Genomic DNA, 72089 nt, shown 5'->3' on the forward strand with positions numbered 1-72089 from the left:
TTGTTAAAGATCTTTTTTTTCTAATTTCAGTTTAGTTTTGGTTTTTTTTTTGAGATGGAGTCTCACTCTGTCACCTAGACTGGAGTGTAGTGGCGCAGTCTCGGCTAACTGCAACCTCCACCTCCTGGGTTCAAGCGATTCTTCTGCCTCAGCCTCCAGAGTAGCTGGGATTATTGGCCCCTGCCACCACACCCAGCTAATGTTTGTATTTTTAGTACAGACAGGGTTTCACCATGTTGCCCAGATTAGTCTCAAACTCCTGACCTTGGCCTCCCACGGTGCTGAGATTACAGGTGTGAGCCACTGAGTCTGGCCTTACTTTTAGTTTTTTCGAAGTTTTAAGATATAGTTTAATTTAAAAAAAAAAAAACAAACAACACAAAACTTCATGATTCAAGGTTTCATTACACAAACTCAGGTAAAGTTACTTGATGAATGAATTCTTTTGTACACCAAATCCTGTAAACAAACCAGTAAAGGAATAGAGTAGCCTCTATATTTAAAATTCTATCTGCAATATATGAAACCGACATAGTGCCAATACAAATTAGCTCCCTTGATGAACATTTTGATTCACACTGCACACACCACAGTCAGTCAGGACATTTCCTTCTCAGTAAGATGCTCAGGACTCTGGGCAACAATTGGCTCAATGTTTGCATTTTTTGTGTGACATAGCGTTTTCCTTGGTTGACTATTATGGCCCCACCCTGATGAGCCAGTTGTAGTAAGCCAAGCCCCAGCTTCTGTACCCAGATGATGTTCCACCTCTTGCTCACCAAAGCAGCCATGGGTGTTCATGACACCTGAGGTAATGGTTCACAATCTGGATTCTCTCAAAAAGTACTCTCAGACTGATACTTCCTGTGTTTCCACATATGTCCCTCCATACCTTCAGAGAAGAGTCATGCATCCCAGAATCAATCATATATTATGTCAAATAGCACAAGATACTTCCTGGAACGTTGCTTCATTGTGTTGCTCTTGTTCTTAAAATTGTGCTGAAATATAAATTCAGCACACACTTAGGGGAAAAAAAGTCTGTCCATGGCCCATTAGAAGTTTCTAAATTTCCTCATATTTGGAAGTGATGAACTATTTTTGGCAGATTTGTTGTTTTTTTCTTTCTCAGTTTATTTCCTGAAGAAGAAATACAGTGTTTCCTGGAGTTTTATTGATAAATACAGTGTTTCCTTGGGTTTTGTTAATAATTTCTTTCATTTTTTATGTCCAGACCTGTAGAAAATGTAAAGTTTCTTTTTTCTTTAGGAGCTCTCATCTTGAAGAATTTTTTGAAGTAAATGAACATTAGCTTAAGAAAGATGAAAATCAAATAAATTATTTTTTGCTCTTCAACAATTAGCAAGATTTTTACAATATAATTTCTAATATTTTCTCTAAATTATACATTTATATCATTGATGTTAGCAAGCATTTTATGTTACAAAATTTTCTAAATTTCTTGAAAGATAAGTAAGACATGAATTTCAGCCAATAGTGTCACCAATTATTTAAATACATTTTAGACACAGAGTGTCAGAGTATTTAGAACTGTATTGAATTTGATTACTTTCAAAACATGTAAGATCAGAATAAATCTTAATATCTATCTACTTAATTCATGCTTTAATATATTTATGGTTGGTTTGTTTTGAAGATGGAATAAAGCATTTTATATTACATTTTCTGTAATAAATATAATTTACATCTGGAAATTTTCTAGGGACTGTAAATTTGTTTGAAATACACTGTAAGTTGTCTGGAGAATCAGCTCATTTATTTTTCCAAAGTACTTTTAAGAAATTGGAATCTAAGAATTTATCTATAGTCAATGACTTTTAGTGAATAAAGGCTAAGAAATAATGAAAAAAGGTTTAAACATATGAACTGAAAGGTAAAAGTTAGTTCAAAAATGAAAGAATTTCAGAGACTATATCGAAGAAAATTATGAAAAATAGAGTTTAAGAATTATCAACCCAAAGAAAAGATCATGAATGGACAAAAACCAGGCATGCACAATGCCTTTGCACTGCATTCATTTCATTAGAAAGACAATGAGTAAGTTAAACTGTCTTATTATTTCATCACCTAGCTTTGTTTCAACTGTCAGGTATGAAAAATTACTGAGAAGAACAAAAGTTTTCAAAAGGAACAAACTTTTGAAAAGTATGAACACACTATGAGTGCTAACTCCAGAATAGCTGGTTTTTCAAGAATTATACAGGAAACTGAGAAATGATATAGTAGTTAGAAGTAAAAATATAGTTCTGAAGTTCTCACACTCTCCCAAAATGGAGAAACAAAGGGGATGCCGGCAGTTCTATGGGACTATAGGTACAGAAGTTAATTTGTGATTTTTCAACACTAAAATGTAGCTGTATATGGGTTCATAGTCAGTGAAGTCCTCAGATTTTGGTCTCTATTTGATTTCATTATAAACCTACAATTTTGCTTTCCAGGTAGAGTTTTAGATAATTTTATGCCTTCAAATGTCAAAGGCAAGGTGGGCATCATGATCTGACGTAAAGACCCCTTCACTCAAAGAAGGTAAAAGACCTAGATTCAAGTGGCAACTTCTTTATTTAGCAATCACTGGCTTTAGCTTAATCCAAAATTCACTGGCTTTCAGCTTGAAATACGTACAATGGGCCAGGCGTGGTCACACTTGGAATCCCAGTACTTTGGGAGGCCAAGGGGAAAGGATCATTTGAGGCCAGGAGTTCAAGACCCACCTGAGCAACATAACAAGCTCTCTTAGTTACAAAAAATAAAAAAAATTAGCCTAGGGTACTAGCACATGCTTGAAGATGAAATAAATATACATGGAAGAGTTTTATAAGCACTAAAGTGTTGAACTAATGAAAAGTTTCACTCTTGACTGTTGCAGCAGATATGATTTCACTTCTTTCTTTTTGATTTAAAAGACTTTGTAATTACCTATTTTAGAAGATAATCAAACAGTCAGAAGACAAAGTTCCATGTGGTCAATTACATACTTTAGTGGCAAAATGACCTAAATCTTGGCATGAAGACAAATTTATCTATTTATACTCCAAAATCAACATAAATTTATAAATACATGTATTTCATTCAACTAAGAAAGTAGGTTGGAGCACTCTGTTTGATATGTCTTATATAGTGAATTATTACTAAATTTTACTAGTTCTAATTACTACAATTTTAATGCTGCAGTTTCCATATAAAATGGCTTTAAATTGAATAGTGACTGTAATTAAATTTACCTTTCTGAATCAATATTTATTTTACTATTCTTAGAAAAATCTCTACGGTGTTGCTCAGCAAAGTGCCAATGAAGTGTCTATGCAAGAATCAGAGTAGAATGAACATAATGTTGTAACTGTGGTCTCCTTGATCCAGGTCCAGTAGCAGAGTCTATTACTTCCATGTGTTTAAATATATTTTTCCAAATTAAATATGGCCAATTATCATTTGGCCAAAAACATTGAGAAAACGTAAGTTATTTCGTCCATGAACATTGACACTGAGTGAATGTTGAATGCACACAATGCATACACATTCACATATATTTGCCTGTACTAAAGCAGAACAATACCAATTCAGTTTTGTAATTTAAATGGCTAAACCTTGCTACAGTAGGTAAAACATTTACTCTGCTGAAGAGTGGATCACTCAACGTAAGAATCTTAGAAAAAGAGAGCTACTTAAATCCTGAAAGTTACCAGGGATAGTCATAGGGCCGCAGGCCTTCTCAGAGAAGTTCAAGCTTGCCTGAAAGATCTCAATAGGTGGCAGAGTGTACACTAAAGGGTGGGATCTGTTGAGTTTCAGTCTTAATCCACAAAGAATCAGCTAGTTAACCATAAATAAACACACATCATTACCTTGGCTCTTGCCACCTGGGCATAACGCCCTGCGAAGTTTTATGTTTCAGAGTTTCAGAGTCGTGGGCACAAAAAGACTGCTGATTGATTAGAAATATACATTATATTAGCAATACCCACTGCATTAAAGAAACAAAGAGTGTTAATTCAGCTTTACCAGGATAGACTGAATTCCCTCCTTACTCATTTGATTTCAAGTAGCTCTGCACTGGCCCCTTGTAAAGTATTTACTCAGGAATGTATCCAAGTCAGGGAGGTATTAACAGTGCTTTCATCTTGGATTCTCTTACTTAGCTTTACCCTTAATATGTTTCTACCCTCAACAACCCTGCCACCTCCAACCAGTTTTTAAAATTATACCCAAGTAATATTTATTATTTCTTACAATGAGATCATTCTAAATTCCATTTTGTTTGCTTTGAATTTTGTTTGTTAATGACATACTCACAACATGTTACTAAACAAGAAAGCCATTCTTACTTATTGTCATCATATTATTAGCAGTAAAGGATTTCATTTTAAGATGAAGAAAGGGGGAAAAGAATGTTAGAATGCAGATACTGAAACTAGAATTGATTTCGCAGATATTACCCTTCTCTATCTGTTGCTCAATCATGAAACTTCTGTTGAAATATGAACAGGTCAGTATCGGCTCAGCTTTAATCCGCTCAGGCACTCCTGCACATTTCCTTTTGGGCTACCACAAGAAAAATATGACCAGCTTTCCGAAGGTGAAAAGTAAACAAGATTACCCTCTCTGATTATTTATTATTAAAGAACTCCCTGGACAAATAAGCTCATTCTAATATAGAGACACCGCATCACTCATCATAAATTTAACAAGCATTTACTAAGTGCCTACTATGTGCCAGGCACTGTGCTAAGAAATGGAACCAATAAGAAACAAAGGAATTTATAGTCTGTTGGGGATACATATATCAAACTCATAATTACATGGACTTAACCACACAAATAACTGTAGATTCACACTAAAGTCACTAAAGAAAAGTTCAGTGTAATTCAACTTAAGTCATAATTATATGTTTATTTTCCCCCTAACTCTGAATGGGAATGCATGAATAACAATTAATACAAATATCTACTATATATTGAGCATGGTTCTATGTGGTAGGTGGGCATGTCATTTGTAGTCATAAGCAAACTAGCCTTTGTTGAAATGTTGTCACTTAATTCACTTTGCCTTTAGGAAAGAAAGTCTAAAATTCTGTGAGTTTCAGTTCTTGTTTATCATCAGAAAAATGGAAACGGTAATAATTTCCAACATGATAGTTCTGAGATTTAAATTAAAGTGGCATTAAAAACGCATCGGATGCTCTAATGAAGTGTCAAAGAATATGGAAGCATTAAATATTAACATAAATAAGATTGATTACTCAAAAGACTGAATGAGAAAGAAATATATAATGTGTGTTGCAACTGGGCTTTTATAAATGCAAAAATTTATAGAAAAATGACAGGAGCATATTCACTGGGAACAGGATGAGCAAATGTGAGAAACGGGAGTCAAAAGTATTTGGAAAATTGTAGAGAAAGTGGTTTTATTAGGCTGAGGCTGTATGTGAAGCTGAGGGTACAGAATGGGGAGGGAAAACACAAGTCATCACCATTTAAGCTCTTAACTACAAATTGAAAAGGAAAAGAAATTAAATAATATCTGATACACTGTCTTCCCATTTTTAGATCTGTTTAGATATTAAGGCACAAAAGAAATTTTTTATTTGTACTTTATAAATTTTGTGTTCTGTGTTCTTAGAAATAACGGAAATAGTTACTCTCTGTACCTGAAAAATATGATTTCATTTGAAAATATATTCAGAGCTAGGACAACAGGCTCTTAATGAACATGGCGGTTGCTTAAACTGACCAGTTGGAAACAGGAAAGACCTTATTGTTTTAGTATCCATATTTTTATGTATATTTTCAGCATTGATAGAATACATGCACACACATGCATACATCTATTTTCAAGCAGAACCATAATTCCAAAACCATGAATTCCCTTTATACCAGTGCCATGAATATATGTGAAAGAGAATTGCTATTTCAGGCAGCAAAAAAATAATGAGGCAAGATAAACTATTAGGAGAGAAGGAAGATTTTAATGTTGACTAAAATTGGAGGATACTGATTAATGTTCCTAGTAAAATGTGAAAAGAAAGAAAAGCAAGGTGCCACCCATCATAGAAAGAATACATTTTATATATATGTATATATATATATTTATTATTATCTTAGTTTTTGAGACAGAATCTCCCTCTATCGTCCAAGCTGGAGTGCAGTGGTACAGTCTAGGCTCACTGAAATCTCCGCCTCCTGAGCTCAAATGATTCTTCTGCCTCAGCCTCCCGAGTAGCTGGGACTACAGGAGTGCACTACCACACCCAGCTAGTTTTTGTATTTTTAGTAGAGATGAGGTTTCACCACATTGGCCAGGCTGGTCTCGAACTCCTGACCTTGTTATCCACCTGCCTCAGCCTCCCAAAATGTTGGGATTACAGGTGTGAGCCACCATGCCTGGCCAAAGAATACATTATATTTAATGGAACAGTGCCTTCCTGATTTCTTTAAGCAAAATGAATGTTTTTTATTTAGATTTTGTTTTTCTCTTAAAGAAAATATAAATGTAATATTGCATACCCAAGGCTTCAGGCAATTTCTTTCTATTATCTAAAACCTGAATCAAACCTTCTTTAGGAGCCATCAATGACACATATATTGGTTAGAGTTATAACCGAAAAGTTATTTGAATTAATACCTTTGGTAAATATGCTATTGACTTAAGTGTGAATTCTAAGAACTCCGCTAAACATAAATCTTAGATTTGAGATGTGGTCTTTTTCCTAGGTGTAAAAAAATGAACATTCCTAAGTACTCTATGTCTCTATAGACCTTCTAGATCTTTGGGTAGATTGCAACCTTTAATTGACACTCTTCATCTTCTCTGACTATAAATGGACCTGCAAATCAAGCAGTAAACTCGTAGAGACTGGAGAAATCTTTAAAACCAGTCACAAAATTTCCAACTGAGCAGAATTTTAATAAGTTTTCATGATCTCACATTTGTTACCTTGAGAGGTCTATCTAGTTGAATGCACATTTTATGGAAGGCCATAAAAATTCAGTTCTAATCTTTATTTTATTTCTGATTCTCACTAGCCATAGTTATTCAGAGAAGCACACCTTATTCAAAGTCCATCAATCTAGCCAAAATGGTATTCTAATTATGTTGTGATTGAGCTGGACTTTAAAAAGTATATGGCAGTTAACCTTGACAAAGTGAGATTACATAATGGGATATCATAAATAGTGAAGTACTACACAAATGAAAAGGGCTATGATCAGAGTAACAAAAATGAAAGAATCACAGAAAGATCACATTATGGTTCTACATTGGCATAAAATGAGCTATACAGTAGTTGCCTATCTCCATGATATTTCATAAAGTATAGGGATAAATGAAACAAAATGAGGATTTATGATCATTATAAAAAGACCTTATTTATGTTTCCAAATTCTGTCATATTATACTTGATTATGACATGTAGTTACATGATTTATCACTTTTGCAAAAATATCAAATGCATAAAGAATTAAACCAATTACTTTTAGTGCTGGAATAGTCATAAGGTGGTATTTATGCTGATAGCAAGATTTTTTTTTCAGATTAAGTCAGTATCAATGGAAGATTTATTCTGTGTTGGTTGCTACCCAATGGAAGTAACGTACTTACTTTTCACCTTTCAAATTCCATTTTAACCATAATTCACTGCTTAGATTACAGAATAATGTTTTTTAGGAATACCAGGAAGAAAATAAAGACAATTTATTTTAGATAAAATTTTATGGATTTGAAACCTTTTCAGAAAATAAACTGGAGATTCCAAGTAAGGCAGTGGGTGGATGTTATTTCTAAAAGAATGTTGTAGACTTCCATTATTCTGTTTGAGAAGTATTCCTCGCTGATGTTAAAAACAGCCTTATTTTCTTCTGGGTAAAACCAACCACTTGGTTCTAGTGAGGTCTTCCCATCGTAATCATCAACTCTATGTCCTCAGTTTTAGGTATAGGGCACTAACTCAAGCTAAATCAATCAGTGCATACCCACAGGATTTTTACTTTAATTTCCTCAAATGGGGAAATAAGTATGCCTGCCTCATGGAGAAGCTGTGAGAGGTAAAAACAAGACTGCTGTCATGTTGCTACCATGAGGAGAAAAACTTGTCAGATAAACGCAGAGATAAGAGAAAGAAAAAGAAACTCTTAGCAAGGTTCAAATTCCTGGTTCCAAGAGTTTGAGAGTAAACTCTAAACATGGAGTTACAAAACATATCCCAGTAATTTTCCAGTACATTTCCCCCTTTCTGACTAAATTTGTTGCAATTCAATTCTGTACCAGTAATCCTGACTAATCTGGGGGATTTATATTTAAAAATACAAATCAATAATACCACTGTGAAAGGAAAATCTTGGGGACCCCAAATTACTAAACTAAGGGAAAAGTCAAGCTGGGAACTGCTCAGGACAAACCTTCCTCCCATTCTATTCAAGTCATCCCTCTGCTCTCTGACATAATTGCGTATTCTGATTGCCTCCTTTCGTTGGAAAGGCTCATCAGGAACTCAAAGAATGCTACCATTTGTTTTTTGCCTACCTGTGACCTGGAAGCCCCCTCCCTGCTTTGACTTGTCCCTGCCTTTCTGGACGGAACCAACGCACTTCTTACATATATTGATTGGTGTCTCATGTCTTTCTAAAATGTACAACACCAAGCTGTGCCCTGATCACCTTGGGGACATGCCACCAGGACCTCCTGAGGCTGTGTCACGGGCACACGTCCTTAACTTTGGCAAATAAACCTAAAATGTTTGAGACTTGTCAATTTTTTCAACTGACACCACAGATCCTATTTATATTAAGGAACGATTAATCAGTAAAATTGAGATATACTGATTGTAAAGTTGCCCTTGCTTACAGGGCGCTTTTCCCAGGGGAGTTGCTGAGAACCTGGTGTTGATTACCTTGCCAAGATCTCTGGAGCCCATCTTGAAGCTATTTCTCTAACCTCTCCTTCAGTAAAGGCTACTTGCTACTGCCCAGCCCATTGTGAGAGCTCAATAAATGTCAGTAGTGATCACCATCTGCCCCATCACAGCCTTTTACACACATTGTGAAGAGTCTGGCCCCCTCCCTCTGCTGTTGACAGCTACTACAGCTGGAATTAGTTGAATTATCTTCTGATGTCCCTGCTCTGTGCATCTGCTTTTATTGGCCCAGGTAGGATGAGTTATTCCTCTACAGTTTGACTTTCACTTTTAAACACAACATTGATAATAGTGTTTCCAAGGCCCCCTTTCTCACAGCCCTTTGGGGTCTACATATGAATGGATGGATGTAATTGCTTCACAACATGGCCACAAGGGGCAGATATTGAATATGGATGCCTTGAAAGGTCTAATCATGACTGCCTTTAATGTTATCAGTCCATTCTGGTTTTTTTTTTTTTTTTTTTTAAATTGAAGAGTTGTCTATGCTTGTAAGAGATGAGACACTCTTCTATTTATGATCTGTTGGCTGCAATTACCTCTTAAGGCAAAAGTACTGTTTCAAAGTCTGCACTATTTATGAGTAGACTATGGAACTCCTATAAGAAGATTAAGCTTTTTTTTTTTTTTTTTTTGGCATAATGCAACAACAACTTGTATCGCTAGAATGTAAGTTTTGTGAGGGAAGCAGGCTTTGCTTGTTCAATTACAGAATCCCTGGTGCCTAGAATAGCATGTGTTACATGTAATTGCTAATTTTTGTTGGAGAGCTAACATGTAGTTACTGGCCACAGTTGAATTGCTTTGCTAAATAATTGAATAAATATTGAGTATTTTGTGTGTGCACCTACAATGTGCAAAGCCCTGTGAAAAAGATTGAGTATGAATATGAATGAGTAGTAAAGAAACAGTCTAGGAGGGGAGGGATATGATATAAAAACAGATACACTACGAAGTCAAGTAAAATGACTTAGTATTCAAGATCCAACCAATGTGCAATATGCTTTTTAGAGAAGCACCACTCCTTTTTATAAAGATTTGAAATTATACTGTAGAAGATTGGCTTTTGAGCTGGGTCTTAAAAATGTGAATAGGATTTCATCAGAGAGAGCTCAAAGTCAGAGTATGCCTTGCCCCAGAAATCAGTTTGAAAGTCTTCCCAGCCTCTGTAAAACCAAGAGAAATAAAGAATAATATCTCAATAGCTGAAATAACTTTAATTTATTAAGCAATGCAGTGTCTTCGAAACAAGTTGTTTAAGCAATTCTAAGTGTCCTCTCCTTTGGGAAAAATGTGGTTTTTCTACCACTTCTTTTAAAAATGAAATGAGTAATTTGAAAACAGCTTCTTTGTTTTCTTCTTGTATTAAAGAGCTCATATTTCAGTTTAAAGCATCTGCCAAGTTAAAGTTGAACTGCCTGTTTAAAAATATACAGGTATTTCAAGAAAAGGAATGGTATTATCTTCCCATTACCTAGGTTCAGAGAGGATTTTGCAATCCCGTGAAAATCTTCCTCCCTAATTCCCCACTTCGGGGCAAATCTTAAAGTCATGATTCATCAAACAACAGACATCCTGAACTCTTAAAATGCCTTCTGCAAAGCGAGTTTGTTCACAAAATGGGTTCTTCATTAATTTTCCCAGAAATGATTTTTTATGTTAGTGACATTCACTATACAATAGTTCTCCTCAATGCAGTACTTATTTTTAACAAAACTCTGTCTATAGAGTTTTAAAAAATATCTCATAGTTATATTAAATTTAGTACATTCAAGCTGCATAGAAATGTAACTTAGATGTTTCAGTTTAAAGGAAGTTTAGGAAACACTGTATTTTAAGAAGTCTATGAGGCAGTTCTGATCTGCATTTCATTTCCATATTGCAAATATCAAATACTATGAAAATATTTGCCTAACCCATCATTTCTAATCCCAGTGAGTTTTTGGTGCTCCCCCTTCACCCAACTAAGCCTTTATTCTCTTTACATTTAGAACACTTTAAGCAAATTTACCTGTGTCCATAAGCAAATAAGTCTCAGCTCTAGGCAGCTGACTTCTTGTTCACCCAGATGGAAATAAAACTGCAGTGTGCATATTAGAAGCACCTGCCACAACCTCTTCAAAATGCCAAACCTTAACCAGGCAACAGGATACAGTTTCAAATAGGAAAAGGAATTTTTGATGGAGCCTAAGAATCTTTAATTCTCTGGATTGACCACTGTAAACCCACTAGCTGAATTTAAATTTCTTGGAGTTCTTCTGAATCTGGCTATTACATGTGGAATTTAGAATTGTTTCTTTTTCACATTTTGCTTATTTTTAGTCTCTCCAAAGGACTCCTGGTTATGGATCAGATTTAGGGAAAATGTTAGAATTTGCATGTTTGGCTTTGAGCTTAAAGATGATCATAGTTATGTAAAGTGTGCAGGTTATCCCTCTTCTTATGTTATATTTTTACCCTTTTTTATGGCACTTTTGTGGCCTTCCATAATTGTACAGATATATAAAAAATACAAAAACTTGAAAAGCTAAGAGAGTGATTTTTGTATACTAACTAGCTATACAACTGTCACTTCTAATATTTCTGTAAAACTATGACATTGTAAGACATTTCATTTTAAATTATTTGGTTATTAAGATTCGTCTTGTGTCTCTTGCCATCATTATGCAGGTAGGGGAAAAAAAAGGAGCTGTGCTGTTGCAAAATTTAAGCATTATTTGTAACCTTTAAACTATGGTTACATCTGTCTTGCAAAATTAAAGTGAAATAGGTTGCTTTAGGGCCTTGTCAAAATCAAGAGATAACCATATACTCTTGGCAAAATCTTATTTTATTTATTTTGTTTTATTTTAGGTTAGTCAAGTCAAGCAGTGGGAATGGAGAAGGAACAAAGAAGTCTGTAACTGATTGTGATCAATTAGCTGTAAACACCAGTGTACTTGGACCAGCTAGGCAACTATTTGCAAAATTCTTTGTAATAATACTTCAAGACATAAAGAACAAAAATAAGTCAAAGGGTTAATCTACTGTGCACTTACTGTCCAAAATAGTGCAAAAAATGTGTCTTTTCACTTAAACTGTAACCAATTCTGCGTGTTCTTTGAGGTGCACATCAAGGGACTTTCTGGTGATCTTTAGGTTTGTAGGTGGGCTACTTCATGAAAGAGATATTTTGGCACATCCATTGCCTCCCCTAAGACTATAAGAGTGTCTAGACCCAACTATGCACAGACTGGGTGGCTTAATGAACAGATATGTATTTCCTCACAGTTCTGGAAGCTACATGTCCATTATTGGGGAGTTTGCTGGGTTGGTTCCTTTTGGGGCCATGAAGGATGTACCTGTTCCAGGCCTCTGTCCTTGGCTGTGGATGGCCGTCTTCTCCCTATGTCTTCACATCATCTTCCCTTTGAAAATTCTTGCCGGTGCTGTTTCTTAGTCTCTGCCCCTCAGCATTACTATATTTGTCCCACTAGAGGATTATGTGTTCATCTCTTTCCTCCCATCAAATCTTCAACCAGGAAAGGAAGATACGAGGAGATTCTCAGTGAAAGGAATGGCTCTCATGTCAAAAGCTAGTAACTCTTTCTCTATGCTGGTTCACCTGTTTTCACAAATATTCTGGAATTTTATTACATCAACTCTGCTGTTGTTGTTGTTGTTTTCCCCTGTGGCTTCACTCTTCTATAGCTCCTGGAAACACATTCAGATTTCTCAATGCTACGTCACAATTAATATTTTGTTGCTCTTTTGTTTTTCCACCATTTAGTGAAAGTGTGTATGTCTAAGAGTGGCCTACACTTAACTCTGTATCCTCAGCTCCTATTGGTCTTCTCAAACCAATTTCTCTCCACTGTGTTTCCAAAACCCCTATCCTTAAGACCAACAACTCTTTATTAATTTCAAGTACAAGGACCATTTCTAAATAATTTCCTTTAGACCCTCTTTCTACATAACCATTCGGTGTCTTTTCACGATGTTTTTCACATCCCCTTCCTGACACTTTCACCTGTGGTTGCTTCAACAGGATTACATTCTTTTGGCTTGCTTTCTGCCCCTCTGAATTATCTTCTTCTGTATATATTTTATTTTAATAGTTGCTGTCAAATGGCTTTCAAACCAACAAGCAAACAAGCACCAGCAATATATGAGAGTATCCTTTTCTAACAGTATTTATTGCCGGTAAAGGTTTTACAGAAAATTTGAGGTTATTACCAGTCCGATGGGTATATATCCATATCATGACATTTCTTTAAACAGTATTTCCCTCACCACTGTAAATTTGAACAAATTTTACTGTTTATTTGGCAATTTGGATTTGCGTATCTGCTGACTCGGAGGCATTTGAGTGTATTCAGGTTTCATCCATTTTTGTTGTTGTTTGGGTTGCTTGCCTTTTTTCCTCAGCAGTTTATAAGCCCTCCTGATACACTGAAGATAGTAACACTTTGTTAGTGCATCTAAATAAATCTGAAGTTTTTGTAGGAATCTACTGATTCTGCTTTTTTTTCCCCACTTGAGGATTTTTATTTGCTTATATTTAAAAAAACCTCTCACTTCTTTTATAATAGCAGGTTTTCAGCCACAGATAAGAATCTCCTAACACAGATATTATATATGGTATTCCCAGAATATCTTGTAAAGTTGTTTGTTTGTTTTATCTATTTGCTCCCATTTTAATTCTAGATCCATTCAGATCCATGTTTTTTAATTTTTTTTAATAAGTTAGGGATCCAGTTTTTGTTTAACTATCCCAGTTTAAAGAATTGTTTTAAGTCACTTTTTCAACCTACTGAGTTAAAACAGAAATTGAAAAAAAAAATCATTATTAAATTTAAAGATGTGAATCTTTGGTTTATGTCATAAATCCACAAAGTTAGCAATGATTATGTGAAGAGTTGCTGTACTTTTTTTGTTCTGATTACACAACAATTTTTGAATTATATTAGAAATTATATGGTCCTAGTATATCTTAGAAAGTATATAATCAAATGAACTTTCTTTTTTTCATTAATAGTCTCTAGCTTTGAGAGAGATTTTAGGTTTATTGAAAAATTGAGCAGAAAGTACAGAGAGTTTTCATATACTCAATTTCCCCCTGCTTTTAGTTTCCCCTATTACTAATATCTTGGATTGATGTGGCCCATTTGTTATATTGGTAAACCAATATTGATGCATTATTACTAGCTAATTGCCATAGTTTACATTAGGGTTTACTCTTCTTGTTATACAGTGCTATGCATTTTGCCAAATGCATAATGCATGTATGCTCCATGACAGTATCATATGGCATAGTTTCACTTCCCTAAAAATCACTTTTATTTCTCCTCCCTACCGCCAACTCCTGGCAACCATTGATCTTTTTACTTTCTCGATAGTTGGCCTTTTCTGGAATGCATTTCACTGGAATGAAACAGACAGCCTTTTCATACCGGCTTCCTTTACTTAGCAATACTCATTTATGATTCCTCCATTTCTTTTCTGGTTTAAAAGCATTTCTTTTTATCATTGAATAATATTTCATTATATAAATGAACTATCATCTATGTATTCATTTACCGCTTAGAAAATATCTCAGTTGCTTCCAATTTTTGGTAATTATCAATAAACTGCTATAAACACACATGTGCAGGTTTTTGTGTAAACATGTTTCCTAACTCATTTGGTAAATATCTAGGAGCACAATTGCTGGCTTGCATTGTAAGACTGTGTTTATCTTTGCAAGAATCTGCCAGACTGTTTTATAACAGCTGGAACCTAGAAAGCAGAGTTTGACCTCTTGACCTTAACACGCATCTTAATTTTCCTTCCCTAAAACTTCTTGAAATTTCATTGAATTAAAATTTGTCATGACAGTGAATGTGACAAGGTCTTATTCTCTCACTTTAGAATAATACAGAGAGGAATATGGATACCATATTCAGGGATTTAAAAAAAGACTTGGGCCGGGCGCGCGTAGTGGCTCACACCTATAATCTCAGCATTTTGAGAGGCTAAATTGGGCTGATCATGAGGTCAGGAGTTCAAGACCAGCTTGACCAACATGATGACATCCTGTCTCTACTAAAATTAACCAGGAGTGGTGGCACATGCCTATAATCTCAGCTACTCGGGAGGCTAAGGCAAGAAAATAGCTTGAACCCAGGAGGTGGAGGTTGGAGTGAGAGGAGATCATGCCATTGCACTCTAGCCTGAGTGACAGAGCAAGACTCCACTCGAAAAAAAAAAAAAAAAAAGACTTGTGAAATACAAAATTACTAATCCTAGCATGATCCTGATATTGGAAGTATAACAGTTGAATCATCAAGTCATTCACTGTCTTTTCCTAAGTCACACAGTAATAGATACTAAGCCATCACCAAATTTGAAATTTTATTTTCTCTAAGGAAATATAGAGAGGCAGGGAGATGAGATCTTTTTTCTCTACGTGAAGTCCAACTAAGTTACCTCCTTTTGGTTTTAGCTACCAATGTGACTATTTCATTAACTTGAAAGAGTAAAATTGTACAAAAAATTGTCTTTAATTCATGTGAATAAGTGAGGAAAAAAAAAAAATCCTAGTAACTCATTGCGTGTGTGATAATTATTTGCCATGCCATGTTTAAAGGCAAAGGGTAAAACATTTAGAACACTAGTTCTCAAATGCTTTGACCTGGGGACACATGAGAAACACACACTAAAATAATGATTTTCTTTGGCTGTAGTTAGGGGGTGTGAGAAAGCTGTGTGGAAGACTTTGGAATTTCAGTGAAATGCTGTTCTTGATCACTCAGAATATACCGTTTCTTTCATATAGCAAGTAATGCTAAGACAGAGCTAAACACAAAGGATGAGGGGACAGCTTACTAAGATCAGATATTTTGCAAGAGTCTTATGCACAATGAGATGTATGTGAGAGACTCCATATTTTCTCTCATTGTTTTGTTTAGTTTCTTCTTTACTAACAGATTATAAACCAAACAAGTGAAAATAAACATGCTGTGAAAATGTAACGTACAGTGACTGATTTTAACTGTCTTTTCTTCTTTCTTTCTCTTCCTTTACTTAATTTTCTCTGTTTGTAAAGTAAGTGGAGCCGATGAATCATCTTCTAGAAACAGCAAGAGTGGTGAGTCATTTCTCTGAAGTATGTGGCGTTTCACCCACAAAAAGCATTTAACCCATGATTACCCCTTAACTGTTAATGATAACATTTTATTTGTTCTTTTATTTCAATAAATTTACTCAACATTATTATTGTGTGGAGAAAAAGATTCTGACAGATTATCCACAGAACTATACCTAGATGATTAGTAGTTTTCTTTTTGTTTTATGTTTGGGAGTTTCACTTGCCTTTGGTGCTACAGCTGGAAGTTAATTTTGGAAAAACATTCTTTTGACTTTCTTTTCTTAATTCTGCTACAATTACCATGTTTGTTGTTTATATTTTAGGTTTGCTTACGTATTACAAATCCAAATATCTAAAACAATTCCATTCAGTTTATGCCATTGGTAATGACAGAAACAAAACAAAATGAGACTATATATGTTTTCTAGGTTGTTATATTTTATAAAAAGTAAGTGGACTTTTTTCTTCATTTTACAAGAGTGTTGCTGGGCAGGGATGTTCCAATAGTTCCATTACCAAAGTTAGGAATACAAATGTAAATTAAGAAAAAAAAATAAAGCCAGATTTTGTATAATAATCTTATTCCTTCTCAGCTGATGACATAAATATGGTATTAGAAAGTTAGTCAACATCTGTCAAGATCAATTTGCAATAATATCAATCAAGTTAACTTGTTAGCAGATAACTAATTTTCAACATACACGTATGATAGTAAAAACATATATTGACAATTTTCTTAAATATTTAGATTAGACGATTGTCCTACTTCAGGATGTGTTGACTTCATTGATATTGGCATTGAGAATTTAGAATGTAATATTAAATACTGCCAATCTTTAGAAAATATTTCATTAACTTTCTAAACTTTATGTATTTTACCTGAAATATCTATGAGGAAAAGAGGGAAAAGAACAAACCACTAAATGCAGCAAAAACTGAGCCATAATGTTTTGAGAGTTTACACTTGCGTGCTTTAATGGAAACATTATATAATATTTTGTAGGGTTTCATGAAGAATGAAAATGAACCACTATGGAAGTTACCAGAACCAATTTTCCTTCCTTGTATTAGGTGGGACATTTCTTATGGAATGTGTTCTATAATAGTTGCTACTCCATTAATCTTTTCATTTTATAGGTCTAGATCCTTGTTTTGTTGTTCAACTAGTCTATAATGTCAAAGATCTATTTGTATCAAAATTTATATATAACTGATCTATAGTACAGTTGGTACATATAGTTTTATATAACTAATTCTATTTAAAATATTCATGTAGGTAGGCCTTCTAATGTCAATGCTTTTACTGAACGTCATAATGATCAAATTTTTGGCATTGCTATATTCAAAATTTTGAGCCAATCTGTAACTTTATTTCTTCTATATTTCTTATTTATAGCAACAAGCTATATCTAGGCACAAAAGTCTTTTACTTTTGAAGGCAAGAAAAATATAAATAGAAAATTATTTGGCACTGCATAATGTTAAAATTTACAAATATATGTTATTTCTCCATTGTCACAAGAATTCTAGTGGGTAGACAATTTAGATAATGTTCCTGTATACAAAAGTAAAAACAACTAGGCATGGTGGCTCCTGCCTGTAATTCCAACTCTTAGGGAGGCAGAGGTAAGAGGATAGCTTTAAGCCCAGGAGTTTGAGACCTGCTTGGGCAATATAATGAGACCCTAATCTCCACAAAAAAGGAAGGGAAAAAAAAGACAATAAAAGTGAGATGAGGTTCAGAAAAATTACATATGTCCTTAAAAATCACAGAATAATAAGTAATGGAGCTGAAATTCAAATGTAAGATTTTGTTTGTTTAGATTTGAAGGTGACATAACTTTTTATTCTACAACTATGTTATTTAACTACAAAATTGTGCTAATAAGTGGCATTAGGATTGGGGCAGATGTATGCTCTAAAAATAAAAGTGCAAAATAAATATCTCCTCTGGAAATAAAAGGGCAAAATAAAGAGGGAGAAAATCAGCCCTTCCATTTTTTTTTCTTTGTAATGCCAGTTGAGTTGGTTTAGAGAGCAGTTTTGCAAGACTTGTTTCACTTTGTTTTTGGACATAGCTGAACCAAGTACTTTAAACAGAAGGCAGCCAATTACTAACTTCTGGTTGCTAGGTGTGGCTTCCTTTCAAATCCTATAAAATCAGAAGCCCAAGTCTCCACTGCTAGTGTGAAATTTTCAGAGAAGAATTTCTCTTCAGTTCTTTGGAAGAAGGTAGAGATAAAGGTAAGTCTTGGTTCTCCTTTTAGTTAGTTTTTGTTGTTTTGAAAACTTTTCTCATGACTGTAAAATGTTACTGCTTCTACAGGATTTATGGTTAGTTGCATTTAACATGATACATCATTCATAAATCTGTAGAATTATATTAGATATTTATATTTTAGGAATCACAAATTACAATGTTTTTGTTCTACTTAAGAAATACAAATAAAAATATAATAAGTTTGCTTAACACTGGCTCATTGTACTCGTGGTAAGTTACTATGAGAAAGAAAGAGAGAATGCGCTTTTCTTCTGGTAGCCTTAAAATAATGTGTTTTTCCTTTCCTTCCCCTTGAAATATTTCTTCCCAAGAGCTGTGTGTGTTTTGTAGAGAAATCATGAAGGGGGCTGCTTTTTGGGGGCAAGAATAAAAGTTGCAGGAGTGGGTTACAGGGAACTGTTTTTAAATAGTAGGACTCATAATTTATTTTCCTCTTTTGTAAGGAAACAAGATAGATTCAGACCTCAAAGTGGTAATCATGGCCTTCGTAATAAACATTTTAAAATATATGTTATGTTTGCTTATGCTATTGAAAATAAGAAGGTCCGCTTATTACTTGTTTCATTTAAAGAGGGTGTGGCCACATTCCTTTTCTTGTAGGCTCTGTGTCATATACAGGCTTTTCAAGTGCTGGCTGGAAAACCTAAGGGGAAGGGAAATACTTACTGGGTAGTGTCAGATACATTATCCTAGGGGAATGTCACTGAGGCCCTCTAACAGCTATTTCACTTGATTGTTGCATGAGATAATGGCCATAAAACTCCTTAGAAAAGCACAAAGCAAAACTAAAGAAGAGTGTTTACTGGTGTTGGATGTATTTGTAAAAGTGAGATTACAAATCACAATCATGTATCTGGTTATTTTTCCTTACACATGTTCCTTCAAGGATTTTTCTGTTTGTTCATTTTAAGTGTTTATCAAACACTCTGATTTCTCATGTTCAATGCTAGCTAATTAACAAGGATGGACTTTTTCTTGCCTTGGTTATGTCTAAAAAAGTGAATAAACTTTGAAAATGTAATGTTGCCCTCTTTCCACAGGAGTGTATTTTGGTAACTGTAAGAGAATGCACATTGCAAATAACTCCAATGTGGTAAAATGTTGGTTTCATAATTCTGAAATGACCTCTTCTCCAAAAATAACATTACCACCCTAGCTCCAGGCTCAACCACATCTGGCACATAGCCAACATTTAACAGCTGTTGACAAAATAGTTAATAATAACATTATTAAGGAACCAGTCAGAGTTTCATGCTTATTAAATACTTTTTCAACCAAAAGGTCTGCAAAGGTTGACTTCTGAATATGACGTTAGCTCTCTCTAGACCTATTAATTTATGACATTGAAAATCAGAGCTAAACCAGTGGACTTTTATTTTTCAATGATAAACTATAAACAGTTTTCTGAAGTCAACTATTTCCTTTTCCTTTAAAATTGGACAGAATTTCATCAGGAAGATCAGAACAGATCCAGTTTATACAATGCCTTCCTTCATTATGCTAATTTTCTTCATCTTCGTCTACTTGAAGTAAAATTTAAGATTGGGACTCAGAGCTGTAAATGGATCTGAGATACTAATTATTTCAACATTGCTATCTTATAAATGAAGACCCTCTGGAGAAGCTAAATGTTTTTCTTGAGGTCAGATTGCCAGATAATTAAGGACCAGTATACTTCAATTTGTATTTTATAACCTATTGCTGTAGGTAGAGAATGTTTGTTAAATTAGTGTAGATACGTTTTTTAAAATATTAGCAATGATACACTATATTCATTAAATAATACTTATTTAATCCTAAATTCCAGGCATTTTGCCAGGGATTGGAAGTACATACATAATGAATATTATATTGTTTGTATGTTAGCACAGGTCTCATGGCCTGCTACTGGGGAATATAAAAGCCAAAAGAAAGTGATAATACAGAATGGTGGGGCTGGTGTGGGGGGAAGTTAGGCAGAGCATGGAAGGTCACTGAATCCAGTGCTGAGGAACTAATGAAGGCTTTCCAAAAAACCTGTTGAGGTCAATGCTGAGGCCTCACTTAGAAGCAGCAATTAGTTAGGCAAAAGGAAGTGAATGTGGAGGAGGAACAAGCATTCCCGGCAAGAAGAACATCTTATTGAAAAGCCCGGAAGCAAAACATGCATGAGACTAACTTTCATAAATTGTGTTTTTGTTAAGTCATGCCATTGTGTAGTCTTAATTGCCTTCTCTCACCAGGGAAGGTGTGGGAACGACTTGTGAAATATATATTCGAGGAAAAACTATGCACAAGGCAATGCATTTAAAAATAAACTCCCTAAGGCTAGGGTAAAACCTGCCATGGTCTGTGTGAGTTGAATGTTAATGAATTTGATTCTCAGGTGTGAGCTATTAAAGAGAACATCAATCATGTTGTTTTCTTTTTGTCGCTAATTTAAAAAGAATAACACTTTGGTTTTCTTTCCCTTTTTCTTTCTTTTTTTTTTCTTGCTGTGTCACCTAGGATGGAGGGCAGTGGCGTGATCTCAGCTCACTGTAGCCTCCACCACTTCCTGGGTTCAAGCAACTCTCCTGTCTCAGCCTCCTGAGTAAATGGGACTACAGGTGCACGCCACCATGCCTGGCTAATTTTTGTATTTTTACAAGGTACAGATTACTTGAGGCCAGGAGTTCAAAACCAGCCTGGCCAACATGGCGAAACCTTAGATACAAGGTTTTACAATGTTGGCCAGGCTGGTCTTGAACTCCTGGTCTCAAATAATCTGCCCACCTTGGCACCCCAAAATGCTGGGATTATAGGCGTGAGCCACCACACCAGGCCAAAATGTATAATGCTCTGAAATCAAAAGGGACGGATTTGTCTCTATTCTTGCCACTACTAGCTTGAAGACTGCCTGAAAATAATACTCAGTTTTCCCAGACAGAAGCTGAAGATAATGATGAAAGGCTATTATTCAAGCAAGGGTTAGTCATTGCTGTTACTATCATTGCAAAACTCTGATGGTTCTAGATTGTAACCAGGAAGATATAATAAACCACAAAACTCAGCTTCCTCTGTCACAAATTCTAGAGGTAGCCTTTCATGAGGCTGAGAGATAGAAAAATGAAGGGGGTTCTCTCTTAGGACACATGAATATGCAAAAAAAAAAGCTACTCTTTAGAAAGCTATACATTCAAATCATAGATAAGCTGACATTGGTAGGCAGTGCATGTTCACAAAAGACCATTAATTAGAAGAAATGTGAAATATTGTTAATTTCCTTATGGATTAGCCTATGTAAATAGCCATTTTCACCTTCAGTGAGCTCATGTTAAGTACTGAAATAAGCTTGTTTTTTGAGCTTATTGTTGGTTAGCTGAAATCTGTATTGAGCTAAAATAAGTTGTTAGAATGGGCTCTTTAAAATCTATTGCAAGGTTTATATACTACGAACAAAAAGAAAAAAGAAAACCTTTGGTGAACTCATTGGCTTAGGCAGGTTTTCATGCAGAGCGTAGGTATTGCAGAGTCAGAATGGTTTACTAATAGAATTTGGCTAATATACATACATATATATGGTATTTGTTAGATGTATTGTAATTATTCAGAAGTTCAGTTAATATGTGCAGTTGGCTTTGGGCTCTTAACCAGCTGTATGTGATAAAATCTGTTTCCTTTAGAGCAATTTCTTATATCCTGCCTTGATGCTCCTGTCTTTAATCTTTGCTAAGAGCTGGTGGTGAATTTGGCTGAATTTAGATTCTGTTTTCCTCTAATTGATTTCCTGAAGAAAGTTCTCTAAATTGGCTGCTATTCTTTCAAGACTATGCTTTTATTCTATCCAAATACTTCAGGCTAAAATGTAGGAACTTAGGAGATATAAATCACAAAGCTATCTCCTCTAGGGGTGCTCTCTCTGTCAAGTGACTCAAACGACTTATTTTTGCTATCTTGTATTATGTAGTAATACAGCTTTTCCTAGGCTTTCTCTGGCTTTTTTTTTTTTTTAATTGACATTATTCAAGTATTTTTTAGAAGTAAAAAATAAACTAGTAAAGTTTTCTTAAAGTTTATTTTGAAGTTGTCAGAGTCACCTTTAATATTGGACTGAACAATAGTTCTTGTTTTGCTTTCTGGTTTTTTTTTTTTTTTTGGAGACAGAGTTTCACTCTGTTGCCCAGGCTGTAGTACATCTCTGCTCATGGCAACCTCCGCCTCCCAGGCTCAAGTGATTCTCCTGCCTCAGCCTCCCGAGTAGCTGGGATTACAGGCGTGTACCTCCACGCTCAGCTAATTTTGTATTTTTAGTAGAGATGGGGTTTCTCCATGTTGGTCAGGCTGGTCTTGAACTGCCAACCTCAGGTGATCCACCCACCTTGGCCTCCCAAAGTGCTGGGATTACATGAGTGAGCTACTGCGCCTGGCCTATTATGCTTTATGTTGAAGTTTTAATTTGCTAATTGAAAGGAATGGATTGAATGAACATGTTTTTATCCGTGATGGAGTAGTACTTTGCCAGTGATAAATTATAACACTCATTTTGATGATTCTTCTTTATTGAGGGTTTGGATGAGATGATGGAAATTGAAATTTTGAATGCCTGAAACTGCTCGAATTGCTTTTAAAAAGTTTTGGGTGTGCCAATTAAGCAGTTGGAATATGAAATTCCCTGTGGCAACCGCAATTGCATCAGACTATACTGTAAAGGGAACTAAAACCTTGTGCAAAATTGTACGTTGTTACTTTACCTCAGGAAACAACTTTAAATTTATCGATTACTGGAGGGAAGAGAATCCTTTAAATGAATGCAAAAAGTATTGGTTCTTCTCACAGATGACAGAATAGTAATTAGAGCAATCCTGTGAGAGTTAAGTGGAGCTGGTGTCTGCTTTGGATATTATTTCCTTCATGCATTCAATGTTATTACTTGGAACTCCAGTTATTTTTTTTAGCAGGTGTGAATTGAAAGGGTTTGTCTGAACATGCTGTTAAGGAATCAGTTTATGGGTTTTACTCCTCATAAGTCATTTATCTTCATATCAAGAATTTAAAACTGCCAAGATTATCCTCCCAACATCTATCACAAACATTCGTGAGAGTAGTCTCTAGAGGAGTGAAACAGAATGGTATGGATAGACAGATCAGTGTAGACCTGGAGCCAGTCCTCCGAAAAACATCCCCAGACAAAATGATTTGTGATGGCTTTTTTTCTGTGTTTATGGCCAAAACAGAAAATACTTTAATTTTTAATATACTTAAGATCTTAAAAATATATGTCTCATTAAATAAAAATATTGCCAAGCCATGATAGCAATTCAAGAAATTTCCTTTAAGATAGAGTTTGCCAAAAGAACAAGCATGTTACAATTTTACCTATAGGTATCCCGTTAGAACAAAAAACCTGGTATGAAATAATCCTTTTCTGGGTTTTTTGTACTGGGTGGAAAAATATGTAGGAGTAGTATTTAGACAGTGAGGATAGCAATTACTTCAATGCTGAATAATTTTATACCAAGAAATATAAAAGGAAACTAAATTATTCAGGGAGAAATATCACCTGGATATCTTTTTAAAGATAAAATTTTAAATCTGAATTCACTTGTACAGATTGTCACAGATTATTTTACCTCATAAATGTAATCATTGGCCAGGTACAGTGGCTCACATCTGTAATCCCAGCACTTTGGGAGGCTGAGGCGGGTGAATCACCTGAAGTAGGAGTTCAAGACCAGCCTAGCCAACATGGTGAAACCTTGTCTCTACTAAAAAATACAAAAATATAAAAATAAAAAAATTAGCCGGGCTTGGTGGCGGTTGCCTATAATCCCAACTACTCGGGAGGCTGAGGCAGGAGAATTGCTTGAACCCAGGAGATGGAGGCTGCAGTGAGCTGAGATTGCACCACTGCACTCCAATCTGGGCAAGAGAGCAAGACTCTATCTCAAAAAAAATAATAATCATCATCATTAAGCTTTTCCTCTAGCAATTTCTTTTGTACAGGTTTTCATTAATTCTACATAGATTGTCTAATGGTCTACTAAAAGATGCTCTAGTGTTCCATCTTGTCTATCTGTTAGCCATTCTCCAAGATACAGGAGGAATGATCTTTCTGAAATAGAAGTGAAACCATGCTGTTTTTTAAAAAAATTAAGGTTTTCCTAAAGCTTTGTGGAGACATTTAAACTTCTTGGTTCAGCTCTGCCAACATTTCTTGCTCCAGACAACTTTCTTCAGCTTCCCAAATATGACAAGCTTCTCCCCATTTTGTGCTCTTTAACTTTTCTGCCAGGGTAATCTTGATGCATTTCAAAAGAGGCTTGGATCAGCCAGGGCCTACTCTAAGAACTTTCTTTAGCCTTTGTGTTTTCCCAGGGAGAGTACACACTAGCTTTAAGTCCTAAGGGTACTTAAGATGATATTTCAATGTTTTTGTGCTCTCAGTGCTTGGCATATGGTGGGTGGTCTATAAATTTAAAACAATGTAGTGAACCACAAACTCCTCTCTTTAGCCTGTGTGCTTACTTGTAGTAGTTGTCTGATCCCTAAAGTTTAGAACTGAATAGGCCGAGAAAGAGCTCAGTTTCTGGGAGGAGGGTATGGTTTCATTTTAAGGATAAATACTTCCTTTAAAAACAAACTTACATCTTACATTTTGTTATGCTCCTAAGTGTAATTAATCCTGGAAAGTAAGAGCAAGACTACTCTTTAATGCTGCTCCTTATGTATGTAAGAGGGTGAGGGAGAGGTTGTGTGTGGTACATTTGTTTTTTAAAAGCATCTACCTGTTTTCTTTTCAGACACTTTTTTAAAAATGGCAATGGTATCAGAATTCCTCAAGCAGGCCTGGTTTATTGAAAATCAAGAGCAGGAATATGTTGTAAGTAGAGTAATAATAAAATGACCACTACAATATTGAAATAAAAATCAATATAAGTAAATGGCCATTAATTTATTTCTCTCTCATTCTTAGCAAACTGTGAAGTCATCCAAAGGTGGTCCTGGATCAGCAGTGAGCCCCTATCCTTCCTTCGATCCGTCCTCGGATGTTGCTGCCTTGCACAAGGCCATAACGGTTAAAGGTAACATGTTTCCTCAAACGGTTCCCTCCTGGACATTTCAGAATGGCTATTTGCACGACTGTCAAGAAACAGACATGTGCAATGGAAAGAATTTGGTTCATTCTGAAGATAAAAAAATTTCTTTGCCCAATGAAGACATAATTTTCATAACACTTAGGAAATTGTGTTCAAATCAGTGGAATCTCTGCTGCTATAACAGATATTACTAGCTCGTTTCTAGCAGAAACTTGATGCTGAAATTAACACCTCTGCTCACATATAAAGTTGGAACTAGGATCAAACACTGCAACACGGAGAACCAGGAGAAGTTAATTGTCTCTTCCTTTCTCACTTGAATGAAATATCATTCTCCCAGGTGCTTCCTTGATATGTTGTATAGCATTGATTTTCTAGGCTGATATATAATTTATATTTCTTAGTTTGTTAAGAAGTTCATTCAGAGCATATAGGTAATGAATTACTTTATGTCAATTAAAGATGAAGAAAATTGATTTTAAAAGCTGTCTTCCCTTTATTTCCAGGTGTGGATGAAGCAACCATCATTGACATTCTAACTAAGCGAACCAATGCGCAGCGTCAACAGATCAAAGCAGCATATCTCCAGGAAACAGGAAAGGTAAGTTAGAATGGTAAATTTAGATATTTAATTTCAGTATATTTATACTTAAACATGGATTCAGAAGCACAGTTACCTCGTTCTTTAAGTTTCTAACCACTGTTTTTTCATTTTTTTTTTTTTACATCTATGATTGGGATTGCAGTTTTTATCCACTTTGTTGCAACTGAACCAATTTTATCAAATTTCCTATTTTTCTACATTAGTCGTCATGGTGTATATTCTTTGCAGATGTGGTGTTCTGGGGACAAATTTTTAATTTGAAGATAAACATCAAGATTGCTATTGGCAATAAAGAATATAGTCTCACTGTAATGTGCTAATATTTAAACTGAGCTGTTTAATGCCTAACGATATATAATTCAACTTAAAAAATAAGCCTTATGTCTTTTATATCAAATATGAATAGTTCTTTTTAAAACAATGAAATTAGAAAACAATGAATTAGAATAATTTCAACATCTGATTATACTGTTCATTTGAGATGTACAAATCTCAAAGATTGGAAACACAAATATATTATTTTAAAAGTAATTTTACTACTGTTTTCTGTTAGCACACAGTCCTCTATGTTTTAAAATTTGTGATTTCTCCCCTGTATAAAAGATTATGAACCCTATCCATTAAAAAGTTATCAATGAACAGTAAATTTTGTTCTAATCTCTCTAGATCTAAAAGACTAAGATAACGTTTCAAAATATTTGGTGCACTTTGTATGTGAAGGGAAGAAGCTCTAAAAGATGGCTGGGTTTAGGGAACAGTTGTACAATGACCTAAAGTCAGTAATATCACATTTTTTAACCTAGCATGTTACTTATTAGATGCCCTGATTCTAATCTTTTTTTTTGTAGCCCCTGGATGAAGCCCTGAAGAAAGCCCTTACAGGTCACCTTGAGGAGGTTGTTTTAGCTATGCTAAAAACTCCAGCGCAGTTTGATGCCGATGAACTTCGTGCTGCCATGAAGGTAAATAGTCCAATTTAAGCAAACTCCTTTCCTCAAGAGAATGTATTGGGCAAATTACTTACACTTATGTTATCTTCAAAATCTAGTACGGTGCAAGTCAATCAGTGAAAGTTTGAAGAATAAATTAATAACTCAATGAAGGAATTAATATATACATGAAAACATAAATGTTGGCACTATAACACCTTCTATGTCATGTCACTGTATGAGTCATATATTTGCATTTTTATTTTTACCCAAAATATTGATGATAAACCTGTTTTGTTTTAGAGCAATGTAATAGATAGTACTTATTGCAATTATTAAATATTGTGGGTGAAATTTACTAAATGACAGAGTTGAACAAAATTTTGGAACACCAAAAATGAGTTGATCCTCTTGAATAAAGATTTTTTTCTACATTTATCCTTTTTTTTCTCTTCAAATAGGGCCTTGGAACTGATGAAGACACTCTGATTGAGATTTTGGCATCAAGAACTAACAAAGAAATCAGAGACATTAACAGGGTCTACAGAGAGGGTAAGTTGTAATGTCCAACAGTCCAAATGCCTTAGTTGAAAAGGAAATCTGATATACTTTCTTAAAATTAAATGTGTATGTTAATTATGGCAGCTTTGGAACCTCTACATACAAAAATGTTTCTTTATTGTTTGGCACATGTCTATTAAATGCTGTTACCAGGCAACACACGTTGCTAGGTTGTTGACAAGGGAGATGGTATACCAATCTGCATCAAGCTTGTGTTTTAATAGAAAATGATCCTCTAGGATAAATGGCTGCATACGATTATAATGGAACTTGAATTCAGAGCATTGAATTTAAATTTTTTTCTGAAAAACATTTTTCTGTTATTCTGGAATGCATTTAATAAAAATGCCTCAATGCCATTTATTTTGAAAAAAGTTTAACAAAATAAATATTTTAACAAAATGTTCTTCATTTGTTCTTGAAAAAGTAAAGAATTGAGTGCTTATAATTCTCTGTTGGAAACCTTTATTGTTATGAACATAAGCAACTCACTCTTTGTCTTTTGTTAAATTCATGAGAATAAAAGACTAGTTTAGCTTATTTTATGTCTTCAGTGAAGCATCTCATTTAAATGACATGCTCAACACTGAAAAGAGCTTAATTGCAAGTCTGTTACCATTTTCCTTTTCTCATTTCCCTGAGCTGCTGGCTTTTTTGCTTTCCCAACCGAATATGTGGCACATAGAAGATCTTTCTGCTTGATTCTCATATCAAGCATGGAGAATACAATAGCTTTCGCATATCGTTTTTAACGGAATTTAATAAAAGAATAAAAATAAGGAAGCTTTTAAACCTCATTTTCTTATTGTATCAATGATAATAATCAATTATTTTTTTGTTTGATAAAACATAGCTTATAAAATAAATGTTCATTTTTTCTTCATTATGCCGAGATATAAGCCAGTGATAGCTTATTAAATTGCCCAGTTTCAAGTTGTTTTACTCCCTTTGTGTTGCTATAAGGAAATACTGAGACCAAGTAATTTATAAAGAAAGGAAATACTGTATAAGAAGTATGGGACCAGCAACTGCTTCTGATGAAGTCCTCATACTGCTTCTGCTCATGGCAGAAAGCAGACAGAAGCAGATGTGTGCAGAGAGCGAGGGAGAGAAAAGGAAATGCCAGGCTCTTTTCAACAGCCAGTTCTTAAAGAAACTAGGAATGAGAACTCACTCACAACAAGCCATTCATGAGCGATCTGCCCCCATTATCCAAACACCTCCCGTCAGTCCCCACCTTCAACAATGGGGATAAACTGCAATATGACACTTGGCAGGGCCAAACAAACAATATCAAAACCACTGCACTAGTCAATTATAAATTCAATTAACTTTTCCTATTGCAGTATTATTTTACATAGTTGAGTAGAAGTGTTTACACACACACAAATCATCAAACTACATTACTTATAAGACATTTATAGTTTTTAAACTAAATAATTTGCATTCAAGCAAGTACCTCCATTTTTGTTCTTTTAAACAATTATTTTATTTGTTCTACTGCTTAAATAATGCCATGTTATATTTCAGAATTAATTACTAATGTATGCCTATACAATTTATTAACAAAAGCTTTATGACTGTGAATTTTCAATCACAGTATTACATAAATTGCTCCCATTGCCTCATATGAAATAAATTCAATGATCCAAAAATTGACCTGCTCTAATTTTTCTCTTATTTAAAAATGATGATATTTTGCCACAATGTTCCATAAATCATTGAACACTGTGGCATGGTGAATTTTCAACTAATTTAGAGATGTCGGATATTATTATGATTATTCATCACTGGTTTATTGTAAAATCTATTTTCCTTTTTTCTCAGAACTGAAGAGAGATCTGGCCAAAGACATAACCTCGGACACATCTGGAGATTTTCGGAACGCTTTGCTTTCTCTTGCTAAGGTACAACTCAAATCCTGTAGGAAATGCCTCTTGTTATATAAAGAGTAATTTTGTAGTCCATTTTATGTTGTTATAAAGAAATGTCTGAGGCTGGATAATTTTTAAAGAAAAAATCGTTTACTTGGCCCATGATTCTGATGGCTAAAATGTTCAAGATTGGGCATCTGTGTGTGGTGAGAGCCTCAGGCTGCTTCCACTCCTAACAGAAGAGGAAAGGGAGCTGGTGTGTGCAGAGACCACATGGCAAAAAAGCAAGCAAGAGAGAGAATGGGGAGGTGCCAGGCTCTTTAACAACAGCTCTGGTGGTCTTATGAACAAGAACTTATCCCCAGAGATATTAGTCTCTTCATGAGAGATCAGCCCCAGGACCCAAATACCTCTCTTGAGGCCCTGCCTTTAACACTGGGATCAAATTTTAACATGGGGTTTGGAGGGGAAGAACATCTAAAACCATTGCAAGTAAAATCTTGGATCTGAGCTCTTTCTAGAAATGAGTAATAGAATATATTTTTCTCAAAGAATATTATTTATCTGAGTTTAAGAGAATTAAGTAAATCATGCAATTACATGCTAGAGAAGAGCTTACAATAGAATGGGATTTCTTTCAGGGTGACCGATCTGAGGACCTTGGTGTGAATGAAGACTTGGCTGATACGGATGCCAGGGTAAGCAAGTGCTTACAAAATACTGCTGCAGTCCATCTTCCTGCCTTAGGTGGTGCTACCCCATGACGCCCTGTGAAAGCAAATCTAAGATCTTCTGAGAGACCAATGGCTTGTTAATGTTCATTTCCTGAATGAGGCATGCCTTTCTGTAGCCCAAGAGAGAAAAAAAATGTAGTCTTTAAGTTTTCAATATCTCTCATTCATAAACCAGAGAGAACTGAAAAAGAATGATATAAATTTGATTTGTCATTCCCAAGAATTGTTTGTTGAAAAAAATACTCTGAACTCTCATTGTACTAGGTATAAGAAGGGGAAAAGTAATTTTTTTATTACGTGTAATGGAAAGGGTAAACACATTTAATATTATTTTTAACAGAGAACATTGGAATGGTTTATAGATGTCAATTTATAATGCTAAAATATCATTGTAATGATATTAATAATATAGGATAAATTATAATAATATAGACTTTCTGACATACTGTTTTATATAGTTTTAGCGACATTGCTGGTTATTTATATACCAATCCACTGGCAACATAAGAAAAATCATACCATTTTAAGGCCTGGAATTTCCTCTTTAAGCAAACAAGCAACAATAATTTGCATTATGCATTCTCATGGAACAGTATTCTCTAGATAATTCATGATGATGATTCACTAAGAATAGACTTTTTGCGTATCTTCATCCACTTCTGCTATACCAGTACATTATCATGCACATAATAGGTACTCACTAACTTTTTGTTGAATAAATGCATACATATCAGATCAATTTGCTTGACAAGTGCAAAATAACTTTTATGTACCTTGGAGGTTTTATCATTTTAATAGAAATTGTGCAAACATATTAAAGAACAAGAATTAGCATTTGAATAATTGCCCATAATAAAAAATTCTTATTTGCTTTTGACACTTCTGAATTTACTTTCCATTTTAAGACTATCAGGGTTCTTACTACATATTTACGAAGGCTACATGGATTAATATGACTGAAGAGAATGATGGTAATTTACATTCCAAAGTTAATAGAGACTGCTTGTGACAATAGGGCAGGTATTATGTTTTCCATATATAAAAGAAAAAAAATCTATAGTTTAGTGAGGTTAAATTATTTGTCTAAAATGATAAGACTTTGAAATTGCACAGTCGGAATTTGAATCTAGAAATTCTAACATCAAAATGCAAGGTCCAGGTTATGGTTGAATTATTGATTTATAAGTAACATTTGCTGATAATTACTTTAAACAACATAGAGTAAAAAATCCTTTTAGACAACCCCTTGGAGTTTTCTTGATATAGAGCATAATCTTAAAGCAATTTAGTTCAGCAAACATTTATTCTGCAAACATATATTCAGTCTCTAGTGTTTACAAGGTACCTTGAGAGAAACTGTGGAAGATATTTGACAAACAAAATAAGGTCCCCATCTTTAAAGAACTTGAAATCTTATTGTTGACTACCCTGATTGTACTTAGCACAAAGCAACTGCCTAGATAATCTTTGACAAGGTCTAATATTCTTGTGCAGATATCATTTCAGCAGATAGTGAAGTGTTTACTTTTGTGTTTCTTGACAGGCCTTGTATGAAGCAGGAGAAAGGAGAAAGGGGACAGATGTAAACGTGTTCAATACCATTCTTACCACCAGAAGCTATTCACATCTTCGCAGAGGTAACAAGACATTTTTTTTCTCTGGAATCTGTTTATGGAAGATGTAATTTTCTTTTTCAAGGAAAAGTAAGAGAAAGTAAAAACAGAAGACTTTAGCAATGTCTCTCCTGTATCAAACGGCTATAGCATTCCTGATCCATTATTGTTATTTGCCCATTTGTCCAATTTTATACAGTCACTATTTTATGATATTAATACACATCTTGTGACTTGGGCATGTGGAATATCATTTCATTATTTTCACTGCTTTTAATTCCCTAAAAGATTTGGAATATATGTGGAAAAAAGACATGCATAACAGAAGAAATGAAATCAGAATGAAGAAAAACAAAACAAAAAACTCTCAGAGCTAAATGAAGAAAAAAATATGTAGATGCTTTGGAAAAACAACAAGACAAAAATCAGAAATAGGTCTGGCCTTTGAGCACGAGATTTAGCTCAGCCTCTCAGAAGCCAAGGCAATGGAAAAGTAATGATGATTATCTAAAGTTCATCATCTTATAATAGCATACTGATTTCTACTGTTAAATGTAAGAGAAATTCAGTGCTTAGGTCTTTATATAAGGAAAGATCCATTTGCTGTGGCTCTTAGAACTGCTGTAGGGAGTGCTATGGTTGTCAATCACATGCCATCTCTAATAACTGTCAACACTTGCAAATATTTTCCCAAAATATACAGGAATACCAAAATGGCCATGTGAGTTACATTCCTAGGAGAGGATTAATTGTGTAAATTGCTTTAAGAAGTGTTGCCGAAGTTGTTATTCTAAAAATTCCTGAGGCTTGATTTTGCTTAAGACTTTCTAAAGAAAAGAATGTTTTGTATATATCTTAGTCTAAATTTAATATTCAGTGTTTCAGAAATACACCAAGTACAGTAAGCATGACATGAACAAAGCTCTGGACCTGGAGTTGAAAGGTGACATTGAGAAATGCCTCACAGCTATCGGTACGTAGTTCTTTTGTTGAAAGTGTTTTCTAACTAGAAACTGTATTTTCAATGCTATTCCATACTTACAAACGACAACAAAACCAATAAAACAAAACAACACAAAAAACAGAGGTAGTGTACCTGTTTCAAACAGAAGCAACATATAAGATTGGCAAAGTACTATAGCCTTCCTAACAACAGATATTATTCCCCTTTTCAAAAATACAGAGAGATAGACTATACTTATTGAGCACCTACTTATATCAAACAATGTACCAGGCTGGGGACACCGCAGAGGCAATTCAGAATGGCCATTGAGAGCATGGGATCTGGAAATAGATAAATGTCACTTCAAGTCCTGGTCTACTGCTTGTCAATAGTGCATTCTTGGGCAGGTCTAGGAGAGTCTGATTTGGTGGGTCTGAGTTGGCTTCTTAAAATCTATAGTTTTAGAAGAACTCCCCAGTTATCCAGACAACCATCAGGATTGGGGAACATATGTTCCCAAGCAGTTTTCTCTCACATGACTATGCACTCGAATCCCCTGGAAAACTTGATTAAAATGCAGATTCTGATTCTGCAGGGCTGGGGTGGGACTTAGATTCTGCTTTTCTAACAAGCTCCCCATTGATGCCAATGCTGTCGGTCCATAGATCTCAACAAAATGAAGAACACTATGAATTGACATGTGCTAGTATTATTTGGGTGCTGCTTTATATTTAAGGCCATCCTACCCCAGGGTATTTATTTATTCATTTTTAGGTATTTTTTGCAATAAGAGTTTTTGCAACTCTTATTTTAGATACAGAGGTACATGTGCAGCTTTGTTCTATGAGTGTACTGCACCCAGGTAGTGAGCATAGTACCCAACAGGTAGTTTTTTGACCATGACCCCTCTCTCGCTGCCCTCTCTAGTAGTCTGCACTGTCTGTTATTCACCAGGTGTTCTTTTTAAATGTTCTTATAATAACATAAATATTTATGTAGCCTTGAATACCTACTGGTTTCTCCACTTCCAAGGAGAATATATGCAGGATAGCACTAACTACTGAAGTTGCTGTTGAGATGTATTTAAGGTATTAAAAAAAATGGTCATCGGGGAAAGAATATTTAAAACCACCATCTAGAGAGTCACAAATACCTTCTCATAACTTAACTGCCCTATATTGGGAGGTAAAGAATGGTGATGAGGGATAGAATCCTATTGACAGAATTCTCTATTTCCTGTTTCTTTCATATGCATATTTCTTTTTTGTGTGTGTGTCATGGTAAATACATCAACTAAAATTTGCTTCTCTTACAGTGAAGTGTGCCACAAGCAAACCAGCTTTCTTTGCAGAGAAGCTTCACCAGGCCATGAAAGTATGTACCATTCTACTTATATGCCCTGCTTAGAGGAAGAATTATTTGTAGAAAGAACAGAAAACCTGATATTGTTTGAAAATCACACATTTAATATCTTCCCATGAAAGAGAATCATTGTTCTATTCAATGGAAGATGTAATACACTACCTTCTTAGAATAAACTTGTTAGATTTGGTGCATTGTTTTTTTACAGGTGAGATTGGAAAGCGAGCCTGTACATGATTTATGGCTCACTTGTGATTTGCTAAGAAACCTGTGTCACCACGGGAAGGGTGATATACTTTCTTTTTCAATGTGTAATTTAGTGGCCTACTTGCTCTACGGTTGTGAGTTTTATAATCTCACACTTTATGAGTCTGATTTGCAGTTTTTATTATTCTGTCTTTCATGCCACAGATTAATAGTTGAATCTTTTAAAATGTCATTCTATGATTAAAGAAGTAGGAAGATGTATTTGAGATCAACGATGTCACTTTACTTTCTGACATGCATGTTATTATACAAGGTACAACTTCTGTATTGATATTTTGAGCCCGCAAATGAATAGTTATGAAGTTATCTTCATTTTTTCTTTGCAACTCCAAAATAAAGAGGTTTTCAGAGAGAGAGAAAGAGAGAAAGATCTACTATTTGAGTAATATGAAGGAGCATCTATGAAATGATGAACATGCTAGGCACTGCTCTGCAATTGTTAGCATAGCTGCTGCCCCCTTTCTGTGATAGTCTAGTGTGATAGTTCACTGGGTAATGATGAATACCTGGTGCCATGGAAGAGCAAAGTGGGACATATACTCCAGACTCTGGAAATCTATGTAGCACTGCTGTCAGTTAAACTACAGCCTGAGGTTTGAGTAGAAATGAGCCAGATGAGGGCAAGAGTGGAAGAGATGGGGGATAAAGCAAGGATGGTCCCAGTGGAAGAAGTAATCCACACACAGGCTTGAAGGCAAAAAGTAACAGAACCTTTTCAAGAAAGTAAGTATAAAGTGATGGTACACAGTGGTAGAGATGGTAGAATTAGGCAGGATATCATAAGCCCTAAAAAAGTGATTAGTTTCTATCACTTTCTTGTTTCTAAGAGCAACAGAAGATCACTGACGTGTTTTAAATAGATGGACTAGATGATTGGATTCGTAGTTTAGAAGTTCCCTTTATTTATAATTATTGGATAGTGTAGAGACTGGATGGTGAGAGACCAATTAGGAAGTTGTGACTCCTCTCTATACCTACTGCTAATGTAGAAGATTGTTTCTTTTTATTTCATTACCATTTCTGTAAGGGGTGTGTGTGTGTGTGTGTGTGTGTGTGTGTGTGTGTGTGTGTGTAGCTAGTTTCTCTAAAGAAATTATATGAAAGAGTAAGAAGCCACAACTTTAAAGTTCATGTCCTTCAATGAAAGTATTTTCTGAATATGAGACGATTACCATCATTTGTTTTGGCCAGGGTGTTGGAACTCGCCATAAGGCATTGATCAGGATTATGGTTTCCCGTTCTGAAATTGACATGAATGATATCAAAGCATTCTATCAGAAGATGTATGGCATCTCTCTTTGCCAAGCCATCCTGGTATGTTGTGATTCCTCTAATGCCATCCCCACAAATGAAAATTCTTTTTGCAAGATCTTCAAAAAGAAGAGTTAACTTAATTATATCTATAAATTTAATATGTAAGATTAATTCAACATATTACAGTGTATAGTTCATGAGTAAATTGAACTTTTACTGGTAAAACTTTTACTAGTGAGTTCTCTACTGAAATACTAGGTACATTGTTCAACCAAAGTTATGGAAACATTTAGTTTCCCATGCATAAATTCAGCAAGCAAAATATTTTAAATAGACAGACTAGATGATTAGATTTGTAGTTTAGAAGTTCCCTATAAATAGATGGACTAGATGATTAGATTTGTAGTTTAGTGTTTCCTCTAGGGTAGATAGACATTATGGTTTATTTTGCCATTAATATTGGTCAGAGGATTAGAAACTTCTTATTCAAAATATTTATCTTAATGTTATCACATGTAAAATGCTTAAAATTGATGTTCAAGTTATCTCATTAGAATGCTAAAAAATAAGACAACAAATAGTCAAGGGTTTTGGACTTATTGAAAGATAGATAACTATTTAAATTTAATTAATTATTAATATTAAATAACTAAAATCTACCCAGAAAACATGAGAAAATCACAGGCACTACACATTTCTCTTCTTCTAGTGAGTGAATCAGGTATTCCTTCACATACAATATGAGATTATATTGTGTTGTACTTATTTAATTCTGTGTGATATTTTATTCACAGAAAATAATGGCACTAACATAAAATTTAATTAATTGAGAAAAGTTTGTAATCTCAGTCTTGAAAGCTATTGTATTTTTATGCAATGATCAAGAAATATCAGTTATTTGCTATACATATTGTTTAATTAAATAAATGGTAATATACAATCTCATCTACAGCTAAGTCTAAAAATAATTCTATAATTAAAAAAAATTTAGACTAATTGTGGTTTTGAGTAACATTAAGTATACTTTGCTTTTGAATCAACAGGATGAAACCAAGGGAGATTATGAAAAAATCCTGGTGGCTCTTTGTGGAGGAAACTAAACATTCCCTTGATGGTCTCAAGCTAAGATCCGAATACTTTAATTATATATTTTCATCCTATAAGCTTAAATAGGAAAGATTCTTCAACAGAATTACAGTCTAGCTACCTACATTCTGAAAAATATAGTCTGTAAGCCATTTTTATATTATAACTCTGTATAACAGAGATAAGTTCATTTTTTAAAAATGTTTACCCCAAACCATAAAACCCTATACAAGTTGTTCTGGTAACAATACATGAGAAAGATGTCTATGTAGCTGAAAATAAAACAATGTTATAAGACGATTGGTGTGTCATTGACTCTTCTATTTTGATTTTCTTTTATGTGTAATTCAGTGGTTTAATTTGACATTAAGGATAGGAGCCTGAATTCTATATTATGATTACTTAATGAAATAGAGTTCACATTTTGAATTGAAGAAAATATTTATAGATTTTGAAGAGGGACACTACATTTTATCGTCTGTGTCCAGATTATTGAGATGGTGTCTCTGTATAATAAATCTATTGCACTAGCATAATAACAATTTGATATATTCTATATTTCATTAACTAGTATAAAGATGAAATGGCAAAACTCGTAAAAAGTTCTCGTGTTTGTTTTATGGTAATTTTATGTTTACTTTTTCTAAGAAACTTCCAAATTGTTCTCCAGAGTGGTAATACCATTCCACTTTACCACCACAAATCTAACACAAATCTTCAGTTTCTCCACATCCTTGCCAGCATTTGAAGTTGTTACTATTTTGTATTTTTAGCATTACTTATTTATTATTCATTTATTTTTTGAGACAGAGTCTCACTTTGTCGCCCAGGCTAAAGTACAGTGGTGTGATCTCGGCTCACTGCAACCTCCACCTCCTAGGTTCAAGTGATTTTCCTGCTTCAGCCTCCTGAATAGCTGGGATTATAGGCACCCATCAACATGCCCAGCTAATTTTTTTTTTTTTTGTATTTTTAGTAGAGCCAGGGCTTCACCATGTTGGCCAGGCTGGTCTTGAACTCCTGACCTCAGGTAATCCACCTGCCTCCACCTCCCAAAATGTTGAGATTAGAGGCATGAGCCACCAGGCCCAGCTACTTATTTTTTATTTATTGTCAAATCTTGAAAATTCTTTATACATTCTAGATATTAGTCTTTCATCAGATATGTGGTTTGCAAATATTCTGTGTTAGTCTGTAGCTTGTCTTTTCATCCTCTTAGAAGGTTCTTTTACAGAGTAAAAGTTTTAAATTTTAATGACTTCCAATTTATAATTTCTTTTCCTTTTATTGTTGTTTTGCTATTATGTCTACAAGCTCTTTAACTCTAGGCCTTAAGAATTGTTCATGTTTTTTGCTAAAAATTTTATGGTTTTTGTAAATTTGTGATCCATTTTGAGTTGATTTTGATATAAAGCGAGAGACTTAGGTCATGGTTCCTTTTTGGTAACATTGTTATAAATGTCCAATTGCTCTTGCAGCCTTTGTTGTTTGTTGAAAAGGCTGTCCTTTATTAACTTGCTTACGCATTTTCATCAAAAAGCAATTGGACACATTTGTGTTGGTCTTTCTTTAATTTTTGATATTTAGATTGAATGAAAATATAAAACCTTGCAATTTCTCATCCTCTATGAATAGACAATAGATATCAATTTAGTTAAGCTGTTTATTTCAAGGAGAGTATCTTCCAGGGTACAAGCTCTTTTTTCAAAAAGGCATTGGGAAAAGTTACTTTCTTGTGAGCATCTTCTTACCAGGTAGAGCTGGATAAAGGTGGTGACAATTTATTCATCCTCAAAAGACTTGGGTTGGCCGTGGGATATTCTGATCACCCTGAGCTGCATTCAGAGTTAACCATCCTTCACCTGGTTGTAGCTTATTTGCCTTGATCACTGACCTTAACTTTTATCCACACACACCTGTCCCATGTATTATATGTTATAGTCATGATTACTTGGCCCACAGCATATTGGACAAATGGGTTGGCAGATATGCTGCCTCTTATGGTCTCTGGATTTTTTAAGTTCTGTTGTTATTATATACCATATCTCCCTTGTGTGCTTGATTTGGAAGAAGTACCTTAGTGGGAAATTGGAGGGAACCTGCAGCTATTATATCAAGGCAGGATGAATTATCAAGATATTTTTGTCAGCACTATTCTAATAATAGGGGACAGGCGTTAATTTTTTTTTTTTTTTTTTTTTTTTTGAGACGAAGTCTCACTCTTGTTGCCTAGGCTGGAGTGCAATGGCGCAATCTCATCTCACTGCAACCTCTGCCTCCTGGGCTCAAGCAATTCTCTTGCCTCAGCCTGCAGAGTAGCTTGGATTACAGGCAAGTGCCACCACGCCTGGCTAATTATTGTATTTTTAGTAGAGATGGGGTTTCATCATGTTGATCAGGTTGGTCTCAAACTCCTAACTTGAGGTGATCTGTCTGCCTTAGCTTCCCAAATTGCTGGAATTTCACTGGGATTACAGGCATGAGCCATCATGCCTGGCCAAAATATTTGCCAATCTATAAGGGAGCTACCTTGTTAAGGTACTCAGGAGGCTGAGGCAGGAGAATTGCCTGAACCCAGGAGGCGGAGGTTGCGGTGAGCCGAGATCGCGCCATTGCACTCCAGCCTGGGTAACAAGAGCAAAACTTCGTCCCCTCCCCCCCCAAAAAAAAAAAGATTGCATCCCTACCTCCTCCTTCCAAGTAACTTTAAAAGAAACTGCCTGAGCTGTTTACTCTCTCTTTGCCTTTTTTTCCCTCCCTACCCATCATTTGCTTTTTTTCTGTTCTGCTCTGAAAGGTGACTTCTGAAGATTTTATCATGCAGGCTCTCTTGCCTTCTGATTTCTGGCTAAATTCAGCTTCTGAAAAAACTTGGAAGGAGATGGGATATGAGGCAGAGGTACTCCTGCTCCCTCCCTGATTCTATAGACTTGTTAACATTTGTGTTCTTCTACAATTACAACTTTGTCCCATGTCACTTTGTCTGAGACTCTAGCTCTCAACTATTTTCTCTCCTTGCCCTTTGGGCTTAGATTCTTGCTGTTGCTGGTCCATGGATACTGCAACACTGCATGTGGGTTCCCTAACCCTCTTCCGTCATTAAAACAATCCTCCAATCTCCAGCTTTTTATACTAGCCATTTCCTTCTCGGACCCTGTCTGATATACCTAATGAAAGTGTTAAACTTACTTAATCAAAACTACTTGGAAGCCTCCTGAATAAATTCTAGACATGGTGATAGATAAGTGGATACACAAATGAATAGGAGAACCACCTCAGTAAGAAGCAGTAAAAAGCAAAATTTTCGAAAATAAAAATGTTTCACTTTTCATAATTCATGGAAAGAATTGGTAAGGTGAACTTCACTAAAATTAAAAACTTCTTTGTAAATACACTATTATGAGAATAAAAAGACAAACTACAGAGTTGGATAAAATGTTTGCAAGACAAATATCTGATAGAGAAATGATATATAAAATGCAAAAAAAACCTCTAACGACTGAACAGTTAAAAAAAAAGTAAAAAAAATTTAAAGAGTAAGCAAAAGATCACTAAAGAAGATACAAAGATGGTAAACATGCATACGAAAATATGCTCAATATCATGTATCATTAGGGAATTTCAAATTAAAACAATGAAACACCACTACACGCCTATTAGAATAACTAAAATCCATTCCATGTCAAGCAACAGAAACTCTTGTTTATTCCTGGTGTGAATGAAAAATGTCACAGTCACTTTGGAAGACAACTTGGCAATTTGTTTTACAAAGCTAAACATAGTCTTACATCAGCCAGCAATCATGCTCCTAGGTATTTATGCAAATGAGTTGAAAATTTATGTCCACAAGCAAGAAACCTGCACACAAATGATTATAGGAGAGTTACTCATAATTTCCAAAACTTAGAAGCAACCAAGATGTCTTTCAAAAGGTTAGGGAATAAACAAACTGGGTACATTCAAACAGTAGAATACTATTCAATAATAAAAGGAAATGAGCTATCAAGCAACAGAAATAGAAGAATCTTAAACACATATTGCTAAGTGAAAGAGACCAGTCTGAAAGTCTACATACTACATGATTCCAACTATATAAATACTGAAAATATTGAAAAAGACAAAACTATGGAGACAGTAAGAAGATCAGTGGTTTTCAAGGGTTAGTTTGAGAGAGGGAGGGATAAACAGGTGGAGCAGTTTTAGGGCACTGAAACTGTTCTGTATGATACTGTAATGGTAGATACATGACAGTTATACATTTCTCGGAACATGTAGAACTGTACAATACAAAAAGTGAATCTTATGTAAACTTTGAATTTTCGTTAATAATAATGCATCAAAGGAAAAATAAAGGAGAAGTAGAAGGGGTGTATGGAGACTCTATTTTCTGTGCAATTTTTCTGTAAACCTAAAACTGCTCTACAAAAATGAAGTCTATTAAAAATAGTTCTTTAATTTTAAAGCTCATAATACAGCTAGAGATAAAAAAAACATGGAAAAGATGATGGTATAATGCAATAAGGGTAGGTATAATGCAATAGGCACATATGAAGTGCTTTGGTAAAACAAGAGAGAGTAATGGTATCAGGAAAGGCTACAAAATAGAGAAAATCTGAATGGTTAGTGACATTTCATATTGCTGAATGAATGAATTAATTTGTGTATTGAGAATTAAGAACTATAATTAGATGTATTTTTACAAAAAAAATATTATTCAATGTTCAAATAAACCTCGGAGGGAGGTGTTATCTGCTTTTTACAAATAAGGAATCCAAAGTTCCCAGGTTTCACCTGACTTGTACAATTCATACAGTATGTGAATGAATAAACACAAGTTCAAACACAGGCCTTCGGACTGTGGGTCCATTTCACCAAAGTTACAGGAAGAAAATTATGAGAAGAAAGACCATAGGTATGAGGAAGGAATGAAACTAAATGAGAACTTGCTTCAGATGCCAGGTCTTGGTACAAGATACTGTTATAATAAGAAGTTGGTTTTGGCATGGAGTAGTGGAAACTCTGTACAATCAATGAGAAATCTCTTAAACAAAATAGTAATCAGATTTTCAAATATATAAAAATCTAGGAACCATATATAATAATAAGTACTTTCTTTTTACCCAAAAAGTACAAGTAAAAGTAGAAATGTTGTCTTTTGCTTACAGATAGACCGAATTGTTGTTTGTTTGTTTGTTTTGGACAATCTAATAAACAAGGCCATGAAGGGCAATTGTATATTTTCCACTTTTTAAAAAATATCATATTCCCCTTAAATGGTCAGCTTTAAAGAAAAAAAATACTTGAGAGTTTTAAATGTCAAATACTAGAAAGAAATGCATTTATTGTCAAGATTTAGGAGGAAAGGTTATTTCTTTACTTTCTTAATTAACTTGCTTTCGCTTTACTATATGGACTTGCCCTGAATTCTTTCTTGCATGAGATCCAAGAACCCTCTCTTGGGGTCTAGATCAGGAGCCCTTTCTGGTAACATCTTCCTGGTGACCATGAAGAGACTATACTGAGGAGACCCCCTACCTGAAGGAAATAGTTTGCAGCACCAACTTTGAGTAAGTGGTGGGGTACATTTTACCCCAGTAAAGAATGGGATTGGGTTAGAGGCCCAACTTAGGAGGGTGTCTCTCCTAAGACAGAGAAGGTTAAAGACCACCCCCACCTTTTTTTTTGAGACTGAGTTTCACTCTTGTTGCCCAGGCTGCACTGCAATGGTGCGATCTCAGCTCACTGTGACTTCCACTTCCTGGGTTCAAGCAATTCTTGTGCCTCAGCCACCCAAGTAACTGGGATTACAGGCATGTACCACCACACCTGGCTAATTTTTGTATTTTTCAGTAGAGATGGGTTTTCACCATGTTGGTCAGGCTGGTCAAACTCCTGACTTCAGGTGATCTGTCTGCCTCAGTCTCCCAAAGTGCTAGGATTACAGGCAGGAATATAAGGCAAGAATGCTTGACCAAACTTAGGTTTGAGGCCAAGTGTAGGAAAGTTAGAGCCCTTCCTAAAATGTAGGGGGTTAGAGGCCCCTCTCAGTAAAGTCTCTCTTGGTTAATAACGGATTTGGCACTATGGGATGTTAACCACTATTCTCTTTGGGTTAATCTGCCTTGCACTCTTTGCTGATGGCTGTAGGTATCAGGACTAAGCATGTACAGGATTATGAAACATGGGGAGTTTTACCTCCCCAAACGGGGAAACTTGGGAGCTGATAGATAGGACCCCTGGAAAAGATCCTTCAGAACTGACAAGCAGCCACCTGAACTTTTGATTCAGTGTTGCTACAATGGGAGGATTTTTCTCTGGCCTCGCTGAGCTGGTTGCCTTCTCTACCTCACCACAGGCAATGCTTTTCTCTCTCTCTTTCTCTCCTTTCCCTTTCCTATCTTTTCTTTCGCTCAGGGCAACCGTCTTTCTCAGAGACCACACGTTGAAACTTCTTTAATCCACTTTGAATGGATTAAAGATGATAGAGCCTTTCCAGGGGCAAGTGTGAGCCCTGTCAGTTCAATGCTGGCACTAAGCTGAGTGACTAATGTCTATGTTTTGTCATACATAGTTTGCTCTGCCCAGATGGAAAATGTTAATTGGGTTACCCCATGCAGCTCCTTGGGCAGCATCTTACAATATTGAGAAGCTTTTGTTTGGGGATAGTTCCATAAAATAACAGACACATTAGTCACTCAGCTTAGTGCCATTATGACATGGCTTCCACCCAGCTATCCATCTTCCTTGGGCAGCATACTCTCTGGCACTTTCTGAATTCCCCTGCTGGCCTTCTACAAGCCCTGCTCTGTCTATGCTTCCTCCTGCCTCAAGGGCTTTGGACTTCCCCAGCCTAAACAATGTATTTTTCTCATTTCATTCTTGTTAACTTTACTAATCCTATAAACATCAGCTCAAATATTCATAGGCCCTTTAACACTACATACCTCTGTACTATATTAAATGCCAGAGCTGTAATTTTACGTTTACGGGATTATTTAGTTAATTATTTGTCACCTCTTCTAGAATACAAACAGCTTGTTTGCAGAGACTATTTTTTTCTGTCTTCTTTTTTTCCTGCTTTTTATTGCATTGCTATTGTCTGGTGCAATAGCTGGCACTAAGTAAAATTATGACAAAAATGATAAATAAGCACATGTTAGCACAATGTGCTTATTTTTTAGTGCTAAGGCATTTGGTGGGCATCAAGAATTATACTCGAATATCCAGCATACTTGACTAGAGCACTGCTATGTCATATGCTCTCTCTAGCTTTCTTTTCTTGGTTACTCCAACACAGTGGGGAAAAGATCTATTCTAGAGAAGCCACCAGGGCCACAACTGCAGCAGCGAAGTTGCTTTACATCAAGGACAAGCATGCTTCTGTAAGATCCCTTAGGGATGGACTGGTTCTACTATTTCAAATTAGCCCCAGTTGACAGGGAACATTTGTTTTCAGCATTTCTTTTTTTGCTAATTATACGATGAGCTGAATGAACATTGGAGCTAAATACTATTGAAGGTCTGAGCATAGATAAGATCCAGACTGATGTGAAACAGATTGATAGCAAAATAGGACCAGAAAGATCAGGAGAGCACCATGGGAGCATCATGGACACAGCTGTCTTCTGGTCCTCTGGAATGTCCTTTTACATTCACTTCAACACTAGGTTTAAAGAATCACTAATCTAACACTATTTCTACAACTCCTTCAAGACTATGTGTATTACCTATATCTGCTGTTTGGTCTACGTTCCTTCATTCTTCCACATTCACAAACAAAAGATTAAGCTTTCATGAATTTCTGTAAATTGAAAGTTGTATTGTTATCTATGCATTCATTGTGACACACAAAGAGCTCTGGAATGAGTGTTCTCTAAGCAAAGTTGTTTCACCCTCTATTTGTTGAGTGAAATTTCTTTTATTTTTTTAATCTAGTAACACCTAATTGTAACTGCTTTTGTCTCTTAATTTATAGAAACGTGAATACTTTTATAAAAACATTCAAAATGCTTTCTTATAGGACATCTCATAATTTGAGAAAATAATTTAGGTACTTAGCCAAAAATTTTATACAGTTCTAAAAGTGATGACTAAGTGGCTCCTTAATCTAATCCTTTTACTCAGAAACAAAATCAGGTGATTATATGTGAGTATGCTGATATGAAGCAATAGGCCTCTGAAAGCTGAAATGTGAGGAATAGCATTTGGGTCCTTGATTGCCAGCAAGAGAAACTGAGGAGTGAACTTGTGAAAGAGGAACTTATAGAAGCATAAAGATGTGTTGGAGTAAAGGACTCAGAGACGGTGAAGGATTGGGAGCCCAGGTTTAGAACTAGGCAAGAAATTAGAAGTTACAACGTACAAGAAGCAGAGGGAAACATATGTACAGCCACTTTCTCATTGCTCACAGATCCTAACCAGGAGACCACCACTCAGCTGTCACCAAGACCTCTGCAGGGAAATACATCTAAACCCCCCCTTCCTGACAGGTGGTTCTGGCTAGAGGAATCACTTGCAATTGCAGTCAAATGGTGGCTGAAACTGGAAAATGGAAAACGGAGCAGCTGAGGGCTGGTCAGGCATCTCTTTCTTTATGTAATAAACTCAAGTCTTGTCCAAGTGGACTGGATTCAGCATTATCCCTGCATGGTAGTCTCAGGGAAGTAAGCCCACTGAGGCAGCAGCCCAGGGTTCAATACAAGAGTTCCAGTTACCAAAGCAAATGCTACACCATCTTCTACCACCTAGCCTCACAAATCACAAATGACTTCTGCCACATTCTTTTGGTTATAAGCAAGTTACAATCTCAGTTTCAAAGCAATAGTGATTAGACTCTACCTTTCGAAGGGTGAGTAGTGAGGTCCTAGATGATTTGAGGAAGAACAGAGATCATTGGAACCATTTAGGGGAGAACTATTTTCCATATATAAAGGACAATATATATATTTAATAATATTCCTTGTACTTCATTTGCAACGTTCTCCATAGAGTGGCTATGAAAATTCAGACATCATCATTCCTTTTAAAAGAAAGCTTGGTTCTCATATTCTTATTAACACAAGAAATAGCCACCTTGGGCAATATTTTGGGGTGGGGTGCTGACAAGACATGTTCAATTTATTAGCTACATTGTGCTGAAGATTATACTCAGTAAATGAAGAGTGAGATTAATCACGATTATTTTCCTTTGCAAAAGCCACGAAACATTACTAGCCAAGAAGAGGGGAAAAAAACCATTTGTATATATTTGCTAAGGATTCATTATAATATGGGAGCAGAGTGGATAGTGACTTGACAGCCAGAGGGACCTGAGTTTTAATTAAGCCTTCACCATTTATTAAGTGACCCCAAAGATAGTAATTACTTCTTTTAAGAGATAATTTCTCATCAGTGAAATACTACTACCACTGCTACAAACTGCTGTACAGAGTTGCTATAAAAAGATTAGATACAGTGGAGCAGAGGGACATAAGAAATTGCAGAAACAGCCAATATCAAACCAACTAAGAAAAGGTGAAAAAAAAAAATCACTGCTCCCAAATAGTAGATAATTGGTAATGATAGGCCAGTCAATGTAATTGAATCCGTTTTTATTTTTCATTCATCTTTGTTGGTATCAATGACACAGTTCTTATGGTAGTTGGACCTGGCTTAAACTAATTCTTAGCTCAAAACTGAAATGGCTTTAGAGGACAGAATGATCTGAGAACGAATTTTTGGACTGGAGTTTGTGTACCAGCTAAGGCTGAACCAGAAATACAGGAAGAGAAAGGGCTTTTAGTAACTGGAAACCCAAAATGCAGTCATGTGGAAATGATCCTTTTCCCTCAACTTCAATGGTAAAGATGTGGGAGGCTGGCTCAACAGTCAAGTGACCCACCTGCTAAATCCTTTCTTTTGGCTTTGATGTGTAAACAACGTGCCTTCTTACAATTATTATCATTGCTTACTTTTTGACTCTGAAGACTGACTCAGAGGATGTCAGTGTTTTCACAACCCTAACTCAGAATTAGGTTATGTGATTCAAATCCCAGCCTGACCACTCACTGGCTGTGGAGCTGGCCAAATTACGTAACTCAGGTTGCTCATCTGTAAAATGAACATATTGATGGACATGACCAAAGCTAAATGAGATAGTCCACATCTAGCACACAGAAAATATTCTGTAAATATTAAAACATAGTAGCAGCTGCTACTGTAAGAAGCTTGTAATGCGTTTCCAACCAAGAAGCTTTCCTTTAACATAATGCATTATGAAATATCCTATATTATTAGAAACATTAGATCATTTTCAGCTATTGCAAAGATAAATGTAATGGGATTTTTCACATGTATAAACTAAGTTACAGATTATATTCTTTATATTCTTGTCTCACTGCAGATTAAAGTTAATAGTGTTAGTCTTTTAAGTAGTAGAAAGTTTATTTATAGACTGTTCTTTTCTGCAAATATCAAACTACAAATGGCTCCAATGTAGGAGTAAGAAATGCTTCTGTGAAAAAGAGCAAAGTAGAATACAAAAGAATTAGATAAAAAAGAAAGGAAATGAAAATGTCGTTAATATATCTACATATTAATAATTTCACTTTTTTAAAAAAAATAGACCTCAGTTATGGAGTCTATAAAAAACTCAAGTTAGTCCCAAGCTGAGTCATCAACCAAACAAACCACCTGGACAGAAGACTGGTTTTGGCCAGTCTAATGGAAATACACTTTTAGCCTCTTGGGTCCAACTGGAAACAATTATTGTTGTTCCATTTTCACAGAGATTGTGACTGTTGGAAACTCCATGTTAGCAGAATGAAAACCAGCTGTTGATTTCCAATGCCTCAACTTTATACTTTAACTATCTTTGTCTGGTTTTATCTATCATCTGTGTTCCTTTCTTTTAGATTAGTCTTTGTAAATTTATTATTATAGAAGTATCAAAGAAGCACACACAAAATCTGTCTACATAGTCATAGAAAACTAAATTTTATTTCAACTCTCAAGAGAAAAAGAAAGAAGAAAGGGAGGGAGAAAGAATACAAAGTTTTGGCTTGTGTATAGTGGGATAACAAGTTAAACTCACATCATAATTTGATAAAAGCAAGAAAGAAAAACAAGAAAATAGAGTCAAGCATGGCTACATAACTTGTGGGAACAATGCAAAATTTAAAATGTGGGGGCCCCTATCCAAAAATTACTGATTTCAAGTAAATAAGAGTAGATTATTAAATCAAATGTGGGGCTGTTCTGAGTATAGGACCCTGTGAGTATGTGCAGATTGTATATCCATGAACATGATCCTCAGTATAGTTTCTTTTTTGCTTAAAATAATCTATTCTCTTTAATGAATGCTTATACTCAAGGAGGGGAGACATTAACTTTTATTGTCATTTGGTATGACTCTTAGTCTGATCTGATCATTTACTATTTATTTACTTATTTAAGATTGGGTCTTGCTCTGTCAGCAGGCTGGAGGGCAGTACCCAATCATAACTCACTGCAGCCTCAAACTCCTTTGCTCAAGCAATCCTTCCACCTTAGCCTCCTGAGAAGTTGGAACTACAGGCGTGCACCACCATGCCCAGCTAATTTTTAATTTTTTTTTTTTTTGTAGAGATGGGGACTCACTGTGTTGCTCAGGCTGGTCTCAAACTCCTGGGTTCACTGAGTTTTTCACAGAACTATCCTACTTCTGTGGTAGGAGGTGAATGTCTATGTGGGTGTTAAAGTATTCCTTGTGTTTTGATTAAAGGGCATGAATGGTGTTTTTCAGAGTGCAAAGGCATAATAACTAAAATGTCTTATCATAACTACTCATATTTGTTAGTAAAGAACAGTATAACCTTTCTCCAATAAAACAATGGCACAAAAATTAAGAGTCGTGAAACTATTTTAAATAAAAAAAAACGCTGCTAGTAAATATATTTACTATTGAATGATGATGTACTATCTTAACACTGTTTGATATTAGCCAATGGTTCTAGAAAAATGAGGAAGGTTTTAGAATAAAGAATGTTAGAATACTAAAGAAATTTCTCTATTGTACCTTTTGGAGAACATATTTTCTGACAGAAAGAACAGAAATGAACTATAATATTTTCAACATGATTATCATATCACGTATAAAGCTTGTCAGTTTGTCTCTAGGGAGCCGTAAAAGACACAGCTATGATACAAACAGGCATAGCATTACTAGGTTGTAATTTTTAATCTGTTGGCTTCAGTATTTCCATAGCTTTCCTCAGTACGTCACCATATTTTTTGATATGTATTAGCTATAGTATTTGCCAATATAACTTATAGTGATTTTAAATGCACAATTTCAACCCTTGTACACTGTTGATGGAAATTTAAATTAAAAAAGGTATTGTAAAAAAACTGATGGAGGTTCCTCAAAAACAAGAATTACCATATAATCTAAAAATTTCATATCTGGGGATACACCCCCAAAAATTGAAATCAGTTTGTTGAAGAGATATCTTCACTCCTATGTTCATTGCCCTATTCACAATAGCCAAGTTATGGACTCAACCTCAGTGATCAGGCATAGGTGGGTGGATCAAGAAAATGTGGTACATATACACAATCAAGCACTATTTAACCTTAAAAAAGGAAGATATTTTCTCATGTGTGGCAACATAGATAAAATTGGAGAACATTATGCTAAGTGAAATAAGCCAGAAACAAAGACAAATATCACAGGTTCTAAATTACATGTGGAGTCTAGAACAATTTAACTCATAGAAGCAGAGAGCAGAATGGTGGTTACAGAGACCAGGGAGTGGGAAGAATGGGAAGATGATGGTCAAATGGTACAAAATCTCAGATAAGAGAAAAAATTCTTTTGAGTTTTATCACGTAGAATGAGAACTATAGTTAATAATACAGAATTATACATTTTAAAATTCAAATTGCAAATGTTCTCACCACAAAAAAAATTGTTTGAGGTAATGGACATATAAATTAGCTTAATTTAATTATACCACATTGTAAATTGTATATTTATAAGTTTATTTTTATATTTATGTTTATAAATATGTAATTATATAAACCTCCTCCCTTATATTTATAAATTGTATATTTATAAATTTATAAATTAATTCACACATTTATACAATTATAAGTTGTCAATTTATAATAAAAGATAAAAATAAATATTTATTTTAAAAGATCACTCAGTGGAAATTTTTGCGGCTGGTTTCATCCAACTTTTGATCTTTTCTGCCATCTAGTGGTAACGTTTTAAAACTTCCTTTTAAGTGTACACAAAGAATTGTATTATAAAATGTAAAGCTACTGTATTCTAAAATGTAAAAGTAAAATGTAAAAGCATGTTCTCTTGCATTACAAGGTTTGCAATCTAACCTAGGGTACATAAGCTCTAGGCATGAAAATAAAAGAACTAAAATTGTCAACAATGGGTAAGAACTATATATATATAAGAAATATAGAATAATTATTTTATATAGTATATTTATTATATATTTATTTGAAATAAAGCATTAGAAAGATAATTCAGATTTACCTTGCATAAATGGAGGGGAGAGAGTTTCAATATGGCTGAATAAATGTGCCTGACACTCGTCTCAACAGAGAATGATGAACACAGTACCTAACCACGCACAGTACATAACCACACATCTGTCATATAGAGCATCTAAAAGAGAATCCTGGAATTCATCTGGAGTCCACACAATGGCATTATTCCAAAGAGGGAACTCATGCTGTGTCATACTCACCCCCTGAGACCCAAGCAGTTGGCAGCATGGAATCGGTTTGAGAACTCAGCTCCCACTAGACTGCATTGTTCCCTCAGGTTCAACAGTCCCATGCATCCCCATATCTCAACAAAATATTAGCCAACTGAATCAAATAGCACATCTAAAAGATAATACATCATAATCAAGTGGGACTTAACCCAGGGATTCAAGGGTGGTTCAACACATGCAAATCAATAAATGTGACACATTGCATTAACAGAATGAAGCACAAAAACCACATGATTATCTAGATAAATGCAGAGAAAGCATTTGATAAAATTTAACATCACTTTATGGTAAAAACTATCAGCAAATTAGTAGAGTAGGAATATACCTCAACATAATAAAGGCTATATATGGCAAACCCATAGCTAACATCATGCTGAATAGAGAAAAGCTGAAAACCTTACCTTTGACAACTGAAGCAAGACAAAGATGCCACTCTCACCACTTTATTAAACACAACATTGAAAGTCCTAGCGAGAGCAATTAGGCAAGAAAAATAAATAAAAAGATAGCTAAATTGGAAAAGAGGAAGTCAAATTGTCCCTCTCTGCCTGAAGGATTATCTTATATATAGAAAAAACTAAAGACTATACCAGAAAACTCTTAGAATTGATGAACAAATTAAGCAAAGCTGCAAAGTACAAAATTAACATACGAAACTCAGTACTTTTTCTATACACCAATCACAAACTAGCTGAAAAATAAATCAATAAAACAATGCCTTTTACAATGGCTATCAAATATACGTAGAAATGAATTTAAACAAGAAAATGAAAGATTAAAAAAACTGTAAAATTTATATTGAATTATTTAATGAAAGAAGTTGAAGAGGACACAAACAAAGGAAAGACATGCCACACTTACAGATCAGAATAACTAATATTGTTAAAATAGCTGTGTTTTATAAAGCAATCTACAGATTCAGTATAATTCCTGTCATAATGCCAATGACATTCATCACAGAAATGAATAAAAAAATCCTACAATTTGTATAGAACTGCAAAATACCCCAAATAGACACAGCAATCCTGAGCAAAGAGAACAAAGCTGGAGGCATCACACTACTTGACTTCAAAATATACTACAAAACTATAGTAATAAAAACAGCATGATATTGGTCTAAAATCAGACACATAGACCAATAAACAGAATAGAAAACCCAGAAATAAATTCATGTGTTTACAGCAAACTCATTCCTTACAAAGGTACTAAGAACATACACTGGGGAAAACATGTTTTCTTCAATTCTTCATACTGTAAAAACTGCATTTCTATATGCAGAGGGATAAAACTAGACTCTTCTCTCTCACCCTATAAAAAAATGAACTCCAAAGGAATCAAAGTTTAAGCATAAGGCCTAAAACTATAAAACTACTAGAAGAGAGAATAGGGGAAATGCTCAGGAAATTGTTCAAGGCAAATATTTTATTGCTAAGACTTCATAAGCACAGGAAAGAAAAACAAAAATAGATAAATAGACTACATTAAACTAAGAAGCTATTGCACAGCAAAGGAAGCAATCAACAGAACGAAGAGAGAACCTGTAGATTAGGACAAAATATTTGCATACTATTTATCTCACAAGGAAATACTATCCAGAATACAAAAGAAACTAAAGCAACTGAACAACAAATAAAAAAAATATATATTCTTTCAACTTTTTTAAAAGTTGGGCAAAGAATCTGAATAGACAGTTTTCAAAAGAAGACAGACAAATAATCAACAAATATTTGAAAATAAAATGTTGAACATCACTAATCATCAGGGAAATGCAAATCAAAACCACAATGAGATATCATTTCACTCCGGTTAAAATGGCTATTATCAGAAAGACAAAAATTAACAAATTCTAGAAAGGATGCAAAGAATAAACACTTATACACTGTTGATGAGAATGTGTATTAGTATAGCCATTATGTAAAACAGTATGGAGATTTCCCAAAAAAACTAAAAGTATAATTATCATATGATCCAGCAATCTTATTACAGGGTATTTATTCCAAAGGAAAGAAAACTAGTAAATCAAAGAGTTACCTACACTCCTTTGTTTATCGCAGTTTATTTACAATACCCAAGATAGGAAATTAATCTAAGTATTCATTAATGGATTATGGATAAAAATGTGATAGATAAATAGATATAAACATAATCGAATAGTATTCCTAAAAGAAGATAAAATCTTCTCATTTGTAGCAACATGGATAGAACTGGAGGTCATCATGTTAAGTAAAATAAGCCAGCCACAGAAGGACTATTAAATATTACATGTTCTCAGTCACATGTGGGAGGTAAATATAGTGGATCTCACTCAGGTAGAGTAGAATAACAGTTATCAGAATCTGGGAAGGGTAGGCAGAGTGAAGGGAAGTTGTGTAAATTGGCCCGAAGATACAGTTAGCTAGAAGAAATGAGTTCTGCTGCTTGATAGTATAAGTAGAGTCACAATAGTTAACAACAATTTACTGTACATTTCAAAATAACTAGATTTGAAATGTTCCCAACACACACACACACATAAATATTTGAGGTGATAAATATCCTAAATAGCCATATTTGATTATTACACATTTTCTGTAGTAACAAAATATTACATGTACTCCATAAATATGTATAATTATTACACATCAATTAAAAATATTAATGGAGCATAGATTTTTAAAAAATCACACAAATAATTCTTGTGTCTTTGTATTAGTTAATTCTCACACTCCTATAAAGAACTACCTGAGACTGGGTAATTTATGAAGGAAAGAGATTTAACTGACTCACAGATCTGCAGGCTGCACAGGAAGCATGGTTGCGGAGGCCTCAGGAAGCTTACAGTCATGACAGAAGGGTAAATGGGAAGCAAGTATCTTCTTCATATGGCAGAGCTGGAGAGAGAGAGCAAAAGAAGTGTTACACACTTTTAAACAACCGGATCTCATTAGAACTCACTCACTATCATGAGGACAGTAAAAAGAAATCTGGTCCCATGATCCAATTACCTCCCATTAGTTCTCTCCCCTAACATTGGGAATTACAATTTTACATGAGATTTGGGTGAGAACACAGAGCCAAACTATATTACTCTTCTTTTCCGTACTTCCTAAAAGAGTACATCTCAGTGACCATTTACACTTCTTCACTCCTGTTTACTCATTACTCTGCTGAAATAATATTGGCCAATAATCAATGACCTTATCAATTAATAAAATAACCATTTTTAATTTTTAATTTTTCTTTGCTATATTTGACAGCTTCCCTTAAGTCTTCTCTTCTATCCTCTGGTTCTTTTCCGATTCTCCAATCATTACTCCTTTTATGTGGGTTCATGTGTTCTGATTCCTTTAATTACTTTCTTATTGTTATTGTCTGGGGTGATCTATTTGCCTTACTATTGGTCACATGATATCATTCACATGTATATTTTAATCTTTCATTTTCATTTTATGTCCTTTAAATCTAACGTGTGAGTATTGGCTTCTCAGAGGTCTACCCCTGCACAGCTAGTGACATGTTGAACTCTTGCTTGTCCCTGGGAAACTAAAGCTCATCATGCTTCCCTTTCTATCCCAAAGTGAATTTTATGCCTATTGGAAAAGTGAATGTGCCTATGAGAAATGTATAAACCATGGCAACGTCTTAACAGAATTACTATCTGCACTGGTAATAAATAAAAATGTAGTGAGGGCACTGATTGCTGCCATTGCTGATCGTTGGGGATGGAAGCAAACAAGAGAAAACAGTGATGTTTACTAGCAGGATCATTTTGCTGGCTTTTAAATATACAAACTATCAATAAGAGTGAATTACTCCATTCAGAACTGAGTAATTTTAAGAGAGAAGTCTGGCAAGAAGCAACACAGTCCTTGGACGAATAATTCTTGCTTTAAAATACTCTTTGCTGCTTGTCTCCTGGTGCTGTGCCTCTTGGATTTATTGCAGATTGTTCAAAGCCAGGTCACACCCTCAAGGGTGATTTTCAATTGTTTAAAATCACTAGCATCAAATTGAGGGTACATACCCGACATATTAAGAAGACAAGAAAAGAGATAACTGCAAATGGAAATGTAGGAGAGAGGAAAAAAATTACCTATTAACAGCATATGAAGTCAGACAATTACTTAGTTACTTCTTTCCAGGAATTTAAAAATCTACTCCCCAAAACCATGTATTTTCTTTACATTGTGAACATTTTATTCTTTGTCAGCTGTGTGAAGAAAAAAACTTTTAAATTTTCTTCTGTCTATTCTTGAGAAAAAATTGCAAAACACATAACTAGAAAACATTTTCAATAATTATATGTATTTCTTTATAAATGCTATAAGGAAATATATGTGCAAGTAAATATAAACATGTTACTAAATTAATAAAAAATATCAGATACTATATTCTGTGATATCTTCCCTCATCTCATAGTCTCAACATATATGATTTGTAATATTTTATTTGAAATGCATATGTCATTTTTTATATTGCCTGAAAAGTACCATGGTCCCAGGTAAATCCATTTGAAAAATTCAGATTTTACTTTTATCGGTAGCTCAACTCAATAATTCCTATTACAAACATATCAATTTCTTTCTTAATTAATTAACTTTTAAAAATATATGTTAAGAACCCTATTGCAAAAGATGAAGATAGTATCTTTCTTACTCAATCTTTCTGGCCCTACTTACTCCTACAACTATTTGTTAATTAAATCATGATTTTGAGTTTTTCTGATAATTGTATTTATACATCTAAATGTTTGGTCAGTTCTGGAATACCTTTGGCTCCAGGTTGAAAAAAAAACTTGATTATCATTATGGCTTACGTAGGTAAGAATTTATTTGCCATTCATAGCAAGAGATCTAGAGGTGCACAGTTGTAGGGTTGGCCAATAGGCTTAATAATGTCAAGGTCCCTGGACAGTAACTTTGCAAACTCTTAGCTTTCCTTTCTATGGCTGAATAGACATATATAAGTCCACCTTCCCCTTTCATGCTGTTATTTGGGTGTATATATCACAGTCAGCTGCAAACATGGAGGTAATGCATTCTGTGTTCAGCCCTTTACTAATTACTTTGACAGTAACCCCTGTTCCCATCTTTTTTTTTTCTGCCTTCTCAAGCACATGTTTTGTGTTGTTTTCTAAATTCTAATTTATCCATCAGTAGGACTTTATCAGCTTTCTATATTATAGAAATTCAACATTTAAGTGGCTGATTGATGGTATATTTTCTTGCTTTTATTATTGTGAATAATTTATTCTTCTTGGGTATGTAATAAGAAGGGAAGGAAAATTTCTGTATTTAGGTCAATTTTTTTAAACTAAAAGTTTGTAAGCATGATTGTAAAGTGTTTCTTCTAACCTAAATATAACAAACAGATGTTTTTCTTTTTACTTTGTGAATTAAAAATTCACCTTGTGAATTAAAAATTGAATGGCAGGAGCTTATTTACTTTGTTTTGTCATATCAAGTTGATGTGGTTTGAATCTGTGTCCCCACCAAATCTCTTGCCAAATTGTAATCCCCAGTGTTGGAGGCAGGGCCTTGTGGGAGGTGATTGGATCAGGAGGATTTCTCATGAGTGGTTTAGCACCCTCTCATTGGTAACAGCCTCATGATAGTGTGTGAGTTCTTGTGAGATCTGGTCACTTAAAAGTGTATAGTGTTTCCTCACTCCCTCTCTCTTGCTCCTGCCATGTAAGATGTGCCTGCTTCTCTTTTGCCTTCTGCCATCATTAAGTTTCCTGAATCCTCTCCAGACATTAAGCAGATGCCAGCGTCATGCTTCCTGTATAGCCTGTGCAACTGCATAAGCCAATTAAACCTGTTTTCTTTAAAAAATACCTAGTCACAGGTATTTGATAAATGTAGGAACTAATACATAAGTGGTGAATTCATAATTTCAGTGGAAACTATGAATCTAAGCTTGACATTCATGAAGATTGTATGTGCCAGGAACCATGTTCAGCATGATTTTTCAAATACTATGTTTGTACTTCTTTTATTTTAAAGAATTTTAGACTTATAGAAATGTTGTAAAAATAGAACAAATAATTATGATATATTTTTTACACATATCCTCAAATTTTAATATTTTACTCCTTTTCTGTTCTCTTTTTCTACACACACACACATACACACACACACACACACACTTCTGACCTATTGAAAAGTAACTTTTAGACATGATGCCTCTGTGCCACTGAATACTTAAATATGCGTTTTCTGAAAGCACCATGTTTTCTTACAAAATCATAGTAAAATTATCAACATCAGGAAATTTACATTGACACAATACTGCTATCTAATCTGCCTACCTACTTTACAGAAGAATCTAAAATATTTAATTCTGATACTATTCAGATAAAAGGAGAGAGTACTGTATTTTTAATTGCTATAGCATTATTAAGATTATTTTTATCAATTTGAACTTTACTTTTTGCTTTTATATGAATATAAAACAGGAATAAACACATCCTGAAAATCTGAGCCCCTAGGGCTAGGGCTAGGGCTAGGGCTTAAATTGATTCTTGGAGGCTGTTAAAAACATTTTATGTCTTTGATAACTCATTAGCTTTTTATTACTTTAGACCAATGATTCCCAACAGTGAATCACCATTGTTACTATATTCTTCTAGTTTCTTGAAATTCTTCTTGGTGCTTATGATAATTGAAATTAAATTGTTTAATTTGTAGTAAGTTATTGTCTTCTCCATTAAAATGAAAGCTCTATTTCTTAAAACTAAAACTTGAGAATCTAATGTAGTTCCTAGAAGATAGAAAGAGTAATACATATGTATGTATATTATATATATTGAATATACATATATGTATAGTATATATATTGAATATACATGTTTAATATATGTATATATATTGAATATACATATAGAATTCATATATATATACAGATATTTATATTTTATATATTCAATATATAATATACATATATGTATATTTTATATATATCTATACACATATATTTTGTTTATTTTATTTATTTTTACATCCACATATTATGCTTTTAATACTACATATTTATTATCTATATAATTTATACCTTTATAAATATTGCTTAATGAATACACTGAGTATAAATATTTCTTGTTTTGAGACTGTAACTGTGTCTACAAGAGAAATGTTAATTTCCACTTATTTACTAACAAATTCAAGAAATATTTATTTAATAGCTATTATTCACTAGATATCACGGGGTCAGAAAATCCATTGATTCTTTAGATGATTCTTTCCTTACAGTTTTTCTGTAATGCACATCAAGCACTCTATTTTAGGTAATTTGACTGTTCCTAATAATCCTCTAGTTGTGTGATATGTTAAATATTATTTTTTATTTATTAAGACATGTTTTCTTTTCTTTCCTTCTTTTCTCTCTTTCCCTTCCTTCCTTTCTTCTTTCCTTCCTTCCTTTCTTCCTTTTTTCCTTCATTTCTTCCTTTCCCTCTTTTATTTTTCTTTCAACCCCTTTATTAAATTGGTTGCAAAAAAAGATATACATTCTCATATTGATAATTATTACCATGAATAAAAGCATCAAAAATAAGGTAATCACAAGATGTGCTTCACATATAAACAATTATGTTGTAAGAATAAGAAAACTGAATCCCTGCACAACAAAAAGATTAGGAAGCAAAATATGAATAAGCTTGTATTCAGAATATGCCTACATGTGGGTACAAAGACAAGACACTCATCGTATACCTCACTTAGGTTCCTTTATGATGCATATTGCCTTAATCATTCATTTGTGAAACAAGAATGAATATTAGAAGAAACATGAAATCCAAATTGCATTTATTTTCACAATATCAATGCTAAACTCAAAATAGCAACTTCACTGACTCTCAATGGTATATTTCAAGCCTGGAAAGCAATCTTAATTTTTTTAACCCTGTGAATAGGGTCTGCAAAAAAAGAGGTTATTTTACTCTACTTACAAAGAGCCTGGGTCTCAGCCTGCACTTTAGCATGAGCAGCAAAGGACAGGAAAAAAACATCATTAAGAGTAATGCCCATAGGTATAAGAATATCTAGCTGAGCCATGTTCTTTCTGCTTATATAGTAAGCCTATTAACCCACTAAAATAGATTTCTTTCTTTCCTTCCTTCCTTCTTTTTCTTTTCCCTCCCTTCCTCTCCCCCCCCACCCCCACCTTTCTTTTTTTCTTTCTCTTACTCTGCCATCCAGGCTGGAGTGCACTGGTATGATCCTGGTTCACTGCAGCCTTGCTTGATCTTCCAGGTCAAGCGATCCTCCCACTTCAGCCTCCTGAGTAGCTGGGACTTCAGACATGAGCTAACATGTTTGGCTAAATGTTCTTGTAGACACAAGATTCGCTATGGTACCCAGGCTGGTCTCAAACTCCTGGGCTCAAGTGAGCTGCCCACTTCAGCCTCTCAAAGTGGTGAGATTATAGGCAACAGCCACTGTGCCTGGTCCCTTTACTAAGAAACTTTAATGTGACAGGCATTCTTAAGCATTAGTGGTGCAGAAAATAAATGAAAGCATTGGCTATTTTAAAGCTGTGAATCTCTTTTGAAGAAGATCTTAGAAGTTTTAACTATGCTTCAATAAAAAACAATATTCTTTCATGCAGTTTAAATATTGCTATTTTCAGCCTGGATTCTCTACTTTCTTTATTCCACCACTATTTTCAATGTGCTCACATTTATAATGTTTACTGCTTATTTCTTCTATATCATGCCAATTGAGAATAGTGAATTTGGGGCATCAAAGGGTTAATTTTTTGAAAAGAAGTAACATACCAAATATTTTAGACTACATAAAATTAGCAAAATGGTTATATTTCACATTGCATATTTTCTCAGGTGGCCATAAATACATTTTTTAAAACTCAAACTTTTCTTCTTAAAATATAATGTGTTATATATACACACATAAATGTTAGGTATGGAGAGATATAGGAAAGTCCCCGTAACTTAAAATTAAGGTGCAAATTAATACATAATGGATGAGATTAGCCATCTATACAAATAAGTGAGATATCATCTGTGAATATGTCAGTGAAGAACCCTATTGTTCAATAGGGATGTAGTTCAAGAAAGTATGATTGCCATATTTTATTAAAGGTAACTAAAGCCTAATCTTTTCAGAAAGTAAAGAAAGATGAAGAAAATGTAAACATGAAGACTGAAATGTATAAGAAAAACTATAATGTCCAAGAAATCTAAAAATGCGAGGCTCAAAACCTGTCCACACAAGCAAGACTCCAGATCTGGAGAATACAGTTACTTTATTACCTAGATTTGTACATATCTGTATGAAATGTATAATTCATATTTACTACCTTATTTAAAAGGGAGCTCTAATCTTTGTCTCATCATTGTACTCCTTTCATTTGCTTCATGACACAAGCCGTAATATTTTTTGTTAAACTGTTCATTTTCTGTTTTTCTGTCTAGAATGCAAAATCTATGAGAACATGTATCTGATTTGATCACTGTTGTATCCTGACTACATAGTGTCCAAAATATTTTCTGAATTACTAATGTGAACAATTTACTTAATCATATTAGCCCTCAGTTTACTCCTACTGTACACATAGTTTACAATAGTTAAGGTTGGAAGGATTAGATAATCTCAGTAAAGTTCTTAGAACAGAAACTGACACATAATTTTTCCTTTTATTGTTGTTGCTATTAATCTTGTTAGTGTTATTTTAAGAGAAGGAAGCCAGAGAAGGGCAAGGAGAGGGAGGATGGAAAGAATAAAGGAAAGAAGTATAGAAAGAAGAAAAAAAAGAAGGAAGGAAAGAAAGAAGGAAAATAAAAAGGAAGGAAAGAGGAGGAGGAAGAGAAGAAAGGAGATGGGGAAAGGAGGGAAGAAAGTATTGGACATAAGAAAAGTCACTGGATCTTGACATAAGCTGGATAAAACACTTGTTCAGGCCACAAACTCATTCAAATTCTTAGAAACCCTGCTATCAGGTTCTTTGGGTAACACGTTCTAATATTATCGTATCAGAAAAAAAAAGTTCAATTTTACATTAATCAGTTGGCATTCTGGATTGAAAGATCTTACTCTGTTTCGTTGAGTTACAGGACTTAGTCAGTCTGGAGAGACCAAATTGCCTTGGCACAGAAACAAACCTGGGCCTCAGGAGCTCCAAGTACAAGCAGCCGGATTTAAAATAAGCGGAGACCATGAGCGTGCTGCCACCTAGTGGGCTCTGCTGAGTGCCCAGAGGCCGCCTTCACTCTCCTGGTTTTCTACCTGGTGATTTCGTATTTGTATTTACCTAAATAAAAAATGTGTGAGTACACGCTGTATAATTGGAGAGGAGTAGGAACATTAGTTAAAAACAATTTCCTACTTGCATTAACAATAACAAAAATGCAATCAAGCACATTTGTAAAAGACAGCTTTAAATAACTGGTTTCATGTTGCAAGAGCTTTCTTTTTTTTTGAAACAGGGTCTTGTTCTGTCACCCAGGCTGGAGTGCAATGACAAGATCTGGGCTCACTGCAACCTTGGCCTCCTGAGTTCAGGCAATTCTTCTGCCTCAGCCTCCTGAGTAGCTGAGATTAAAGGTGCCTGCCACCACACCAAGCTAATTTATGTATTTTTAGTAGAGACAGGTATTCACCATGTTGGCCAGACTGGTCTCAAACTCTTGGCGTCCACGCTGGGATAACAGATGTGAGACACTGCACTCGGCCTGCAAGAGCTTTTTGATTGAGGTTGCAATAAATTATAAAATGGGGGAGCCTTTAACATTCCGCTTTAGCCTTTACTTCTTCAAAGAAAAAAATGTTATTTCTTTGTATATACGTGAATAATGTATACTAGCTTACTGTGGCGTAATTGCTATTAGATTGATGAAAAATAATCTTATAAGAGATGAGAAATTTGTTGAGTAATTTACTTCTTAGATCAAATATAAAAATCCATAGAAAATTAATTCAGCTTGTTATTTTATTACACTTTGTCACTACTTCCCTCCCAATACCTTGTAAAGGAAAAAACATGAAAAAAATTATGGACAAGTCCTGTGTAAGCAGATATAAGGTGACAGTGAAAGACAAACTTCCTCTGAGGTAAATGGAATTACTTTTTCCCTTGCAAAGACTGTGGGATGGATCCAATTTGATTTGATGAACATCTGTTCTTCTTGGGAAAACATTTATATTGTAAAGGTAAAATACAAATTACGTTCTGAGACAAATTTGCAGCCTTTTCTCATCTGACAGTAAAGACAGTAACATGATTAAGATAATTTTCACCACTAGATGGAGATATTGCCATTTATAGGAGAGTAATGTCTGGGTTGCATTTATATATACATATTTTTTGCACTCAGAATCAGAGAAATTATATATGTCCTCTGTGACCCACTGCGTGCATTTACTATCACCTACCCTCCCTTCCAACACACACATACTCATAATAGTGAGCTAGTTTGAAAGACACAGAGCAAAACTAAAAGATAACATGCCATCTCATGAGTTAATAATGGACTGGCCACAATGGAGCTACAAAATAAATTCAGAGCTATGAGTCTGACATTGTAATTACGGGAGTGGAGTGCAGGTTTCTCTAGAAGCATCAAAGCATTTTACATGGCTAGGATAGAACCATAATCCGATCAGCTGCAACTGCCACAGCAACAGAAGGACCCTAAAAATAGGACCCCTATGGTAATCTGTCTGGATTACTAAATTCAGTGACGGCTTGGCAACAAATCAGGGAAATGTTTGCGGAAAAGGATTTAAATATATCATGAAGTTCTATCTGCATTATGGAGAAATCCATAAGGCCCCCAATTCCAAGCTACTGCCTCAGGGCTGCTTCCAAACAACCAAGCTCATTTTGTCAAAACATCACCTTTCTGTCATGCCTTTTGCAATTTAATCATCTTATATCCATTAGTTGGGGCAGGGGAAAAAAGATATTTCAAAGAAGGCCTACCCACACCATTCTCTGGTACCTAAATTTTATGCCACAGAGCCCTTATAAATACAATTTTAATTTATTAATGCTGATAGAGAAATTAATCAGGGGACAATAAGAATTCTTGTAAAAATGTTATTTAAATAGATCAAAGTAAGACTTTTTTTTTTTTTTAACTATGTGAAGATGTATGTGACATATTCATAGGTAAATCAATAGAAGGTAGTTAAAATATTTGGGGTGTATGCTAAGTGTTACTGACTAAAGAGAAAGATATTTTAGTTGACTATGGACCAATTCAGAATCTAGAATAAAGCAAAGATACAGGTACTTTGGTGTACACATTTCTCAGCATTTATGGTTAATTATTTTATGGGCTTTCATTGAAGTTTTCTAGCATGTCAGAAAATTGCACACAGCTTCTCAGCCCTACGTTCCCTTTTCAGTTCTAGAAAAGCCCCCCAAGATTTCCTTTGCCCAGGCCTCTGATATTCAGAATATTTCTGTTTTCTTCCTATAGTGGCTACAGATTACACTCTCCCCATTTACTCAGATTCCTATCTTTTTATCTCCCAAGATGCTGCAGCTTTCCTATCCTCTCATTCTGGTTATCCCCAAAACAATCTTATAAAACAATCTTTTTTGACTCTTTCACTGAAAAGCACTAAAAGGATTCAGGAAATTAATAAATAGCAAACATGGAAAAGCTTCAGAAAGTTCAGACAAGATTTCTCTTCTAAATCCTCTATCTGCCTCTAGAGATTATTGTATTCAAAGTCTATAACCCTGAAAAATCTTAATCTCTTTTTTAATTGCTGTACTGTTTCCTAAGTCATTTAGGTTGTATATGCCAATGTTAATTTCACATGGGACGATATCCTCTGGAAATTGATAAAATACCTGGAACTTTGAACTCTGACTCAAGTTAGCATTCCTTTTGTTTTTAATACAAATATCTATTTTGAAGTCTTATTACTTTTTGTCGGTTTTTTGGGCAGAGGTGGGAGATTTCCTTTACTAGTCAGAGTCAGACATTCTGCAATTATTATTACTTTTGCTTTAGCAAGCTCATCTAATTTCAGAATCTTCTCAATACCGGAAATTTTGATACCAGCCAATGAGAGCAGACTCATCATCCATATGAAATTATACATGTATGAAACGGCATAATAAGAGATTGTCAAGAAGCACAAATTATAACCACTGTGTAGCAATTTTTAATAAACCCCATGATTTTTAACATATAAGCAATATATTTATAGTCTTTGACATCATTGTAGATAATATTTAAAAAGACCAATAACTTTGTACAGCATAAACAATGTACCTTGTTTTTTGTTGGTGTATGTTGATCAGAAAATGAAAACTATGTATTTTAGTGTGTTTCCTCTTTCCCTTTTGCTGTGAAAATACCTGGATTTAGAATCACTGATCAATTGTACTACGATGCTCTGTTTTGATACCTGGGGATATCTCAATCTTCTGCTGCATTTGTAACAGAAAGCATGCCACCCAAAACTTACTGGTTTAAAAGGTTCATTTTTAGCTCACGATTCTGTGCTTTGGAAATTTGGCAATGTTTAGCCAGCAGTTCCTCCCTTGTCTGATCCTGACTCCCTCATGCAGCTGTAATCAGCTAGTAGGACATTGGGGCTGTGGTTCCAGATGGTTTCACTCACATGTCTAATGGTTGGCTGAGATGATAAGAAATATCAAGCCATGTGTCTCCAAACATCTAGTAGACAAGCTTCATCAAGTGACAGCTGTGTTTCAAAATCAACAAGAAAAGGCAAACCCCAAAGTGAAAACCTTTTTCAAGCTTTTGCTTGTGTCACATTTGCTAATTTCCCATTGGCCAAGGTAAGTCACAACACAATCAATGGGTAGGATAATAGAATATTCTTCCTTTTCAATGGGAAGAGCAACAAATGATTGCAACCTATTATCTCTGCCTCATTTTTATTATTTTAATTTTGCCTTACTTTTGTCTTACATTTATTTCAACTTCTTTTTTTGGGTCACTGTGACACACATAACTAGGAAGTACATAACATGTATTTACAGATTTATTGTTGTAAAGTGAATGCTGCAGTAACGCCACCCAGATCAATAAGTGATCAGGTTAATAATAATCTTGTTACAACCTCATCCCTTCCATGCAAAGGAATCTATCATCTTGACTTTTACAGTAAGTCATTCTTTGTTTTTCTGTATGGTTTTACTATGTATATAAGCAATACATTTCTGTTTCATTTATTCTATCTTTTTTGAATGGACTAACACTGTACGTGTCATTTTGTGTCTTACTTCATTTATCTAATATGATTAATCAGGTTGTATACAGCTATAGTTCTTTCAGCTTTTTTGAAATAAAATTTTTCATACACATTACATTTCTTATACACATTTAGGTTGTTTTCATATTTTATTATTATGAACTATGATGCTATAAGTTTATAAAACCTCACTGAGAGATATTTAAAAACCTCAATAAATGGAGCAATACATTATGTTAATCATTGAAAGACTTATTTTTAAAATGTCAGTTCTTTCAGATCATTCACAAATTCAATACAATCTCAAGAGTACTTCTCATTCCTTTCCCCCCCAGACTTGCCTAAACACATCTCCCAAATTAATCTTTCTACAATACTGTCTTTCTCTTGCCATTATCTGCTTAAAACCTATAGTGATTTCCTAGTCTCTAGAACTGTGCTATTTAATACTGTATACTACTAGCATCACGTGGCTACTTAAATTTAAATTTTAATTAATTAAAATCAAATAAAATTAAAATTTACTTTCTCACTTGTACTACTCGTTCAAGTGCTCCATAGCTGTGTGTATCTATAATGTTGGACAGTTCAGAGATGGAGCCTTTTCTGCATCACAGAAAGTTCTATTGGGCAGCATGATGTGCCAGAGCAAAACGTCAATTTCAACATGGCAATCAAGAAGTTCACAGTCTAGAATGTAATGCTTAGGCCAACCTATTCAAAATCCCTCTAAAAGACTGTGATCATGCCTGCCTATACATACTTGTACCTTACAATTCAGATATGCTTCTCTTGTTTGAATACCATCTTGAAATCCACTTGGCCAACTCTTATCCTAATTCTTCCCTTATTAATGTTAAATTTCTTTTTTAAACAATAATGATAATTATCTTCAGAACAGTTTTTGTAACTAATCCATGTATACTACTATTTATTCATATTGACTCTTGTTTGTGGATGTTTCATGTTGAATGTAAGTTTCTTGATGAGAGGACTATCATTACTTCTATGCATTTCCTCAATATTTTCAGCTGCCGGGCTGTTGTCCAGTGATAATAACCAGTTCTAGTAGATGACATTATACTTCCTCAGTAACGTTACCCAACCACTGTTAACCTTTTTCTCTAGTGAAAATATCTCTCTCAGAAATAATGCAGTTCTATATATTCCTTGTTACCACTATCTTCATTCCTACGTAATGACCTGTGTGCATGAGAGCCACCTTTCAGTATCAAGGCCCTTGGAAGATCTCTTTCGAGCACTTCAGCAACAACTCAAAAGGAACACTTCCACCTTCCCCGCTGTAAATTCTTGCATTGTACCACTGACCGTGACAGCAGTGGTGGTCAAAACTGTCTCCTGACTATGTCATGCCTCATTACTTGTGTGTGGTTGCTAGAGTTGAATACCACAAATTATTAATGAGTAGTATGCCCTTCATATCTAATTTCCCAAGTTAAATTTATATCTGTTGTTACGGGCCACATGTCATAGGCTGATATATGCCATATGTAATATTTTCAGAAAGCTTTGTTAAATATTGGTTTAAAAAGAATTGGTAGACTCAGTAGATTTCTCAACAACTGAAGTGCCTGTGTCACTGGCAATTTTAGCAGAGTTGACATTCATGTAGCCTGACTCTCTCCTTTCCCGTTCTAATAGAGAAGCCAAAGACACTTAAATGTTCAACATACACTCTTCAGACTCCAAATTAGTAAAAGACCCATTTTGTTGGCTTGCTGTTTAATATGGTTTATACTAGGACATTTAATTGTTGATGATTCTGTGACACTGATGAGAAAAAAAAAGAAATGGAAATGTGAGCTATTGTCTGCCAGCTATTGTTCTATCTCTGCACCAAACAAAAACAAAAAGTCACTACACTAAATTATTTTAGAGATGAAATCAGGATAGCCCATTCTAGCTGGAGTTTGGTTCCCAAATATTCATAAGACTGAGCAAATCATTTCACCTCTTCTTTCCTTGGTGTTGGCCTAGATGCTATAAGATCCTTCGAAATGCAAATTAAAAGGATAAAGACACAGAAGTGGATGAAATTTGTGTTTTTAAAAATTTGTGTTTTGAAAATTACTTTTGTAGAATTAGTGGTAAGTTATCCTGAATCCATGTGGTCACAGTATTTGCTATCCAGGCCTATCAAGGGAAATTTTTAATTGCATACCTTAAATGCTGTGTTTCCTTTGACTAGGCACTGTTGTGCTCTAAATTTTAAAAATTACTTTGCTCTTTAACACAAATGTCCTAGAAAGGGCAGACATCAGGCCCTTATTCTTGGCATTTGCCTGTCATCTGTTCTCTTAGTCTGATTAGTAAAATCATGTTTTGAAAGGTGCTGTCTTAAATCCCTTGCGTCTCTACCCTACCATGAATCGATTGGTAGGAACTCGATCATAACCATAACTGCAACAGATTTTTGTTGTTTTTCTTGTCCCTCAGGTCACAATTTTTATTTCTTAAATACAAACATACATTTAGATTTATTCCTTAGCATTCAAAGAGATGTTTTTTGATGTTGTTCTATTCTGGTTTATTTCCAGAAGGACCATTTATTTGTGATCACCATGTTGATCTTTTTTCAGAGGAAGTTCTACTTTTCATTTTTTATAGGCCCTAGGTAGCAGGAACAAAATTGCACATGATGTATTTATTTATAAGTCTTACAGGCCCTAGGCAGCAGGTACAAAATTGCACATGAGGTATTTATTTCTTCTGTGCTAAATATTAAAAAAGAGTGGTAGTATCTGTGTGATCTGTGTGTAGAGAATTATCAATGCTTCTATTATCTGGTTAATACAGGTAAAATAGAAATGTTATCAGAATTGAATGTGTAGTGTTTATTTCAATGAAACATTTGTATTAGGTTTGCTATGTAAGTGTCTATAAACTTTTAGACTAGTAAATGTCTAGTTATAGAAGGCTATGGCTTGATTTTACCATGTGAACAAGTTTATTGGGATTGTCTTCAATTGGTTTATGTAAATTGTACTTTATTCCCTTAAAACAACGAATACACTACAAATTGTGACTCATTCTTATTTAGTAAAGTGGTTTCTCTAATAACTGCTTCTAGCAACATTTTATTTGCCTAATGTGAGGTATTGAACATACTCAGGAGAGAAAAAGATAGCATTGACTTCAACATATTAATTTAGATTACTTCCTTTTTACCTCAAAATAGGTGAATTTGCTAAACCTCTTACTTATTTTCCCGTTTCGATACAATTAAAATCTCCAACATTATACAAACGCATAAAACTTTAAACTTTTTTTTTTTTTAAGAGATGTTGCCAGAAGAGACTACAACATGGAAAATGTCTAGTGTTTATGAGTTTGGTATATTGAGTCTAACTATTGGGTGAATGGGATGGCTATTTTATTACTACTTTTAAAAGGTTGTTACAAATAATGAATAAAAAAATTAAAGTATTATTTTCTGAATTGATTCTCAGCCTTTTGTCTTTGGCAATGATATGTAGAAGTAGAATATATTGTAATTCAACCTCATTCATAAATTCTGTCTTTAACCAGTGACTGGCTTTGAAAACTGTCAGGGACATAGGTACCACATCTGGCTTTGTACAGGAGTTAAAAGTCTTCTTACTTATGTATGTGTATGTGTATATGCATATTTGTAAGTAAATATGTTCATATGTGTAGATAACTTATTTTTCTTGCTGTCTGAAGATGAATAAAATGGGGGAGCAATGATGAGTTTCCTGTTGTCCACGTCACTTATTTAGAGAGGATTTCCATGGCAACATGGTAACTATAACCATATAAGCTCAATATCTCCTTATCCATGGCTCATTCAAGAAATTCTTAGCAGAGTTTTAAATTTTTCCTCCTCCAGCCCTGACTTCCAAGGGCACCAATTGTGGTTGTCTCTGACCAATAGAATATTAAGCTGTTCGGGGAAATACAACATTTCTTTCAAACTCACACAGTGGCAGCCACTTTGCTCCTTCTACCTGGTTTCTAGCATGAGACATCTTTAAATTATAATCATTAGCTGTGATCATGGCCCCATTATTAATGGTCTTACAACATTATGTGCAACAGCAGATTTATTTTCCTTCTTTTCTCTTCACAAGACCTACCATAGACCTTTGGTAAAAATATAGCTCAATTAGAAGTAATTCCCAGTTGTTTTAAAGTAATTCTTATTTTATTTTTGTTGTTGATGGCAGGCAAATACTTACAAGTTCATTATATCCTTCTATATATATCTCTACGTCTGCCTGTCTGTCTAGTTACTTAACTGAATCACATATGAAGAACCAGGGCTAATCTGGCAAGGGACTCACTTTAATACATATGACCATAGATAACACTTTCCTGATCCTTGATTGCTGAAGAGGACTTTCCCTAGATAAATTTATTATTAATGAGCGAAGATGAGTTAGAAAAAAGTGGGAGATTTTCATGTCATTTCTTTCATCCCTACTAATAAGTTTGATGCTATCATCCCCCTACAAGTGGAACACCAATTTTAAGCTGTTTTCTTAGCAGCAGAATGGATTTGAGCTAATTCTTTCATGTTCTGTTTTCCATGTGTCTTCCCTAAGTGAGACTTTTAATCTTGGCCTCAAATACATTATGCTAAACAAATGGACCAAATAGCCCCTACTCTTGCTGCAAAGATGACAAAGGAGAACTGCCCTAACATGTGACTTCTGATCAGCACCCACTGCTCATGCTGTATTCTAATGATGCTGTACAAAGAGAATGAAGGGCATAGGAAAAAAGTAAAAATGGTTATGGGGACAGGGAGCATGATAATTTATTTGAGTAATTAGAGAAACTATTGAGAGTTTTTAAGTATTTACTGTATACCATCTGTCACTAGTTCATGTCTTTCTCCTCTGGAGACAATGAGTTTTTAAAAACAGTGATTGTGTACCTTCTTTGTATTTATTTACATTGATATTCTCAGCACCAAACACAGTATATTTTGGGCTCAGCACCAAACATAGTATAAACTGTAGGCTTAGCACCAAACACAGTATATACAACATGGGGGCTTGGTGTGTTTCAGCTGAATAAATTGTAGTGTGATTGGGCACTGTAAGAATACAATGATTAGCTACATTCCTATCATATAAATGACACTCTCATTACCATGAAGGATAAAAAGCAAGGGAAAAAAGTGAGAAAGAAAATATTGCTAGAACATGGTGTATGGTTGATGACTCATTAATTCATTTGTCTTAGTTTGATTTCTTCCAGAAGAAAACCCTGAAACGGGTTTGAGTACATTAGTATAATGATTAGGAGGTGACTCCCAGAAACACTGTAAAAGAAGGAGGAAAGTTATACAGAAAAGACAAAGCAGTCAATAAAGTGGTGGACTATCGAGCAAACTTTCACTGTAGGTAACTGAAACTTAATCCCAGTGGAGACCTCTGGAAGACAAACTAGAACAAACACCTCAGACTTATGTCCCCACATGGGTAAGGGAGCTGGAGTATCTGCATTGTTGAAATTTGCCATTTGATAGGGGAATATATTCTGAAATAAATGTGGTTATATTATATATCATTTTAACAGGCATTTCTCACTTTATATTTTCTTGCTAATGACTTAGTACTTACTGTTTATATTTATTTTAGACAATGGAAATGATGTTAGATAAAAAGAAAATTCAAGCAATTTTCTTATTCAACTTGAAAATGGGGCATAAAGCAGTGGAGACAACTCACAACATCAACAGTATATTTGGCCCAGGAACTGCTAACAAACGTGTGTACAGTGGTGGCTCAAGAAGTTTTGCAGAGGACAGGAGAACCTTGAAGAGGAGCATAGTGGCTGGCTGTCGTAAGTTGACAATGACCAGTTGAGAGCAATCATTGGAGCTTATCCTCTTACAACTATATGAGAAGTTGCTGAATAACTCAACATTGGTCATTGGGCATTTGAAGCAAATTGAAAATGTGAAAAAGTTCAATAAGTGGGTGCTTCATGAGCTGAGTGAGAATAAAAAAAATATCATTTTGAAGCGTCATCTTCTCTTGCTCTACACAACAACAAACCATTTCTAGATCAAATTGTCGCATGCAAAGAAAAGTGGATTGTATATGACAACCAGCAATGACCAGCTCAGTGGCTGGACTGAGAAGAAGCTGCAAAGCATTTCCCAAAGCCCATCTTGCACCAAAATAAACAGGTCATAGTCACTGTTTGGTGGTCTGCTGCTGGTCTGATCCTCTACAGCTTTCTGAATCCTGGCGAAACCATTACATCTGAGAAACATGCTTAGCAATCGGTGAGATGCACCGAAAACTGCAATGCCTGCAGTTGGCACTGGTCAACTTTAGAAAGGGCCCCATTCTTCTCCATGACGACACCGGACCACACATCACACAACCAACACTTCAAAAGTTGAACAAATTGGGCTATGAAGTTTTGCCTCATCTGCCATATTCACCTGACCTCTTGCCAACCGACTACCATTTCTTCAAGCATCTCAACATCATTTTGCAGGGAAAAGACTTCCTTAACCAGCAGGATGCAGAACATGCTTTCCAGAGCTCATCAAATCCTGAAGCACAGATTTTTATACCTCCGGAATAAACAAATTTATTTCTCCTTAGCAAAAGTGTGTTGATTGTAACAATTCCCAACTGATTAATAAAGATGTGTTTGAGTCTAGTTGTAATGATTTAAAATTCACAATCCAGAACTGCAGTAACTATTGCGCCAACTTAATATATTGTTTTAGTCTGTTCAAGCTGCTATAAGAAAATATCATGATGTGAATGGCTTATAAACCACAGAAAATTATTTCTCATAGTTTTGGAGGCTGAAAAGTCCATGATTAAGGTGCCAGTATATTTGGTGAGCAGGTGAAGATCTCCTCTCTGGTTCATTGATGGCCCTCTTTTCACTGTAACATCACGTGGCAGAAGGGACAAGGTGTTTCTCTTGGGATTTTTTTATAGGGCATTAATCCCATTAATTCCTATAAAGACAAATTCCTCATTAGGTAATTACCTCCCAAGGGCCCCTCCTCCTAATATCATTGCCTTGGGGGTTAGGATTTCAACATATGAATCCTATGGGAACACAATATTCTGGCCATGGTATACACAACTCTTATTGACGGTTTGTTGGAAGTACTCCTGGAGGATGTGAATTTCCTGAAATTTGTCACCTGCATGCAGGCCCTTGAGGCCAAGGATAGTTCTAAAAGGAATGCAAGAATGGCCAGCTGGAAGTAAGATTGGCATGCAATGTCCTACAGAAAGTACATCATCTTAAAGAAAGAAAATATTATATTTTATTTAAATTTGTATGTACTATTATATTTTTCAACAGTCACTACATTGTTAGAAAAAAATACTTTTTCAGTGTTGCATTTAACCACTTAATAAATGGAACTGTAAGCCATTAATTTGGTCTAGGTGCCACAGAAATATTACTAAACATTAAGGGTGCTATGAACCAAGAAAGTTCTAATCTAATCTATGTACTTCTTTTTTAAAAATTTGTGTGTCTTTGTAAGAGCACCTTTTCCATGAGTAATGTCTATGGATTG

General features: G+C 34.7%; 1 protein-coding gene across 1 annotated transcript; it reads left to right on the forward strand.

Annotated features, from left to right (window-relative positions):
- Window positions 1-18089: 18089 nt before the first annotated feature.
- ANXA1 (annexin A1) lies at window positions 18090-36898 on the forward strand. Its single transcript, XM_017506399.1, has 13 exons — window positions 18090-18278; window positions 25077-25156; window positions 25250-25358; window positions 25880-25974; window positions 26826-26939; window positions 27368-27458; window positions 29295-29374; window positions 29983-30039; window positions 31619-31712; window positions 32566-32661; window positions 33947-34005; window positions 35452-35574; window positions 36558-36898. The coding sequence occupies exons 2-13, from the start codon at window positions 25091-25093 to the stop codon at window positions 36612-36614; spliced, it is 1041 nt and encodes a 346-aa protein (XP_017361888.1). The 5' UTR covers window positions 18090-18278; window positions 25077-25090; the 3' UTR covers window positions 36615-36898.
- Window positions 36899-72089: the final 35191 nt, after the last annotated feature.

This window comes from Cebus imitator, unplaced genomic scaffold, assembly GCF_001604975.1.
Source record: "Cebus imitator isolate Cc_AM_T3 unplaced genomic scaffold, Cebus_imitator-1.0 Scaffold355, whole genome shotgun sequence".
In the NCBI taxonomy this organism is placed as follows: Eukaryota; Metazoa; Chordata; class Mammalia; order Primates; family Cebidae; genus Cebus; species Cebus imitator.

Bases quoted from the DNA above. Each gene is read 5' to 3' on its own strand.
- ANXA1 (XM_017506399.1), top strand. From the start codon at position 25,091: ATGGCAATGGTATCAGAATTCCTCAAGCAGGCCTGGTTTATTGAAAAT. The intron at 26,940-27,367 runs GTAAATAGTCCA...CTCTTCAAATAG, and splicing joins AACTTCGTGCTGCCATGAAG to GGCCTTGGAACTGATGAAGA. The intron at 34,006-35,451 runs GTATGTACCATT...TGTTTTGGCCAG, and splicing joins AGCTTCACCAGGCCATGAAA to GGTGTTGGAACTCGCCATAA.